The sequence below is a fragment of the Arachis stenosperma genome, chromosome 3 (genome assembly GCF_014773155.1).
Source record: "Arachis stenosperma cultivar V10309 chromosome 3, arast.V10309.gnm1.PFL2, whole genome shotgun sequence".
In the NCBI taxonomy this organism is placed as follows: domain Eukaryota; kingdom Viridiplantae; phylum Streptophyta; class Magnoliopsida; order Fabales; family Fabaceae; genus Arachis; species Arachis stenosperma.
In genome coordinates this window covers 10,990,993-11,063,081 of record NC_080379.1, presented here as the reverse complement: position 1 = coordinate 11,063,081, position 72,089 = coordinate 10,990,993, and the positions used below count along the sequence as shown (strand labels likewise).

At 36.6% G+C, this 72,089-nt stretch overlaps 2 protein-coding genes and 1 long non-coding RNA gene across 5 annotated transcripts; all 3 read right to left on the bottom strand.

The window, feature by feature from the left end:
- Nucleotides 1–8,935: 8,935 nt before the first annotated feature.
- Nucleotides 8,936–13,317, bottom strand: LOC130968738 (uncharacterized). Its single transcript, XM_057894173.1, has 2 exons — nt 11,995–13,317; nt 8,936–9,594 (listed from the first exon to the last, which is right to left on the bottom strand). Exon 1 carries the CDS (start codon nt 13,211–13,213, stop codon nt 12,509–12,511), a length of 705 nt encoding a protein of 234 aa, XP_057750156.1. The 5' UTR covers nt 13,214–13,317; the 3' UTR covers nt 8,936–9,594; nt 11,995–12,508.
- Nucleotides 13,318–15,459: 2,142 nt separating this feature from the next.
- LOC130968737 (uncharacterized) lies at nt 15,460–20,683 on the bottom strand. 3 transcript variants are annotated; one of them, XR_009081733.1, is made up of 4 exons: nt 19,935–20,683; nt 19,751–19,861; nt 19,527–19,640; nt 15,460–17,104 (listed from the first exon to the last, which is right to left on the bottom strand). It is a non-coding gene; the product is annotated as an uncharacterized LOC130968737 (long non-coding RNA). The 3 variants fall into 3 exon arrangements; XR_009081732.1 differs by having other exon boundaries at nt 15,460–17,030; XR_009081731.1 differs by having other exon boundaries at nt 15,460–19,640.
- A 1,522-nt stretch (nt 20,684–22,205) lies between these two features.
- LOC130968360 (pyruvate kinase 1, cytosolic-like) lies at nt 22,206–45,068 on the bottom strand. The gene is made up of 16 exons (XM_057893580.1): nt 44,833–45,068; nt 44,137–44,233; nt 43,563–43,660; nt 42,481–42,636; nt 38,260–38,337; nt 31,043–31,174; nt 30,568–30,648; nt 29,225–29,296; nt 29,005–29,094; nt 28,719–28,863; nt 28,413–28,501; nt 26,379–26,474; nt 24,611–24,678; nt 23,109–23,208; nt 22,941–23,000; nt 22,206–22,593 (listed from the first exon to the last, which is right to left on the bottom strand). The coding sequence occupies exons 1-16, from the start codon at nt 44,899–44,901 to the stop codon at nt 22,441–22,443; spliced, it is 1,584 nt and encodes a 527-aa protein (XP_057749563.1). The 5' UTR covers nt 44,902–45,068; the 3' UTR covers nt 22,206–22,440.
- Between the last annotated feature and the right edge of the window lie 27,021 nt (nt 45,069–72,089).

Sequence of the window (72,089 nt, the reverse complement as noted above, 5' to 3'; positions counted from 1 at the left end):
AAGCATAACTTTTTGCTTTTTCATAACCATTGATGGCACCTAAGGCCAGAGAAACCTCAAAAAAAAGAAGAAAAAAAAGGGAAGACAATTACTTCCACCTCTGAGTCATGGGAGATGGAGAGATTCATCTCAAGGGTCCATAGCTCAGTAATAGAGCATTTGACTGCACATCAAGAGAGCATGAGGAATTCTCTCATCAAGAAATCCCTGAGATACCTCAGGGGATACATTTTCCTCCACACAATTATTGGGAGCAACTAAGGATAGGAGCACCAAAATCACTAGGGATCATACAACAAAGGCAAGGAAGAGACATAGAGGAGCTCAAAGCACCATTGGTCCTTCAAGAAGGTGCCACCATCACTGAGGTGGACTCATTCCTTGTTCTTTTTTTTCTGCTTTTTCAATTTTATGCTATATGTTTATGTTTTGTGTCTCTACTTCATGATCATTAGTATTAAGTAACTATGTCTTAAGGCTATGAATAATTCCATAAATCCCTCACCTTTCTTAAATGAAAAATGTTTCTAATTCAAAAGAACAAGAAGTACATGAATTTCAAAATTATCCTTGAATTTAGTTTAATTATATTGATGTGGTGACAATACTTTTTGTTTTCTGAATAAATCCTTGAACAGTGCATATTTTTTATCTTGTTGTTTACGAATGTTAAAATTGTTGGCTCTTGAAAGAATGATGAACAAAGAGAATGTTATTGACAATCTGAAAAATCATGAAATTGATTCTTGAAGCAAGAAAAAGCAGTGAATAGCAAAAGCTTACGAAAAAAAATAATAGAAAGAAAAAGAAAAAGCAAGAAGAAAAAGCCAATAGCCCATAAAACCAAAAGGCAAGGGTAAAAAGGATCCAAGACTTTGAGCATCAATGAATAGGAGGACCCAAGGAAATAAAATCCAGGCCTAAGCGGCTAAATCAAGCTATCCCTAACCATGTGCTTGTGGCATGCAAGTCCAAGTGAAAAGCTTGAGACTGAGTGGTTAAAGTCGTGATCCAAAGCAAAAAGAGTGTGCTTAAGAACCCTGGACACCTCTAACTGGGGACTTTAGCAAAGCTGAGTCACAATCTGAAAAGGTTCACCCAGTCATGTGTCTGTGGCATTTATGTATCTGGTGGTAATACTGGAAAGCAAAGTGATTAGGGCCACGTCCAAGACTCATAAAAGTAGCTGTGTTCAAGAATCAACAAACTTAACTAGGAGAATCAATAACACTATCTGAAATTCTAAGTTCCTAGAGATGCCAATCATTCTAAACTTCAAAGGATAAAGTGAGATGCCAAAACTGTTCAGAAGCAAAAAGCTACAAGTCCCACTCATCTAATTAGAATTAATATTCATTGATATTTTGAGATTTATAGTATATTCTCTTCTTTTTATCCTAATTGATTTTCAGTTGCTTGGAGACAAGCAACAATTTAAGTTTGGTGTTGTGATGAGCGGATAATTTATACGCTTTTTATAATCTAGCTACTTTTAGGGATGTTTTCATTAGATTTTATGCTAAATTCACATTTCTGGACTTTACTATGAGTTTGTGTATTTTTCTGTGATTTCAGGTAATTTCTGGTTGAAATTGAGGGACCTGAGCAAAAATCTTATTCAGGCTGACAAAGGACTGCTGATGCTGTTGGATTCTGACCTCCCTACACTCGAAATGGATTTTCTGGAGTTACAGAACTTCAAATGGCGCGCTTTCAATGGCGTTGGAAAGTAGACATCTAGAGCTTTCCAGCGATATATAATAGTCCATACTTTATTCGTAATTAGATGACGTAAACTGGCGCTCAACGCCAGTTTCATGCTGCATTCTAGAGTTAAACGCCAGAAACACGTCATGAACCAGAGTTGAACGCCAAAAACACGTTACAACTTGGCGTTCAACTTCAAAAGAAGCCTCAGCTCGTGTAAAGTTCAAGCTCAGCCCAAGCACACACCAAAGTGGGCCCCGGAAGTGGATTTCTGCACTTAGACTTCTTTCTGTAAACTCTAGTAACTAGTTTAGTATAAATAGAACTTTTTACTATTGTATTTTCATCTTTTAATCTTTTAATCTTTGATCAGTTTATGCGATCTTAGACATTGGGGGCTGGCCATTCGGCCATTCCTGGACCTTTATCACTTATGTATTTTCAACGGTGGAGTTTCTACACACCATAGATTAAGGGTGTGGAGCTCTGCTGTTCCTCAAGTTTTAATGCAATTACTACTATTTTCTATTCAATTCAGTTTATTCTTGTTTTAAGATATTCGTTGCACTTCAATATGATGAATGTGATGATCCGTGACACTCATCATCATTCTCACCTATGAACGCGTAACTGACAACCACTTCTGTTCTACCTTAGACCAGGCGCATATCTCTTGGATTCCTTAATCAGAATCTTCGTGGTATAAGCTAGATTGATGGCGGCATTCATGAGAATTCGGAAAGTCTAAACCTTGTCTATGGTATTCCGAGTAGGATTCAGTAATTGAATGATTGTGACGATCTTCAAACTCGCGATTGTTGGGCGTGATGACAAACGCAAAAGAATCAAGGGATTCTATTCCAACATGATCGAGAACCGACAGATGATTAGACGTGCTGTGACAGAGCATTTGGACCATTTTCACTGAGAGGATGGGATGTAGCCATTGACAACGGTGATGCCCTACATACAGCTTGCCATGGAAAGGAGTAAGAAGGATTGGATGAAGGCAGTAGGAAAGCAGAGATTCAGAAGGAGCACAGCATCTTCATACGCCTATCTGAAATTCCCATCGATGATCTACATAAGTGTTTCTATCTTTATTTTCGATTTATTTATTATTAATATTCGAAAACTCCATAACCCTTTACTATCCGCCTGACTGAGATTTACAAGATGACCATAGATTGCTTCATACCAACAATCTCTGTGGGATTGACCCTTACTCACGTAAGGTTTATTACTTGGATGACCCAGTACACTTGCTGGTTAGTTGAGCGAAGTTGTGAAATTTTGTTTAGACCATAGTATTGAGCACCAAGTTTTTGGGGCCATTACCTGGGAATCAATTTTGAACAACAATTTAAGTATGAATCACAATTTCGTCCACCAAGAGTATTCATGAATAATTGGGTGTTCAAATTGAAAGCGGATGAAAATGTCTCACGACCAAGGTATAAAGGTCGATTGGTTGTGAAAGGCTTTGAGCAAAAGAAAGGTATTGATTTTGAGGATATTTTTTCTCTAGTTGTAAAGATGTCCTCTATTCGAGTTGTACTTGGATTGGCGGCTAGCTTGAATTTAAAGGTTGAGCAACTTGATGTGAAGACTGCATTCTTTCATGGTGACATAGATAAAGAAATTTACATAGAGAAATCAGAGGATTTTGAGATTAAAGGAAAGGAGCATCTTATATGCAAGTTGAAGAAGACCTTATATGGGTTGAAACAAGCGCCAAAGCAGTGGTACACAAAGTTTGATTCCTTCATGGAAGATCATGGGTATAGTAAGATTTCTTCTGATCATTGTGTGTATGTTAAAAAATTCTCTGATGGTGATTTTATAATTCTCTTGCTTTATGTTGATGACATATTGATTGTTGGTCATGACATTAAGAAGATTGAAAGTCTTAAGAAAGACTTAAACATATCCTTTTCTATGAAGGATTTGGGTCCTGCAAAGAAAATTCTTGGCATGAGTATCACTCGTGACAGGAAGAATGGAAAACTGTGGTTGTCGCAGCAGAAGTATATTGAGAAGGTTTTAGAGAGGTTTAGCATGAGTAATTCCAAACCTGTTAGTACTCCACTTGCTAGTCATTTCAAGTTGAGTTCGCGGCAGTGTCCTACAAGTGAGAAAGAGAAAGAAGAAATGAAGAACATTCCATATGCATCTGCAGTTTGTAGTTTGATGTATGCTATGGTTTGCACCAGGCTGGATATTGCTCATGCTGTTGGAGTTATTAGTCGATTTCTCTCTAATCCTGGCAAGAAACACTGGCAAGCAGTGAAGTGGATTCTCAGATACTTTAATGGTACTTCCAGAGTTTGTTTTATGCTTTAGGAGTGGCCAACCTATGTTGGATGGTTACACAGATGCGGATATGGCTGGGGATCTTGATTCAAGAAAGTCTACTTTTTGTTATATGATGACTTTTGTAGGGGGAGCTGTGTCGTGGCAATCTCGACATAAAAAATGTGTTGCTTTATCTACTATAGAGGCAGAATACATTGCTGTTGTTGAAGCTTCTAAGGAACTCTTGTGGATGAAGAAATTTTTACAAGAGTTAGGCATCAATCAAGAGAAGTTTGTGTTATTTTGTGACAGTCAGAGTGTTATCTATCTCAGTAAGAATCCGATATTTTATTCTAGATCGAAGCACATAGAGGTGAGGTATCATTGGATACATCAAGCGCTTGAGATGAAGTCATATGCACTTGAGAAGATCTATACTGATGATAATGGTTCAGATATGATGACTAAGAGTTTACCTACAGTGAAGTTTGATTCCTACAAAGAGAAGGCGAACTTGGTGGAGCAACCTATCTCCACTTGAGTTGGTGAGGGGGAGATTTGTTGGTGGGTCCCCTACTAAGTGGGACCCACAAATTAAAAACAAAAAAAAAATAAAAGAAAAGTGGCTAATAAGCCACGGGAAAAGAGAGAGAGGGTTAAGCTTCTTTCGATTGTTTTTGAAAGAAATGAAACAGTGAGAGGAGGGTTTTCATTGTCGAAGAGGAGAAGAAAATTGGGGAAAAAGAGCAGTGTCATTTTGATCCGATTAAACTAGTAATCTTGCTCTATTTTTTATGAAATTTTAGTATGTTATTCCTGGTGTAGAGATAAACATTAGAATATAACTTGCTAGTTGTATTGCCTTCTCTTTTGTCTAATTTGAGATACCCACTTTGTTGAGGGTTTATGTTGATTCCATCAGTTTTAATGATGTATTTTGTTGATTGTTGATATGCCCTAGTGTTAATAGGAAGACTGATTGTGTACCCATTATTTTGATAGTAGAAGATTTTATTGGAGTAGGTCCCGTGGGTTTTGTCACGATAAAATTCTGGTGTTTGATCATTTAATTTTTGTCATTATATTTGTTATTTGGAGTATCTTTGGTATTACCTATTTAATCGTACAGGTTGTTGAAAAATTATTTTTTGTGCTTTTGTTGTTAGACAGATTCTTATTGAACCTCAATTTTTTCAACACCCCATCAGCCTTAAGTTGCAAAAGTATGAACTGCCGATTGCCACATTTGTGACTCGCTGATAACTTCTCATCACACCAATAACAAAGGCCTTTCTCTCTACGACTATGTATTTTAGCAAGGTTCGATTTTGTTATTGGGTTCTTATTTGTGTTTTTTAAGGGACGTTGGGTTTGTTTGGTGAGAAGAGGTGGAAGGTTGCTTCGTGTTTTGGTTCATTGTGGCGGTGTGGTGTTTTGGTTGGAAGTTTGGGTGCGGTAATGATTATTTATCCGTGGAACTGATGCAAATTTATCCTTGTAGAGCCTAGTTAAAGTCACAGCTCTCATGAGGGAAGAAGGGAACTGAGCCTTCACCTCACATCTAATATCTTGTCTCAAGCCATTAGTGAAACAATCTTTAAGAGCTTCAAGAGGATCAATTCTAGTCCAATTCGCCAATGCCACAAACTCAGATAATAGTCACTTAACGAAACGTGTTATTACAAATTGAATAGAAGTTCTCCAGGTGACTCAAATAATAGTCCAAATTTAATCTCTATTTCTCTCTTCAACTGAGTCCGCGACCTGAGCTGTGTCGTACGCTGTGACATCTGAAACCAAGTGATTGCTCTTCCTGACATGTGGATTGCAGCGATTCTAATTTGCTCCTCCTCAGGAACCATGAAAAACTCAAAATATTGATTCATGGAGAAGATCCATCCCAACGCATCACTGCCGTCAAACTTGGGAAGATAGGCCCTTCGATATTGTCGATTATAATGTGAATGTTGATCGTAGCTTGAGTTCGAACTTCAAACCATGCACAATCTCGTTTGAAGGAGTGGCTCTGATTCTAATCAGAAATCAACTGAGCAATCGAAGTTTGAATTGCTTCGAACCTGAGATCCTTCGTCTTAGACATTCTCGCTCGCTCGGCTCTGATTTCTTCCTCCCTGGTTTCCAGCATCTGATAGGGTCTCTTAATATCGGCTTCTATCCCCTTCATACGTGTGTTTTCCACCACTAACAAGGTTAATGAAAGCACCAATTGGATGGGTGAATTGAAATATATGCGAGTTTATTGAATAATAGGATGAGTATGGAGTAAGTGGAAGTATATATGTATCACCAAGGAAACAGTAAATGGCCAATTCAATTACAACAAAGAGTGTAGGGTATAATATAATAAGATCGAAGAAGAGATTGGTGAGTTATTCCCGATCACAACCACAATTTGGGAGCTACCTGAATTCAAGGAAGAATTAAAGTTAGGAGAATAGGAGAATAAATCCCCGTAATAATCCCTCAGATTTATGTAATTATTCGAAATAGTTTTTGAAATTCAAATTTTTTTACAATGGTCTCCCAGATCTTTGGGCACTATAGTAGTCTTTATGTTATTTTCGACGCTGAGTTAGTTGTCAGACTGTTAATGTGATCATCTTTTACCACTTTAGACAATTTCAACAACTAAATGACATAAATTTATTCTAATTTGGACTCAATTTGAACATTTTTCCATTTTATAATCCTAATTCTAAATATGCAGAATATATTATTTATCTTCTTTTTCATCTTTTTTTCTTCTTCTCCATCTCTTTATTTCTATAAAGCAAAAGTATGGTTTCAATTAAACAACATTTTTTTAATTAAATCAATTTGAAACTACTAGAACCATTCTTAATAGAAGTGAATAATATTTTCAATGTATCTCATATGGTTCCAATTAAACAACATTTTTTAATTAAATCAATTTGAAACTACTAGAACCATTCTTAATAGAAGTGAATAATATTTTCAATGTATCTCATAGTATTACAGCATTGCAACCAGGAATGTATCTATATATATTGTAGTGGGACAAGTACCTTCACTATAATTTGAAATTATTTTGGTAGTATATAATAATAATATTTAGTTATTCCTATTAAATTATTAAATTTGACTCCACAATAATTTTTTATTCAATTTTTAAAATTTAATAATCAATTTAAAAATTTCATATTAGATGTTTATTAGAATGATCAATTCTCAATTTAAATGAGATTGGTGTTCTTTCTTAAAAATGAACTCAAAAGATATTATTTATCTTTTTTTAAAATTAGTTTTAGTTTTTTCTGTAACAACTACATTAATTGAAAGAATTTTTTTAATTATGAATATCGCTGAGAGTTGGCTTTTGATTGTGTGAAAAGTAAATTTTTAAATAATTATTTAGTGATATATATATAAAGAGAGACATTTCAATTGTATTGTTAACAAAAAAAAGATTACTCAATTTTTTTAAAAATATAAAACCTAAAAAATAAAATTCTAAAATATATATTATTATTTAATTTACTCTTTTAGTATTTTAATATGTAAATTATATATTTTAAAGACTAATCATATTTTAGAATAACAAAATATATTATAACAGTAATTAATGAATAATTTTATATAATTGATTTTTATGCACATATAATATTTTTATTAAAAAAATTATTAGAATTTATCTATCTTGTGTTCTAAAGACACATATTAAGATTATAAATTGAGAATTTTTTATTAAAAATACAAAAAAAATTAAATTTTTAATGTATTTATTTTACAGTTATTAAATGAAAAATTTTAAAACCTTCAATTAATGGTAAATTTGTCATGTGCCCTTAAGACAAATGTTAGTTAAACCCAAATAATTATTATTATTTTAATATATTTTGCTTCCATGACAAAATTTTTTAGATCGGTCACTGATTGCAACCAACCGAAACAAAAAACAAATAACAAAATACTTCACCGATTAAAACTACCCTTGTATGAAAAACTAAACGATAGCTCATTTTTACAAATAAATCAATGAGAAATTTAGGAATTAAAATAAAATAAAGCGAGTCCAATTTGAAAACTCAGCTCACAGATTGAAATAAACCTAACGCAACATGCATCAGAAGTAGATGGAAAAGATATTCCAATAGAGACAAATGAAGGGAGAACATACGAATAAATTAGAAACATACAGTGCCTTAGTGATTGGCAGCTAGAATTTTATGAACTAGCTGAAAAAAACAACTAGTACAAGAGTGAGTACCTGAGCTAAAGAGATAGAGAAGAAGAAAAAAAGAGATGAAGAAAAAGATGAAAATTACGCTCTACATTTGGAATTGGGGTTATAAAATAGGGAATGGATCAAATTGGGTTCAAATTGGAATAAATTCATGCCATTAGATTCTTTAGCATGACAAAAGATGGCCATACTTTGACATAGGGGTGCACATGGGTCGGGTGAAGCCGAATTTGATGTGACCAAAACCCGACCCGAAATATACACCGGGTTTATTTTTATACCCGAACCCGACTTTAGACCCAATGAAACCAACACACTTTCGGGCCACAATTATACCGGGTGAAAACCGGGCAAAAACCGGGCCATTAACATTACATTATGTTGATACCTTCTTGTTAGCTAGCATGTAAAAATATCTAAATTTTCAAGACTCCAACCATTAATTGACATGGTAAAATTCACTTAGAAAAATATAATAAGAACCAACCATTCTTCAAAATTAAAGCATAACCACAATCAATACTAAAGCATAACCACAATCAATACTAATAATTGTCTAATAACACCAAATATTTAAATCAATACAAATAACACAATATTATGCATTAGTCTAAAATCTTATGCATTCTAAACATAAAACATTAACTTATAGTCATATAATGACTAATAACACAAAATATTAAAGTTTACAATACTTAAATTCCACAAAAGAATAGCCATGATCCATCACTAATAACACAGAATATTAATTGTGCATGATGACCGGGCCATCGAACCGACTTCGCGTGACCGGAGCTATGGCCCGGACCCGACCCGAATTAATGACCGGGTCTATTTTTGTGACCCTTACCCGGCCCTAAACCCGGTGAAATCACACCAAATTAGCCCCTAAAGTGTTCGGGATCGGGCCGGGTCTTTGGACCGGACCAGGCCATGTGCAACAGTTGACTCAGCGTTGGAAATGACGTAGATATCACTATAGTTATAACACCCTAACTACCAAAGCTCACGCTTCCGGCTGCACAACTCTGATAGCTCGGACATTACGACGACACTTATACTATTTAATACTAAAATATGAGCCTGTTTAAAACTTTAAATCGCAATACTGCTCCAAAATTTACTTTCATTCGATAACGTACATCCATAGATACCATACAACTTACAAAAGCTCATCAAGAGTACATCCATATATATATATACATACATATATATAAATAATACTACAAACATTACCCAATACAATTCCTATCCCTCTTACAGAATATATCAAGGTAAAGGCGAGGGTACAAAAATAATAATCTAAAGCAATACAGAGCATCTCAACAACAATTAAATAAACTCTTCATGACTTCTGCGCCCATATCCTGAAAGGGGAAAAATATAGGGGGTGAGAACATCATCCTCGAAAGGGTTCTCAGTAGAGGGTTTTTGGGAATTACTGTAATAGGATACGTGAAGATAAACCATACCAGTGATTAATAACCGTCTTATACCTCTTTTCAAAAACAACAGTTTACAATAAAAGAGAAATCTAAAATCTTTTCTAAAAGAGAAACTGTTCAATTCTCAAAAACTCAAAAGCCTTTCAAAAAGGTGTAACTATGCTGAACCAAATTAGCATTTCATACTTTATTCCAAACCAGAAACACAAAACCGAAATCAACCATCGGTTCATCCCATTCCAACCACGGCCCTAGGCCCAAACAATCCAACCATCAACCAATCACCACAATCCAACAGAGTCCCAGATGCAAACGCAGATAGGAAATTCAAGCACAAACAAACAGTTACAGCAAGTAGAACAATTAGCAGTTAATCACAAAGGAAAACCACGTACAATATGCACACCCAAACAATGTCACATAGATGCATATGATGCATGCCTGTCCTAGTGGCTGATGATATCATCTGTCGGTTACCAAGCCAACCCGACGTGTCCGGTAACTAACCCGGACACAGTCTCTCTGTTGCGCATTATTATCATTAGAGGGTATCTGCGCCCTGTCGCCATTAGAGGGTATCAGTGCCCTGTCACCCTTACAACCAAAGAGAAAACACAAGCATACTCGCATACAACATTCATCTCAGCCATCCGGCTTAAATTCACAATTCATTCAATTGCATACATGCATTTGTACTCAACCATGGATCACCATCCATCTCAGCCATCCGGCTCACGGTTCAATCCAGAACCAGCCAATTTATCAATAAATACAGCCCTTCGGCTTAAATTCATAATTCATAATCAGTCATACGACCCATAACTCATTCGGCAATCAGCCATAAATCAACATCATACACAGCCATTCCACCATTTAACATCATCAAATTCATATAACCGGCATTTAAGCCATAACTCACTTTTCTCAAGCCATTTCACTTTGAAATCAAATTTCAACTCTTTTCAGCCTTGACTTTAAAGATCTCATTTCTCAAATCATCTCAGGCTCATAAGCCAAATTTACTCAAAGTGAGTTCTCTTTTTAAAACAAAGCCACCCTCGGCATTCTCTTTCCAAAACTCCCAAAACCATGGCAAGTTAAGGATTTATTTCAAAGTATTCAAAATCACCCATCCAACAATGGAATTTTATAAGAAAAGTTTTCCCGACAGAGTTCCAAGTCTTTAGGGGAGAATAACATAACTCATTCCGCCAAAATCATTTAAAATCATTAAAACCTTGGCTTTCTGATTTGAGTGATAAAATAGGATCTATGCCAAACTGAGTCACGTAATCATTCACTTCTTTCAAAGCCGTTTCCTTTACTTAGGCAAAACCAACTTCAACCCCCTTGATAAATTCTAGAATGTTTCAACTGTTCAAAATTGTTTTAGTCTTGCAAGATTTCAAAATTCAAAGAGTACTTAAAACATTTCTCAAAACATTTCAAAATGAAACTTGTCAATAGGCATTCAGGTTCTTTCAAAGTCATTGAAACTTCTTTAATTGAAACCCCCAAGTCAAATTCAAAGGCATAAATCCTTTTCACATTCAAACAGCTTTAAAACACAACTTTCATCTAATTAACCTTCTCCTGAAAGAGGTACAAGGCCTTCCTTAAGAAGCAAGACTAAATCACAATTTCCTCTTTACTAACTCATTTTGAAAGCATGAATCATCCTTTTCTTGATAATTCAAATAAAATAGTAAAAGTCTTTAATTCATCATTTTCCAGACAACATTTCAATAAGGACTCGGATTTTATAGAAATTTCGGCAGCACCTCCCCTAAAACTTGGACTTTTGCAACCCGGTTCGGGTCCCAACTAAACCGTTCCTCATTCCTTTTCAACAACACAAAACCAGAAATCAATTCAAAGCATGCTAAATCCAACAATCGCCTCAGTGGCGTATCTCAAGGATACTATTTCAAAATTAACTCAATATCAATCGATTTAACTCATTTCCAAGGCTTTAAAGAAAGGGCTCAATAACAAATCATTTGTCCAAAACCGAATCAATTAAAGTAAACCAGGCTGAATCCAAAAGTGCATTCGACTTTTCAAATCATCAAAACAATTAACTCAAATCAAATCAATCCTCAGCGGATTAAACTCAGATTTCAAATCTTTAAAGAATCAACTTCAAAACATTACATTTCACAAAGCCGCACAATAATTCAGCGAAACCAACATCCATAATCATTCGAGTCAATCAAGTAATACATAAGGCAGATACAATCACCAAATACACAATATCTCACATCAGTATCCATATGTAATAATTCCAATACATAAAACATAGCTTTTAGAAATCGCCCCTACCTCAAAACGCAATTCCATAACCCAGATGACTCATCAAGTCCTTTCCACCTCAAATCGAACTGACGGCAACCAAAACCTCAACTCCAAGCCACTTTCGCAACAGTCTCAACAACTCTAATCGCAATATACAAAAACCGAACTCAATCTTATAGCAATTAACGCCACAAACCTCAGCGTGAGATAATAGAATAATAACGAAAGGGCTTTCAAATTGAAACGCTTACCGAACCGAAGAAGGAGCGGCTGAACCGAAACAGCGGCGGTCTCCGAACTGGTTCAGCGGCAACGCGGCAGCCACCTCAAGCGACAGCGACGACAATTTCAGATCGCGCCAACTGAAACCAACACGCAGTGAGTACGATATTCTCAGAACTCAAAAAGGACAGAAACCTCAAATAAAACCCTTATCGGCAAACTTTTCCGGCGACGGCAGCAGGGTCTCGAGTTGCAGAAGCTGAGTCCGGAACTCTGGCGGTGCTTCCAGAGGTCACAGAACCTCTCCCGGCGGCCAGAATTATGGAGATGCAGTTCCCTTTTCCGGCAGCAACACCTGTGGTGGCCTGAATCCCTTTGCCGGCGACGGTTTGGGCTTACCATAATCAGCAGCAGCGAGCTCAGATGGTGACAGCGGCGTGAGGCGGCGGCGTCTTCTCCCCACCCGCGGTAACCCTCGACGGCAACGCACAGAACTCCTCCAGCGACAACGAGGGTGGAGCTTCTCCTCAGCCCGTGGCTCGCAGCTCACATTTTCCTTCTCAACGGCGTTCTTCCGTTCGCGCCTCCAACGGCGCCGGCAAAGGCAACTTCTGTGGCAACGGCAAGGAAGCTCCCGACGGTGACAGGCGGCGTCAGACCCCAGCGCTGGCGGCGGCACGGCGTGAACGCTCCTCGCGAGGCCCTTCCCGTCAGTCTCTTCCCCTCCAATTGCAGCTCTGTTCTCGATCTCTCTTCCCTCGGTGTGCAGCGGCAACGGCACAGCGTGGAGTACAACGGCCCAGCGCGACGGCGGTGGTGAAGACCGACGCGCCGGTGCGATTCTCCTCCCTCGGCCAACTGTGCTTTGTGGGTGTGTGTGTGATGCGTTTCTCAAAGAAGAGTGTGGGTGTGGGTGTTCAGCATAAAGGCTGCGCAGCAAGGACAGTGAAGAAGGGGGTTTGAGGCTGCACAGCATGAAGGGGGAATGGGGGGAAGGGTATGCCAAAATTAGGGTAAGGGGCATTATAGTAATTTTACTTAAAAATATGGATAATATAGTAATTATAAATAAATTCTAATCCAATAACAATAATGTATAAAATACTATTCGTTCATCAACTTACAATTATTTTCAATAAAATGCCCAAATCAAATAATAAGAAATAATATACTTAATTTCTTCATTTTCTAAAATAGAAGTATTAATATTTAAAATATTACTTATCTAATCCAAATCATATAAAATTCTTATTATTTCATAACTGGCAACTTTATAATTTAAATATAGAAAATAATCCAATAATTATAAAATTGGATAATAATCATAACTCATCTCAAATCCAATAAATCAAAACTTGCATTAGTTATCTTTAATAAAATAATTTCTGAAATTAAGGCTATAAATAACTATATGATTGACTTGCTCACAAAAAGACTTTTCAAAAGTTCTGGGTCTTACATTCTACCCACCGTATAAAAATTTTCGTCCTCAAAAATTGATACAAAACGAAAAAAATTTCCTAACAGTTCACCCTTGAACACATTTAAGGAAGAAGCAAAAATACTTCTCAACATATAAACATATATATACGGTTTTCAAATACTTGGATGGTCGTATGCATAAGGATACAAAGGTAGGAATGGGATTGCAAAGCAAACGTTACAAGATAGGCTCAATGCACAAGGTCATATGATCTCAAGGCTTTACAAACACTTGAGGTGCCACAATAGCGTGCAAATCAAGATAGGTGTTCACAAAGCAAAGTGGTAATTAGTGTGGTAAAAGGCTGCAAAACATGTTGGTATTTAAACAGTGGCATACCGTTCGCTGACAAAACTCGTTCCCACTTTAGAGCTTCAATTTTCCAACTCGACCAAACATTGTACAACCTCATAGCCAACATAAGCCTAACACCCGCAAACTCGTCTGCGAAAGACAAAATACCCACAACTCAAAACATGGTACACCTACTGTTTCACCTTCTATATACACATATCACGTCTTAAAGAACTAACGCATCGTGTTACTACGTCTACAAGTCGCACGTGATATCAAAACAACTCTCGAGTCTACTCAGAAGGAAACAAGATTTAGAAAGGAGAGTCAAATGTCAAGGATAGCAATAATAGATTTGAGAAGATGTATCCAATCCCAGATGGCCAAGGATACTCAAGCAATGAAGTTTGCTAGACACAATACAATTGACAACCTCAAAGATGACCCTTGAATCAAAGAAATCCAATAGGATCAATAAGAAGAAAACCAGCGCATCAGTTTGAAACAAACTCAAGCTAAGTCGAGGAAGCATGATGTTTACAGAAGAAAATATTTCAAACCCAAGATAAAACTCACAGAACTCAAGAGCATGATTAAAAATACTTCCGAATACATTGTTCATAAAAGAATTGAAAACTTGCGAAAAAATCACTTCGCAATTTAGAAGAAAGGTTAAGTAACAAGCATTCTCCAAGAGAATAACAAAAGCAATAACGTGGCTTTGCTGTAATACAATTTTTATGTTGAAACAGATCATGCAGAATTTTAAAAACAAGGTGCACACAAGTTTGGCTAAAGGCTAAAATATCTCCTCAAATATTTTAGAAAGATAATTAGGTGCACAACTTAACCAAAGGCAATCATAAAACTCGGAAGAGAAATCAAATGCTTGTTCAAAAATTTCCAGAGTCCATACTCCAACAAACGTGTATAACATTCATAGCAAGGACGAAAGAGAAAATTAAACTCTTTTTAGAAAAGAATTTCCAAGATAAAATTTGCTTACAATTTGGTAAAGGCAATAAGCGGTGCGTTACAAATGGATAGGTTTCCATTAAACAACGAAGCCATTCGAAACTTCATTTAAAATAGCGCATGCCAAATTTAAATCAACTTTGTCAAAATCGAACAATGGTTTCAATCTCAATCAAGCAATAGAAAATAAATTCCATTTAGAACTTCTTCAAAGAGAATTCAAAACTTCTTTAAAAGTTCAAAACAAGAATCCAAAGTGTTCTTGAAATCACCATCTTCGAAGGATATTCAAGGAGATTAGAATGTACTTAAAAGGAGTTAAGTCATACAAGGAAGGATCTTAAGTCAAAGTAGTTCAAACAAGATCCACTAGGCATGAGACATCAAACAAGCTTTCAATTGATTCAAAAGAATACAAAGTCATAGGAAAAGACAACCCAATCATTAGTAATTTCTCAAGGATAAATCTTTGACTAAAAAAAAAACTCTTGTAAAGACAACGAGAGGATAAACGATGCACTATTTTGAAACGAATCAAACTAACTCACATAAGAATGAGATTCACAAGATTGGAAAAACCAAGATCAATGGTAACGTTCACAAGATGTAAAAGATTAGTTAAAAACAAAGTCAAGTATGACATTCATAGAGATGGAAGATTTAATAGAGAATTTAGTCCGTTCATAGGAAGAAAGCTATGAGTCCAACACTTTCAAAAGAGCAACAATGGCACAAACCATATAGCATGCTAAATCAAACTCAATTCAAAATAAGTTAAGTAAAGCTTATCAACCGAAACTCAACCGGGATAAAAGTGAAAAAGCTTTCCTTTCCAAAATTTTGAAAAATATCCAAATACATAATCAAATGAAGATGTGCATTGAAACTATAGTAAAATTGCTAGAAAGTCAAATTGTAATTTAAGGTAAATGCAGTTCCATAAACCAGTAAAAATACAGTCGAGGTATAAAAGATAGATAGTTGCTAAGCGGTATGAGAAATCTTCAAAATTTCATGTATAGATAAGTATATATCTATTAAATAGCAATTTTCATAAAATCTCAAAATTGGCTGTGCTCACTGTCAAATAAGAGAAAAACTGAATCAACAATTTCTCTAATAATGGACTCAAAATCCCGGAGTTAAAATGCACAGCGCATTAGGACAAGTTCAAAGCTATATCAAAAAATACATGAATCAAGAAGAACTCAAATAGAGGAAGATAGATGCAACAAGGATTTTAAATAAGCATATGCACTTAAGATCAACAAGAATGCATATGAATAGAGAAACAGAGTGGAAACATCAAATTACTTTTCAAGAGGAGTAGCAACAAGAACTTCAAGTTAGGATATGAAAGAACAGGTCGACTCGAACAAAATCCAAGATACACAACTGAATAGCCTCGAGAAATAGTTTCTAACGTTCCCAAAACCCGCAATTCGCTTTACTCAACTCGTATATCATCTATGATAACCCATTAGTGCTTTCATATACAAAATTCACTAGTATTAAGCCGGCCAAACTTAATACCAAGAATTATGCAATGCAAGACTAACAGCGTTAATCAATAGATCATCATGGGCATAAGGCTCTAATTCCCGTCATTCGACAAGACCTAATACATGACAAACGTTCAGGGTATGCAACTGAAACATAATTGGTCCATTCCTCAGGCTCTACAGGAAGGACCGCTCTGATACCATAATGTAACACCCTAACTACCAAAGCTCACGCTTTCGGCTGCGCAACTCTGATAGCTCGGACATTACGACGACACTTATACTATTTAATACTAAATATGAGCATGTTTAAAACTTTAAACCGCAATACTGCTCCAAAATTTACTTTCGTTCGATAACGTACATCCATAGATACCATACAACTTACAAAAGCTCATCAAGAGTACATCCATATATATATACATACATAAATATAAATAATACTACAAACATTACCCAATACAATTCCTATCCCTCTTACAGAATATATCAAGGTAAAGGCGAGGGTACAAAAATAATAATCTAAAGCAATACAGAGCATCTCAACAACAATTAAATAAACTCTTCATGACTTCTGCGCCCATATCCTGAATGGGGAAAAATATAGGGGGTGAGAACATCATCCTCGAAAGGGTTCTCAGTAGATGGTTTTTGGGAATTACTGTAATAGGATACATGAAGATAAACCATACCAGTGATTAATAACCGTCTTATGCCTCTTTTCAAAAACAACAGTTTACAATAAAAGAGAAATCTGAAATCTTTTCTAAAAGAGAAACTGTTCAATTCTCAAAAACTCAAAAGCCTTTCAAAAAGGTGTAACCATGCTGAACCAAATTAGCATTTCATACTTTATTCCAAACCAGAAACACAAAACCGAAATCAACCATCGGTTCATCCCATTCCAACCACGGCCCTAGGCCCAAACAATCCAACCATCAACCAATCACCACAATCCAACAGAGTCCCAGATGCAAACACAGATAGGAAGTTCAATCACAAACAAACAGTTACAGCAAGTAGAACAATTAGCAGTTAATCACAAAGGCAAATCACGTACAATATGCACACCCAAACAATGTCACATAGATGCATATGATGCATGCCTATCCTAGTGGCTGATGATATCATCTGTCGGTTACCAAGCCAACCCGACGTGTCCGGTAGCTAACCCGGACACAGTCTCTCTGTTGCGCATTATTATCATTAGAGGGTATCTGCGCCCTGTCGCCATTAGAGGGTATCTACACCCTGTTGCCATTAGAGGGTATCTGCGCCCTGTCGCCATTAGAGGGTATCGGTGCCCTGTCACCCTTACAACCAGAGAGAAAACACAAGCATACTCGCATACAACATTCATCTCAGCCATCCGGCTTAAATTCACAATTCATTCAATTGCGTACATGCATTTGTACTCAACCATGGATCACCATCCATCTCAGCCATCCGGCTCACAGTTCAATCCAGAACCAGTCAATTTATCAATAAATACAGCCATTCGGTTTAAATTCATAATTCATAATCAGCCATACGGCCCATAACTCATTCGGCAATCAGCCATAAATCAACATCATACACAGCCATTCCACCATTTAACATCATCAAATTCATAAAACCGGCATTTAAGCCATAACTTACTTTTCTCAAGACATTTCACTTTGAAATCAAATTTAAACTCTTTTCAGCCTTGGCTTTAAAGATCTCATTTCTCAAATCATCTCAGGCTCATAAGCCAAATTTACTCAAAGTAAGTTCTCTTTTTAAAACAAAGCCACCCTCGGCATTCTCTTTCCAAAACTCCCAAAACCATGGCAAGTTAAGGATTTATTTCAAAGTATTCAAAATCACCCATCCAACAATGGGATTTTATAAGAAAAGTTTTCCCGACAGAGTTCCAAGTCTTTAGGGGAGAATAACATAACTCATTCCGCCAAAATCATTTAAAATCATTAAAACCTTGGCTTTCCGATTTGAGTGATAAAATAGGATCTATGCCAAACTGAGTCACGTAATCATTCACTTCTTTCAAAGCCGTTTCCTTTACTTAGGCAAAACCAACTTCAACCCCCTTGATAAATTCTAGAACGTTTCAACTGTTCAAAATTGTTTTAGTCTTGCAAGATTTAAAAATTCAAAGAGTACTTAAAACATTTCTCAAAACATTTCAAAATGAAACTTGTCAATAGGCATTCAGGTTCTTTCAAAGTCATTGAAACTTCTTTAATTGAAACCCCCAAGTCAAATTTAAAGGCATAAATCCTTTTCACATTCAAACAGCTTTAAAACACAAGTTTCATCTAATTAACCTTCTCCTGAAAGAGGTACAAGGCCTTCCTTAAGAAGCAAGACTAAATCACAATTTCCTCTTTACTAACTCATTTCGAAAGCATGAATCATCCTTTTCTTGATAATTCAAATAAAATAGTAAAAAGTCTTTAATTCATCATTTTCCAGACAACATTTCAATAAGAACTCGGATTTTATAGAAATTTCGACAGCACCTCCCCTAAAACTTGGACTTTTGTCACCCGGTTCGGGTCCCAACTAAACCGTTCCTCATTCCTTTTCAACAACACAAAACCAGAAATCAATTCAAAGCATGCTAAATCCAACAATCGCCTCAGTGGCGTATCTCAAGGATACTATTTCAAAATTAACTCAATATCAATCGATTTAACTCATTTCCAAGGCTTTAAAGAAACGGCTCAATAACAAATCATTTGTCCAAAACCGAATCAATTAAAGTAAACCAGGCTAAATCCAAAAGTGCATCGACTTTTCAAATCATCAAAACAATTAACTCAAATCAAATCAATCCTCAGCGGATTAAACTCAGATTTCAAATCTTTAAAGAATCAACTTCAAAACATTACATTTCACAAAGCCGCACAACAATTCAGCCAAACCAACATCCATAATCATTCGAGTCAATCAAGTAATACATAAGGCAGATACAATCACCAAATACACAATATCTCACATCAGTATCCATATGTAATAATTCCAATACACAATATCTCACATCAGTATCCATATGTAATAATTCCAATACATAAAACATAGTTTTTGGAAAGCGCCCCTACCTCAAAACGCAATTCCATAACCCAAATGACTCATCAAGTCCTTTCCGCCTCAAATCGAACTGACGGCAACCAAAACCTCAGCTCCAAGCCACTTTCGCAACAGTCTCAACAACTCTAATCGCAACATACAACAACCGAACTCAATCTTATAGCAATTAACACCACAAACCTCAGTGTGAGATAACAGAATAATAACGAAAAAGCTTTCAAATCAAAACGCTTACCGAACCGAAGAAGGAGCGGCTGAACCGAAACAGCGGTGGTCTCCAAACCGGTTCGGCGGCAACGCGGCAGCCACCTCAAGCGACAGCGACGATAATTTCAGATCGCGCCAACTGAAACCAACACGCAGTGACTACGATATTCTCGGAACTCAAAAAGGACAGAAACCTCAAATAAAATCCTTACCGGCAAACTTTTCCGGCGACGGCAGCAGGGTCTCGAGTGGCAGAAGCTGAGTCCGGAACTCCGGCGGTGCTTCCAGAAGTCACAGAACCTCTCCCGGCGGCCAGAATCACGGAGATGCAGTTCCCTTTTTCGGCAGCAACACCTGCGGCGGCCTGAATCCCTTTGCCGGCGACGGTTTGGGCTTACCATCATCAGCAACAGCGAGCTCAGATGGTGACAGCGGCGTGAGGCGGCGGCGTCTTCTCCCCACCCGCGGCAACCCTGGATGGCGACGCACAGAACTCCTCCAGCGACAACGAGGGTGGAGCTTCTCCTCAGCCCGTGGCTCGCAGCTCACATTTCCCTTCTCAACGGCGTTCTTCCGCGCCGACAAAGGCAGCTTCTATGGCAATGGCAAGGAAGCTCCCGACGGTAACAGGCGGCGTCAGACCCCAACGCTAGTGGCGGCACGGCGGGAACCCTCCTCGCGAGGCCCTTCCCATCAGTCTCTTCCCCTCCAATTGCAGCTCTGTTCTCGATCTCTCTTCCCTCGGTGTGCAGCGGCGACGGCACTGCGTGGAGCACAACGGCCCAGCGCGACGGCGGTGGTGAAGTCCGACACGCCGGTGCGATTCTCCTCCCTCGGCCAACCGTGCTTTGTGGGTGTGTGTGTGATGCGTTTCTCAAAGAAGAGTGTGGGTGTGAGTGTTCAGCATAAAGACTGCGCAGCAAGGACAGTAAAGAAGGGGGTTTGAGGTTGCGCAGCATGAAGGGGGAATGGGGAAAGGGTATGCCAAAATTAGGGTAAGGGGCATTATAGTAATTTCACTTAAAAATATGAATAATATAGTAATTAGAAATAAATTTTAATCCAATAACGTATAAAATACTATTCGTTCATCAACTTTACAATTATTTTCAATAAAATGTCCAAATCAAATAATAAGAAATAATATACTTAATTTTTTCATTTTCCAAAATAGCAGTATTAATATTTAAAATATTACTTATCTAATCTAAATCATATAAAATCCTTATTATTTTATAATTGGCAACTTTATAATTTAAATATAGAAAATAATCCAATAATTATAAAATTGGATAATAATCATAGCTCGTCTCAAATCCAATAAATCAAAACTTGCCTTAGTTATCTTTAATAAAATAATTTCTGAAATTAAGACTATAAATAACTATATGATTTGAGACTTGTTCACAAAAAGACTTTTCAAAAGTTCTAGGTCTTACAATAGTATCCGAAACTCTATTTGAAAAACTACTATAGAGAAATTTGAATTTTGAGGACCATTTCAGTTAGTTGCATAAATCTTACAGATCATTATGAAAATTTACTCAGAATAAAAAGAAAAACAAAGAGAAACAGAATGAATTAGGTGACAAGTGAATACCACAACACGCTACCATGCAAAGTCATCGAGCCTCCTATTAATCATTCTCTCCCTTCGCTTCTTAGCCCCGAATTGTTCGGAATACTTGCCACGTGTCCCTGACTCGTAACTAATTCCTCATGCGTATTTGGTGACACCAGTTCATTACTTTGTGAGGCTAACTCTACTTGGTTCTCATTTACATACAGAGCCATATTTTTATTCGTTACAGAGAAAACTGGCTCAAGGTTGAAATTTTTACTCTCAAAATACCCTTAAAACACATACATCTTCATAGAATTTCTGCATTTGTTGAGTCCCAAAAATGATATTCGTATACCAAAATCAACCACTAAAATCAATCACTAATATAGTTGTATATAAATACGTAATTTGATTTATTTTCAATATGTATTTGTATTTCAACATGTATTTTATACTAATAACTAATTTTGGTGACTAATATTAGTATACACATAACATAGTCCTCTAAGTCCTGTTTGTCCTACATTTTCTCTGTTTTCTTTACTTTTCATGCATTTTACTTCGCTACAAAGGCTTTTCTTTTATTTGTTGTTACTCTTTCATTGTAGTTGCATCTTCAAATGTCTGTAAAGATTATTCTTTGTCAAATGCTTTGGATTTCTGTAAAGTCTAATTTTATTTCAAGTTATTATTTCCAGAAAGTTGTGTTCTTTGTTTATAACTGTCAAATTTACTTCTTTTTCATGACAAATTCTGAACTTTGATGTACTTCTTTGACTAGCACCCATAAAGAAGAGTTGGTTTTACTTCCAGAATAAGATCTTGAACCTTTGATAATCGTCCAAGACACCTTAGTTGATAGGAAATCAGAAACCCAGTAAAACAGAATTTTAGCTATGTCTATGTACAAGGTACTCACTGAACATTGGTGATTCGTTATTTATTGCAGATAAGTGGGGAATACAAAATACGACATAGGTGATGCTGCAAAGCGACTCTAAATCCTTAAATAATCAGTCAAGTTTGTCGGAAGCATTTGGAGGTTACTTGAACATTACATACCTTTGGGCTTATTATTAGTTATACATCGATGGAAAGCAAAATAAAACAAGCACAAGCGATATCTCAATACATCCTTCAAAATTATGAGGTTTCTAATCTTCGAGCTCAATAATCTTCACCACTGACGAGTCGCCAACTTTCTGGCAAACAACAATACGATCATGTGGCTTTACAATACCGCAGGCCTTGCCGTGGTCTAAAGCAACCTTGAGGATTGATTCATTTGTTGCACTTTTAGACTCGGCCTACAGCCACAATACAAACAAGCGTAAGTTCTTACCAAGAATAAGTAACATGTATCTTGGTCAATTATTGGTACTTAATAGTAACAAGATAAAATTGACCCTAAGTGTGTACATACTAGGAATAATACTATGATTCCTTTCACGTGAAACCAAAATGATGCTAACAATATTCCATGCTTATATACTATGCTTTTAACATATTCTATTCACGAACTAGGGATAATTTTGTACATCTAGGATGAGATATGTCCCTGCCCAGATGAATATCATTCTCATCCCTATTTTTTAAATCAAATTTTCATCTTCTATACATATAAATATGAATAATCAAGATTAATTATTCTTACTGGATGACGTGGATCTGCTAGCATAGGAAAAAGGCCTCTAATAATAAGTGATTGTCTTGCCTACAAATGAATCACCAAAGGATGTGTCAAGTCAGAGTGGATTTAATGTTGTTTCCTTATAAAATATTCTTAATGAATCAACAAGTGTTACACCCTTATAAAAAGTACCTGAAAACCTCCGGTGAAAGTCCATCGGAGTTGATTTGTCTTTAGTTGAGGAATGACAACAGATATTACAGGCATGGTTGGCCGGTACTTTGCAATTAACCTGCTCAGTCACGGATCATCATATTCTCAAACTATAGGCTTGCAAGATATTAAAAATGAAGAAAATAGCATGCAACTGTTAACAGCCTAGATAAACTGGCAAATTACACTAATCTCTGCTGAAATTGGATGAAATTCAACCCGACTCTCCTCATTGTTAGTGTAAAAGACTTCGAATTTGATTATCTAAACCAATGAATTGGATTAGATGATAATATAAAACCTTTTACACTGTCAGTCATCAAAATAGAATCGTTCTAAAAACATACTTTGATCTTCCCAAAGATTTAGGTAAAATACACATGGTGTCTTTGTACTTGGTATAATTTACACATAAGACTCCCCTAAGAAGGTTATTAGAGGAGATCAATATCATCTGATGAATTTCATCAAAAGATGGCCATTCAGAAACTATCAACACAATAAGCAAATACTAATAAACATTGAGATTATGGATTTTAAAGGGGAAATTTTAAGGGGGAAAAATAGATACTATAAATTATTTGACAATATATTGATATGAGACACTGTAAAATAAACAAAGCAATACAGTGCACTGAGTAAGCCGATAGAAAACCCAAGGCCAATATTATTAAGGGGTCTGCAGAGGGAAATTGCGTGATCACCATAGAGTAAGCCAGTGATAGCTCCATAGGAGTTAGTTAGAAAATCAGCTAGGGTAAATAACGTAAGTAGAGAAAAGACAGTTCTAACCCTTGGGGATTAGCTTGCTAAGCAAGCCACAGTGCGTGTATCAAAGCACTCTTCAGTGCTCACAGAGAATAACCGATTAAGTTGCAGATATTTTTCTCTGTATTCTCTCTCCCTCTGATTTCTCTCTTCTATCTCTCACATTCTAAGAACTCTAATATATCTATTATTGCAGTGAAATGAGAAAAAAGATGGTGAGTAACTATCAGGGTGGCCTTGGAAAGAAACACGCAAATGATGTTCGGAAGGGAGGACATGCTTAGGAAAAAGGATTTGGTCCTAGGTAAAGTTGGATCTCAGTGCCTACAAAGTGGTAACTATAGAAGCAGCTGTGTGTGTAGCGTGTCGGGGATTTTGACCATAAATGTTGAAGCAGCACACAGCAAGACCTGGCAACATGCCTCTGACACATATGTCCGCAGTGGCAGAGTGTCAGTTTTGTTGCCATGTCCAACACTGAACAACCAACACCAAATTACTTTGAAATCACCAGAGCATACCTCCCTATCCTTAACACAAAGTTCTCAAACGAAACAACAAAACTCACCAAAGACAGTATCAAAGATCACCAAAGACAGTAGTATGATACAATAAGGATGTTATAAGATAGTTTATTTGATAATAACAAGGTATAATGAACAAAAGATGATAAAATTATTTTAACAAAGTTATAAAAACAGATATAATAAAACCTTGCAGCCCTTCCAGAAGAGGTGAAGCATATAATAACAGATGCCTTAACCTTGATTGCTGCCCGAACCTGCATGTACAAGGATATTAATTTACTTGAATACTAGTGTTCTTGGATGAATTCTATCTCCTGACCAAATTCTGTTTATGTTATAATCAGACTTATTATATATATATATATATATATCCCGAGGAAAAGACACAATAATCCCCAGTAAAATTACTCAAAATTGATGCATTCATATATATACACAAATGCTATTAATGAGATATGCACATGATATATTATATATGTAGAATACTAAGGCTCCTCCACAAATTTGCTAATGTATCTGACAGAAACTGGTAACAGACAAAAGAATATAATGATGAGAAAATGTTCTTTATTATGGTCTCAACAGCAACATTAGTATGTGATATCAAGTAAAAACCTTGATATAGAAAAAAATTAAAGAAATGGAACAATCAAAATGGAGGCACTTTGAGAGATCTCTCTATTCAATCATATTCCCCATAATTAATTTCCTATCTGTTCTCTGCTCTCTCAACACCTGCTACATATCACATCACATGAAATTGTCCCAAACTCCACTTTTCAGGGCAGCACATGAGGCAGCAAAAGTTGCATGCCACCACCCCCCCCCCCCCCCCCCAACAAAAAAAAAAACCCAGGAACAGAAAAACTCATTGTCGTCACCATTCAACATATCCGTGCTCCTAATGATATAATATGTACCAAGTTTGCTAAAAGTATAGTTGACCCGGGGACCTTTGCTGTAGTATACATTTCTGTAGGCTGAGTATAGAGTTTGAAAAAGCATTAGCAGGGTCTCACAATAGAATTCTCTCTCAAAAAAGTGACAACAAACTTGGTGGTGAGAGTTAAGACAAGAGAGAAGCATTAGTGTAAAACTCCTTGTGTCTCAGTTGCACCATGGCTGCCATATATATATGCATGCAGCTACAATGAAAATAGCATGATTATAATGACCCCAAATATTTAGTATGATTTTCCTAATTTATAGGAAATGGAATCCAAATTAAATTTTAATATTATTAGTATTATTTCAAGGAGCCTATGGAAATGTCTCCTATGGACATGAATAGTAACCAAACATAGCCTAAGGTGTTTAACCAAATGGATTTACAAGAGGCAAAGGTAAATGCCAACTTATTCCGGCATTCAAGACTTGAAACCTTTTGTGAGATTGTGACCATGAACTCATTTGCAATAATCAAGCTGCCTTGCATATCACTTCTAATCTACTCTTTCATGAACCGCACCAAGCATATAGAAATTGATTACTATTCATGGGTAAACATTATCTCCAAAGATGTTACCAACATCATTTAGCATGATCAAGTGGCCAATATGGCCAATATCTTCATGAAGGCCCTCAAGGATCCAAGCATAACTTATACATGTGACAAGCTTGATGCACACAACATATATACACCAGCTTGAAATGAAGTGTTGATATGGATTTTGTTAAGTTTCTTGTGTATAGTATTTAATTCTCACAAGTAATTGACTCAAATTCCCTAAAGTCTAAGATAGCCCCTAATTAATCCAGTCATCCTGTCACATGTATAGATGATTTGCTACCATATTTACAAGATATGCTGTGAAGATATATATTTTTCTAACATTTTTGACATGTCTACATGGCTACATCTGGCACAAGATTCATTGATCAATTGAATAGACGTAGCACAGTTCAACAAATAAACAAATACTGAAAACCTAAGTAATGGAAGAGAGAGTAATACCGCAGAGGAAGCTATTGATTCCATATGGCTCATTGGCTCTCCTACATATCTGACAGTCTTCTTGAAATACAAATCTTGATTGTAAACTTTCTCTGCCTGCAAATGAGCAGCTTGTTAAGACCAACTCTGTGGTTTGGAAATTAGAAAGTAGTCTGACTATCAGAACTATATTTAAATGATATATTAAATGTTTCTGGTGCCAAATATGAATTCCAGATCTAATTTATAAATCTTTTCCCACTTGAAATGGAATATATTTAACAAAACACAGTATATCCTTCTTTTACTTTAATACCTAAAACTAGTATTATTAAACATCCTCCACACAACTTATTCATAAAAAAGGACTTGAGCAGATATCCTCCAAACTATTTCTAGACAAAATATTCAAACCAGTTGCAGCTTCAATTAGCATCTCTCTCTTTCTAGGAATTTTGATCTTTCTACAGATTTAAACGCAGAAAACAGAGTAGTTAAAACATTATCCTAAATCTTTTGGGAGACCACTATCAACTTTAAATAAAAGATAGCAGAAGTTGTTGAATGGATTGTTTCAGCAAGAAAACACATCCAGCAATGTGATAATTGCAGACATAAAAGAACAATTACATCTTCCAGTTGAGTGCTCAATCTCTCCCAGTAGCCTAAGATGCTTCCCCTTACAGCATATACCCTTTGCACGTTCACTCTTTCTACATACTATGCCACCACAGCAGTTAGTTACACGTAGAGCCACTATAATTAGCCCAGTTTTCTCTTGGTTCCTATCAGTTCTATGCTGCCTCATTGAACAGAGATAAGCAACACTAATAGCAGATTTGTTGTTAAGAAATAATTTTATAGAGGTAGTTGCAATTTATTATCAAGTTATCTGAAAATCAAACATAGTTCACAAATTCCCAATGCTGTGGCCTAAAAGGCTAAAATTCTGTCTCGGCACTTGATTTTACTCCTCAAAGTCACTAGATTTACAACAAGAAGTATTCAAATGCCACAGAATTGGCTCCTCTCAATAACCAATCTTGTATAATCTACATTTATGATTTATGTATGCTCCCATGGGGATATAGTCCCACCTCTTCTAGATGTAATTTATCAAAACAAATCCTTTTTCAAGGATAAGTATAGGATTAATACAGCTTTAATCAGATCAAAATGGAGTCAAGTTAAAAGATTTCTCTAAGAAAATAAAAGCCATATGGACGTATCTGGTTAAAAGTGTCAAAGTTTTCCTTCAAATAGACACTCCATCTCAAGATAATGAGTTTTTCAAGGAGATAATTTGGTATCTTGGAAAAGACGTAAGTTGCTCTGTATAGACTTTTTCTTCAAGTCTCCAATGAATAAGGCATTCTTAATATCCAACTGATACTGTTGCCAAAGATAGTTCAATAGAGGCCATCTTGGCACTGGAGAAGACATTTACACAATCTGACACAATCCAAACTGAATATTTGGGTGTGACATTTGGCAACAAGCAATAGCATCATTAGGACCCCACCCTACTAAGATATTTCCATCAACAATAACCAATGTGGCAGCAAGAACACCATCCTACCCATCTCAACCTCCACCTTGAACTGCAACCCCAACCAAAAAATAAAGCAGAAAAGACACCACTATAAATAAGAGGACTTCAAGCTGCTTCAGTGGGGTGATGGGTTTGTGTTCAACAACCTTTCCTTGCCAAGGAGTATAAGCACAAGAAATTCGATAAAGAATGCCATGGGATGTCATAATATCTAGGAACTCGTTAGACAAATATTCCCTAGCATTAGCACCACCTAAATTATGAATAACACCAAATTGAGGTTTGATTTCTCAATAAAAATTTTGTAAAAAGGCAGGAAAAAGGTAAAAGAAAAAATGTTTGGTAGACAATAGGACGACTCCTAAAATATCACAAATGGAAATTTCATCAGACTACCTAAAAGTGAACTTGATCTTTAAGAACTGAAAAGTGACATGGAAATTTGGTATATAACTGTACAAGTGTAGTAGGAATGTTGTTTACAATGAAAAGCACAAACCTACCTCAGAACAAATTTTCCCAACAGTGGAAATAGTCTCCACTGGGTATAATCCTCGTAGGGTCTCTGCCCCAAGAACAATTGCATCACTGCCTGAGAATTAAAAAGGAGAAAAGAAAACATATTTAAGATGAAGGTGAATTGCATACTTATTTATAATGTGATAAACCAAGAACTAAAAGAAATACTTAAGAAACAGATAATATCATTGATCTAATCCCAGTGTCTAGGCCACAGGCAGAATTTGCTAAATCTAACAATCAAACTTCAGCACATCATGAAAGGGATATATTTGTAAAATAAAACTTACCATCCAACACAGCGTTGGCAACATCAGTTGCTTCAGCACGGGTAGGTCTTAGATTATCAGTCATGGTGTCCACGACACGTGTAACAACAGCCGGCTTTCCAGCCATGTTGCACTTGTAAATAGCAGCCTTTTGGAATAAAAACACCTGCCAAATGTATAGACATTTGTAATAGTCCAGTAAAATGTACTATAAGCACTATAAACAGCTACAAAAGGCATACTACAATGACAACAATCACATGAAAGAATTTTAAATTCTGGTTTTTCTATACACAAAAAAGCTAACCTTCTCTGGTGGCAGATCTATCCCCAAATTTCCACGTGAGAGGATTATACCATCAGCTTCTCTCAATATCTCATCAAAATGAGTCAATCCCTAAAGAGTAGAAACCAGAAAGATGAGACTTCAAAGGCAATATCTTAACTATACGCCAAGGGTCTTCAACAATTATTATTGTCTATTTGGGTGGAAAGTAAAATGTTCAAATGATCTTAAAGTGTCTCACCTCTATATTTTCAATCTTTGCAAAAATTTGTGTCTGTTTGAGGTCACCGAATTTAGAGAGAAACTCACGAGCCTGCAGAATCGAAAATTATTGGCACATAAGCTAATTCCATTATGAAAAAACAAAATGATTCCACCGACCTAGAGCTTATTATTTATGTTCAGGTTCAATGAACTCGAGCCTATATTTGTATTTCTTTCAATTTTAGTTAATAACAGAAAAATATTTTAGATTAACACCTAAAGGGATAAGCCATGTAACAGTGCAAGATAATCCCTTGTTCCCACAGCTTATCAATTAGATAGAGTAATGTGCAGCAGCAACTACTCACTGCATATAAATACATCAATTAATGTACACTGTGACTCATTAGTTCAACAATATCAGATTTCAGAACTCAATCCTCTCCCTTTCTAAATCACTAAGATCCAAAGCTCCCTCTAAACTCAAACCCTTTATCTCGACAGTTGTGCTTAACAAAATTAATACCAATGACAATTTACAGGTTCAAAGGCTGCATAAGGATATCTCCACTGATGTGTTTTATGTGTGGGACAAAATCAGATACACTTTCATATCTTGTTTGCCCTGTCCTATGGCTCTTTATGGAATACTTTGGTGAGTGTTGGTTCTGCCTCGCAACCTTATGATAAGCTTTGTTGATTAAATTTGTTGGTTTAGGGGGAAGGAAAGAGACAAACTGTGGTATTGTGCAATATATGCTACTATTTGGACACCGGGTTGTAGTGCAATTCATGCTCCTTTAATGATAGATTTTCAAATAAACAAATTCTGTGAGATAGAATTAGACACTTCTATTATGTCTAGTGTAAAACTCTTGATGGTTTTAGGGTTTTCCCTCTTAGGCACATTGAGAGATTGGAATCTACACTTCACTAAGCTTTTGTTCAGAGACTTCAGAGGATCTCTTGTCCTCCCTTCTTGTATTATTCCATTCCCCGTCTTAATGACATTCTTTTATGTTCTTTTTCTTAGTTTTGTTTTTGGGAGGGGGGGGTGGATAAACATTTTATACAACAATGCTATATCTACAATTAAGCACATATTCATCATTAATAAGCAGAAATCATAATCTATACACAAATATGCAATCGGCATCACCATCAAGTTATTCTTAATGCGTTCATAACAAGTCAATAGAACAAAAGTCAATTATCATAAGAGAAACAAAGTAAAATACAGCAGCAAAATCCTGACAAAATTTAAGTAACTGTCTAAGTTTTAAATCTATGTTAGTTATTTCCTTTGAACCTATCTTATAATAATAAAGGAGAAAAAAAATAGGCAATCATAAAGAAAAACCTAGCGGGGATAGACCTTACATGACGAACATCTTCTGCATGTCTAGTGTATGATAATGACAAGAAGTCTATATTGTTCTGAAGCCCCCATGTGCTTATTACCTGAGTGAGTGAATGGAAAATCAGAAGATTAACACGACTACACGAGATTAAAATTGTAGGTATCTTTACAGCCATGAATGTGAAATTACACTAAGATACACAAGCGACTAGAAGTGATATCATAATTTACCACATCTATTTTGTAGCCATTAGAACACTTTTAAATCTATCTAAACTTCAAATAAAACATTAAAGAATATTCAGAAATAATTGAAAGATAATTCTGTAAAACGAATCTATGATTTTGACAAAGATATATAACTCAATTCTACCCTTATTCCCAGCTTATGTAGGTAAAAAGGTATAGCACTGCTCTCAAGCTACAAAAGTATTATATCATCCTGATCAGCGCGTGAATCTCACTAATTTAAGTACATAATATTTTGTAAGTTACCTCCTTATCCTTATCAGTAAGCGTAGGAAGATCAATACGAATTTGTGAGACATGTAGAGTATAAAGAGAGCCAGCAAGTGTAGCAGAATTTTTTATGACACAAGTGACATCATCACCATCCACATCTTTGACCTGCATTTCGAAATCAGAACTAATTGAGTAAAAGAGTAGTAAGAATTTTGAGAACAAGTATCAGCACTATGCTCCTTTCAATATCCCTATAATTTTCCCTCTCCATAGAATCAACAGAAAATAGGAAGCATGGAAACTATCTGATGCTGACAGCACATACTATGGTAAGAAAGCTTTAAAAGGAAAAGTGAAAAAAGAGGAGGCAAGAGAAACAAACAAGGAGAAAACAATGAGGATCCAAATAATTTTCATCTACATGCAATATCTAAGTCACCTTTGTTCTTTGTAGAACAAACTGCTAAGGCAACTTATAAATTATAATAACTGAAAATAGCTGTTATAACCTGCAATAAGTACACAAAATCACAAGGAATAAAACAATATATGTTTTTGGTCTCCCACCAGGCATCCAGCCGTTTGGGCCAACTATCCGGATTCAGGCACTGCAGACTGAGCGACCCTCCCAAATTGTTGCTCCTTTTACATCCCAGGATTTGAACCCTGGAGTTGCTTAAGTGATACATGTCAAGAGGACAATTGGGGCATTTTAAGGCAAAAGGGTAGAATGGAAATTTCACATTTCCGGAGATACCCATAAATTTTTTTTCCAGTTGCTCTAAGCACGTTTTTATTGTGTGATCAATTAACGTGAGTAATTTGCTTCGCTTGTTGCATGAAGAAAATTAAAGGATCCAACCTAAGGTAATTCTGTGTGTTAGTCTCTTTCAATTTCCCCCTTTGATCTAGGTTGTCAAGGACAAGTTCCTTGGAGGTCTAGTAGAGAATCCCTTCCGGTGACCTAGGTTGCTAAGAACAGGTTTTTTAAAGGACTAGTAGGAAAACCCTTTCTTCTCTTCTATTTTCGCTATTTTCTCTTCATCTTTTTATTTCCGCTGTTACTTTCTTATCATTAAGGGACCTAGCACCTCACCCCACTCGGTGTTTTAAAATTGCAGTTATGGCACTGCCATAGTGTCATGGCGTGGTGGAATTCATGCCCGCCGCCATACAATGCTCGACGGAACTAGTTTTTCTCGGCGGCGAAATGGCAACCGCAATTGTGGTGGTGCCATGGCGGACCACAATAGAAAAGATGGAGATGGCAGGTATTTTGGGAATTCTTTTTAAATTTGAGGATTATTTTGGTAATTTAGGAAACCCTAAATGCAACAACTCACCTTCCTCAGCCTCCTTTTTTCAGAAAACAGCTTCTTCCTCTCTAAGAGTCCCAAAACTCTCTTCTATATCTCTCCCTCTCTGCTCTGGGCTGCACTGCTGCCGGAAGAATGATGCATGGGCATCATGCTGTGTTTTTCTATGCTTTTTCATACAAGAAATAAATGCATAAATGCCTAATTATAGTGTGTTTTGGTGCTAAGTTGGATATTGCTTTGATATTTGATGAATTTTGTAGGAAATAATAGAAAAAGAAGTAAAAAAAAAGCACAAAACAAGCACGCTTTGAAGCTTAGGATACACTTTGGAAAAGCATGGCCCTTGAAGAAAGCGTGGCCCATGAAGCCTTCTCAAGCGGCGTTGGTGATGTACACTAATGAAGCACTCATATGGCGTTAATTAATGAATAAAGTATGCATGTGGCGTGAATTAAAGGATGCATGAAAGAAAGTTAATTAAAAATGCACGAAGCAATGCATGCATGCGTTACTATGAAGCCAAGGAAGCATGCAATTAATCAATGGAGCCATTTGAATGATGCAAATGAATAAAGCACGCCAACCGAAGCAAGTAAGGCATTCATTATTAACTAATGAGGCCAATGAAGTATGAAGCATATATTATAGGAATGCATGCATAAATAAAGCAAATCAATGAATGAATAAAGAAGCATGCATGTTTATTAGCGTTCTTCAAGTGAAGCATGCATTAGGCGCTAATAAAGAAATCAATAAAGCATGCATGCAGTGGCGTTTTACAAGGAACAAAGCATAAGGGAGTGGCGTGTTACACGCCAAGTTACATTGGCGTGTAACATTCAAAACGCCTTCAAGCCCTTTTTTGAGCAAAAATTACAAGGGCGTGTAACGCCACTTGTTGGCATGCCGCACGCCAAACACCACCCTCGAGGACTTGAATTTTGTTGTGGCGTTTCACACACCAAAGCCCGGCGTCCAGAAGGCCACTTCAAATACTTCAAAGACCCATTTGGGCGTGTCACATGCCAATTTTTATTGGCGTTTTACACGTCACATATTGGCATTCCACATGCCAACCAAGGAGCACTCCCAAGAAAGAAAAATGATGGCGTTTTGCACATCAAGGGAGGGCGTTTCACACACCACTTGGCCCAAGTCTCCACAAGCAAATTTTTGCAACATTCAAAGCCCACACTTTGGACCAGTGAAGCCTTGAACCACAGGAGACAAAGCTGAAGATTTAATGTGAAAGATTTGATTTCATTTGATTTGATTTTGAATTAGTTGGAATTTAAGGATTAGATTTTGTTTTAAGTTTTAGTATATAAAGTCCTTAAGGAACTTAGAAAAGGGCATCCAACATCCAGGGGATTTGCCCCTTGGCCATTTTTTCATATTTGTTTTGTTTTGAAGTTAAGCATGAGCCACTATTCTCCTTGGTTAAAGTTAGGAGTTCTGTTCATCTTTTTATGGATTATTAATCTAAGCGTTCTATTTTATTTTGATTTAATTCATGATTGAGTTTTCGTTCTTCATCCTTAAAGATTTAGAATTGTTGGGAAACATTCTAACTCCGTTTTGGATTCTAAATATTGTTTTGCAAAAAATTAATATTTGAATTAGCTGAAAACTCTTTCACACTACTTTTTTATTACACTAGGAATAGGTTCAAAGAGTGTGCAACACCGTGTGAGTTTCAATTGTTAGGACTAACTTGAATATGTGACATATAATTCAACCTTACGACTATTTTTTAATCTTATTTGAAATTAAATCAGAATTATGCTTCATCTCTTTTCCTTAAGTAATTGACTGAGCAATTAGAGGTTAATTAAGTTAAAGAGAAATTAAATTATCAAGAAATTAGAATTTGATTATTTATGATTCGTCATGATTAATCTTTGCATATCTCATATAAATAAACATAAGGATTGTTTTCCTAAAAAGTAAACATCTCTAATATATATACAATAAAATATAAATTATACCTTTTATCTCTAATGTATCAAAATTCTTTAAAATTATAAAAAATAAATTTATTTAAAATGAAAGTAATGTGATTAAGTATTATTTAGATGTAATTAAAAAATAATTGAATACTATATACAATAAAAAATTAATATTATTGAAAGATAAAATTAAATTAAAATTTATTTTTATGTATTGTTTTTGTCCTTAACATTTTCGTCCTATTTAAGTCTCTAACGTTGCAAAATCGTCTCAATTTTGTCCCGCCGTCAATTCTGTTAACAGGTCCCTAACGACATGACAACATTGAGTCAATTTTGAAACGTTAGGGACTTAAATAGGACGATTGAAACATTAGGGACAACTTTGAGACTTACCTCGAACGTTGGGGACAAAAAAAGATACTTTACTATATATATATATAGTGATACAAACCCAATCTTAAACCTGAGGTACTATGAGAAAATTCTGGACTTTGGCTGAACCAATTCTCCCACAAATCCATGCTCTTAAGTAGAAGGACATAAATTGTTTTATATTTAACATGGTCCATCATGCAAGAGTTCATTGTGTTGCATGAGAATGCATAGATCCACCTAACATTTTGCTATAACTTAATGTTTATAGTTAGAAGAACAAAAACATCGAACTCAAGAACATTTGATCTTGTCAACTCTAATAACATGTCAGGCCTTAAAGCATAAGTCAATAAACAAAGGCAAACGAATGGATTTCAATCTAACAATCTTTGTAAGAATATTAGTATTATTACTAATCAATAATAGTAGTATAAATAAAAAGTCGCAGGTACATGCTACTAACATAACATAATAAAATAACATATACAACAACAACAACAAAGCCTTGTCCCACTAAGTGGGGTTGGCTACATGAATCAAACGACGCCATTGTGCTCTGTTATGTATTATGTCTACAGAGAGACCGTTTACATGTAGATCTCGTTTGACCACCTCATGGATGGTCTTCTTAGGTCTTCCTCTGCCTTTCTCCCTTTGTCCATCTTCTATCTCATCCACCCTCCTGACTGGATGTTCTATCGGTCTTCTTCTCACATGTCCAAACCACCTGAGACGCGATTCAACCATCTTTTCCACAATGGGTGCTACTCCAACTCTCTCCCTTATATCTTCATTCCTTATTTTATCCAATCGTGTATGACCACTCATCTATCTCAACATCTTCATCTCTGCCACACTCATCTTATGTTCGTGCTCCCCTTTAGCCGCCCAACACTCCGTACCATACAGCATAGCCGGTCTTATAGCGGTGCGATAGAATTTACCTTTAAGTTTTAGAGACACTTTTTTGTCGCATATAAAACCAGATGCACTCCGCCATTTTGACCAACCTGCTTGGATCCTATAATTTACATCCTGTTCAATCTCTCCATTATCCTGTATGATGCACCCAAGATACTTAAAATTTTTAACTTTTCGTAGGATGTTTTCTCCAATTTTCACCTCTATATTGGGGTTTTCCCTTCTCAGACTGAACTTACATTCCATATATTTCGTCTTGCTACGGCTTATGCGCAGACCATACACTTCTAAAGCTTCTCTCCATAACTCCAACTTCTTATTTAGATCTTCCCTTGACTCTCCCATAAGGACGATATCATCGGCAAAAAGCATACACCATGGCACAGGCTCTTGAATGTGTTCTGTGAGTACTTCCAAGACTAATGTGATAAGGTATGGACTTAAGGATAATCCATGGTGCAATCCTATACCAATAGAGAATTCCTCTGTCACACCACCTTGAGTCTTCACACTAGTTGTGGCCCCATCATACATGTCTTTAATTGCCCAAATATATGCAATCTTTACTCTCCTCTTTTCTAAAACATTCCATAAGACCTCCCTTGGTACCCTATCATACGCTTTTTCCAAATCAATAAACACTATATTTAGATCCCTTTTATTACTACGATACCTCTCCATCATCCTTCTTAATAGGTATATCGCTTCAGTGGTAGATCTGCTTGGCATAAATTCAAATTGGTTCTCTGTTACTTGTGTCTCTTTTCTCAACCTCCGTTCTATCACCCTTTCCTATAACTTCATATTATGACTCATAAGCTTAATCCTTCTATAATTTTTGCAACTTTGTATATCCCCCTTATTCTTGTAGATAAGTACCAAGGTGCTCTTTCTCCACTCATCAGACATCTTCTTTGACCTTAAAATCTTATTAAAAAACTTGGTTAACCAGTTGATGCCTTTTTCTCCAAGACCCTTCTAAACCTCAATCGGGATATTATCAGGTCCTACTGCCCTGCCATTTTTCGTCTGCTTTAGAACCTCTTTTACCTCGAAGTCTCGAATCCTTCGATAGTAGTCAAAGTTTTGATCTTCTTCCCTTGTGCATAATCGACCAAGGCTCGGAACAGTCTTCTGTCCCTCATTAAATAACTCGTAGAAGTAGCTCTTCCACCTTTCATTAATCTTCTCTTGAACCAACACCTCTCCATCATTATCCTTTATGCACTTAACCTAATCCAAATCTCTCGTTCTTCTTTCCCGGCTCTTTGTGATTCTATATATACCTTTTTCTCCTTCTTTCGTATCCAAAGACTGGTAGAGACCCTCATATGCTCTTGTTCTTGCTTCACTTACAGCCACTTTTGTCTCTTTCTTAGCCGCCTTATATTTTTCCCAGTTATCTGCATTGCAGCATAAAGACCACTCTTTAAAGCATTCCCTTTTTATCTTTATCTTTTCTTGTATACTCGCATTCCACTACCAGGACTCCTTGTCTCTTGGTCCTATTCCTTTAGATTCACCAAAACTTTCTTTTGCTGTTCTTCAAATAACTTCTGCCATTCTCATCTCACTTTGCCTCTTCTCCTACCCGTCTTAGGAAGCTTCTTTGTTCCTCACCTTTCATCCGCCACCACCTCGTCCTTGGATTCTTCGTATGATGTATTTTTCTCAACTTTTACTCAACGCGAAAATCCATGACGAGCACCCTATGTTTTGTTGTCAAACTCTCTCGGGATAATTTTACAGTTAATGTAAAATTTTCGGTCGACTCTCCTCAACAAGAAAAAGTCGATTTAAGAGCTTGTCATGCCACTCTTATAATTGAACTCATTATCAATTCATATTAAGATAACACACCCCACATCAATTTGATGCTTATTTAAAACCAGTTTACTTTCCACTTTCAATGTGTTTTTCTGTTTCATAATAGAGTACGTTAGGAGAAGCTGTAGTGACTCTAAGTTCATCTAGAGTGTAACTGAGGCAATGTAACTGCCTCACCCAGCTAGGATAGGTCAGCAACTAACTTATCAATGTATTTTCCATACTACCCACATTGTAGCTTCCCTCACAAGCTACTCTCAGCTTCTATATAAGCTGAAAACCGTTCAACTATGATTCAGTTAATCATAAAAAGAAAATTCTACAGACCTTCTGTGACAAACCCCGACAGCCAAGAAGTTCAGGGGCAACATAGAGAAGTTACTCCTTTTAAATATACATATAGGAGAAGAGGAATAAGAAAGGCTTTGTGAATTTAGGGAGTTAGTTACAAATTTAGGGAGTTTGTTACAAGAGAGATATAAATAGGAAATGAGGAACATTGGTTTTAGGTAGGAAAAGACTAGAGAGAGAATTGTGGAGAGAATTGGCCTCTTGAATGCCAAACGTCATTTCTATTACAATCATATACACTTACTCAATATACTCATTCAATGGGTTGGGACTATCACATTGATACCCCTTTTCAGTGATTTCTCACATTATTTCTATTCTTGTTATTCTGACTATTCATACTACCGCTTCTCTACCCTTTCTCTATCCAAATCCTAGAACCTTACACCTTCTTCCTTATTATTTCATCTTTTTCTATCAGAAATGCCAACATTTTAAAAACAATAAGCATACCTATTTGCATGAGCATCGACTATTAAACTTTATCCATGAAAGGCAACATTACCTCTAGCCACACAGAAGTCGTTTCACTTCCTGTAAACAGGTATTGACCAATAAAAATAGTATCACCCTTCTTCACAGCCTACAAAATTATGGAGACGATAGTCAAGACAAGCATCATAAACACAGAAATAATCAATATAAAATGAGAAATAAGAAAACAAAATTTGCAAAACCACACAAAAGAGAAAGGAGAGGTTTTAAAGAATATGGAGTAGAAATGTTTCCTAAATTGCTTGAGTACTAGAACTTCAGAGAAGTAGTATTTATATACATTCAAACATAAATAAAGAAACTATATAAATAAATTTGAATGTTACTGCCAATGTGGATGTTATTATTAACTAGGGATACATTATTCATCTAATCTTATGACTTCTACTACTATTTCTAATCCTCAAACTAGTACGCATGGGAAATATTGAATCCTAAGATTTTATAAAGATGTACATCAGTTGAATAACTCCGCCTATGTTACACTTGCGGTACATAGCCGATCCTAAACCCGGATAAAAGAGAAGGGTTGTGTTAGGTTTTCGACAACCAACATAAAAATATAGTCGAATTCCCATGACATGAATCAAAGACATTATTGTGCTAAAGTTAGGTCGTTGCTCGGAAGCAACGCGCTGTATGGCTCGAGTACAATGTCAAATGAGTAAGAGTCGCTGCATCGGTGCCTGAATGTAGTGTTAAATGAGCAAGCGTTCTCGCGATTTCGTGAACAGACGAGGGTACATAAGCTAGTTCACAAAGTAAAAGGTAAAGGTCGGAGCGATAGAAAATTGAGATTTGGGACATGGAACATAGGCACTCTAATAGGAAAGTCCATGGAGGTGGTGGACATCATGACAATGAGGAAGATTAACATTATGTGCCTACAAAAAACAAAATGGGTTAGTGTGCAGGCTAGAGAGTTAAATACTTCTGGTTTCAAACTTTGGTATACAGGAAAGGTGAAGAATAGGAATGGGGTTGGAATTATTGTGGATAAGCAGTGGAAGAAAGACGTAGTGGATGTCAAGAGGGTAGGAGATCGAATCATCTCTATCAAACTTGTGGTGGAGGGAGGTGTTTTCCATGTGATTAGCGCCTATGCACCGCAAGTGGGTTCGGACGAACAACACAAGATAAGGTTTTGGGAGGATCTAGAGAGTTTGGTTCAAGACATACCTTCGGGAGATAAGTTTTTTTAGGAGAAGATTTAAATGGCCATGTTGGGAGAAAAGTGACTGGGTATGAAAATATTCACGGAGGCCATGGTTTTGGGGTGATCAATGCTCAGGGTAAAACTATTTTGGATTTTTCTTCAATCTTTGATCTTCTCATCGCAAATACATGTTTTAAAAAAAGAGACGAACATCTTATAACCTATAAGAGTGGCAAGACATGCTCTCAAATCGACTTCTTGTTGAGGAGAGTCGACCGGAATTTTGCATTAATTGTAAAATTATCCCGGGAGAGAATTTGACAACACAATATAGGGTGCTTGTCATAGATTTTCGCATTGAACAAAAGTTGAGGAAAAGACATCATACGAAGAATCCAAGGATGAGGTGGTGGCAGATGAAAGGTGAGGAACAAAGAAGCTTTCTAAGACGAATAGGAGAAGAAACAAAGTGGGATGGAAATGGAAGCGCGGAAGAGATGTGGAGGGAGATGACAGAAATTATTAGAAGAACAGCAAAAGAAAGTTTTGGTGAATCTAAAAGAACAGGACCAAGAGATAAGGAGTCCTGGTGGTGGAATGCGAGTGTACAAGAAAATATAAAGATAAAAAAGGAGTGCTTTAAAGAGTGGTCTTTATACCGCAACGCAGATAATTGGAAAAAATATAAGGCGACTAAAAAAGAGATAAAAGTGACTGTAAGTGAAGCAAGAACAAGCGCATATGAGGGTCTCTACCAGTTTTTGAACACGAAAGAAGGAGAAAAAGGTATATATAAAATCGCAAAGAGCCGTGAAAGAAGCACGAGAGATTTGGATCAGGTTAAGTGCATAAAGGATAAGGATGGAAAGGTGTTGGCTCAAGAAGAGAAGATTAATGAAAGATGGAAGAGCTATTTCTACGAGTTATTTAATGAGAGACAGAAGACTTTTCCGAGTCTTGGTCAATTATGCACAAGGGAAGAAGATCCAAACTTTAACTACTATCTAAGGATTCAAGACTTCGAGGTAAAAGATGCTCTGAAGCAGATGAAAAATAGCAGGACAGTAGAACCTGATGATATCCAGATTGAGGTTTGGAAGGGCCTTAGAGAAAAAGGCATCAACTGGTTAACCAAACATTTTAATGAGATTTTAAAGTCAAAGAAGATACCTGATGAGTGGAGAAAGAGCACCTTAGTACCTATCTACAAGAATAAAGGGGATATACAAAGTTGCAAAAACTATAAAAGAATCAAGCTCATGAGTCATACCATGAAGTTATGAGAAAGGGTGATAGAACGGAGGTTGAGAAAAGAGATACAAGTAACAGAGAACTAATTTGAATTTATGTCAGGCAGATCTACCACTGAAGCGATATACCTATTAAGAAAGATGATGAAGATGTATCGTAGTAATAAAAGAGATCTACATATGGTGTTTATTGATTTGGAAAAAGCGTATGATCGAGTGCCAAGGAAGGTCTTATGGAAGGTTTTAGAGAAGAGGAGAGTAAGGATCACATATATTCGTGCAATTAAAAACATGTATGATAGGACCACAACTAGTGTGAAAACTCAAGGTGGTGTGACAAGAATTTTCTATTGGTATAGGATTACATCATGGATCATCCTTAAGTCCATATCTTTTCACATTAGTCTTGGAAGTACTCACAGAACACATCCAAGAGCCTATGTCATGGTGCATGCTTTTTTCCCGATGATATCGTCCTTATGGGAGAGTCAAGGAAAAACCTATATAAAAAGTTTGACTTATAGAGAGAAACTCTAGAAGTGTATGGTCTGCACATAAGCCATAGCAAGACGGAATATATGGAATGTAAATTTAGTCTGAGAAGGGAAAACCCTAATATAGAGGTGAAGATTGGAGAAACCATCCTACGAAAGGTTAAAAGTTCTAAGTATCTTGGGTGCATCATACAAGATAATGGAGATATTAAACACGATGTAAATCATAAGATCCAAGCAAGTTGGTCAAAATGGCGGAGTGCATCTGGTTTTATATGCGACAAAAAAGTACCTTTAAAACTTAAAGGTAAATTATATTGCCCCACTATAAGACCAGCTATGCTTTATGGTATGGAGTATTGGGCGGCCAAAGGAGAACACGAACATAAGCTGAGTGTGGCAAAGATGAAGATGTTGAGATGGATGAATGATCATACGCGATTTGATAAAATAAGGAACAAAGATATAAGAAAGAGAGTTGAAGTAGCACCCATTGTGAAAAAGATGGTTGAATCGCGTCTCAGGTGGTTTGGATATGTGAGAAGAAGACCAATAGAACACCTAATCAGGAGGGTAGATGACATGAAAGATGAACAAAGGGCGAAAGACAGAGGAAGACCTAAGAAAACCATCTATGAGGTGGTCAAGCGAGATCTACATGTAAACGTTTTCTTTGTAGACATAATACATGATAGAGTACAATGACATCGTTTGATTCATGTAGCCGACCCCACCTATTGGAACAAGGCTTTGTTTTTGTTGTTGTTGTTGTTGTACACCAGTTGAATGTTTGAACTAATAAATCAAAGCATCCTTCCAAAGGACTTTAAACAAAATGACACTTTTTCAAATTTTATTATATTCAATTCTTTCAAGAAACATCAGATTATAACACCAAGTTAGAAACAACTCCTAACAAAGGATACTGAAAGTGAAATTTGAGTTGTGTGACAAGGTGAAGGTAAAAGTTCGTTTATATCATTGAAGACAGAGAGGATCTTGTGCCATCAGCACAAAGAGTGGAGGAATGGAACTCACCTATCCTATCAAGTAAATAGGCAGGGTCAATTATTCATAATTTGAACAACCAGCCTTGTTAGGTACTTTACATCAAATGCATGGGCCTTCAGAAAATTTGGGATCTGGGAGTGATAGAAACCTCAAGGCGGATATTACTAATGGGTATGTGGTGAGGAATCAGATGGGAATGATGCGGCAGGAAAGTGAGGTGAGGCAGGGATTAGGAACCAAGCACACAAACACCATAAAATATTCAACACAAATATATTACAGACCCCAACAAACGAGTTACATGGAAAAGGTACACCAACCTTTGATAGCCCATTAAAATTTACTGGTAAAAGATTTGAAGTAGCTTCTTTGTCTTGATCCGGCGTTAAGACAACCAATGTATCAGCTTGAAGGGAAATTGGGTGCTCAGTTTTGTTGACAACTTGTAGTTCTGGACCCACAGTGTCTAGCATAACCTGAAATTGGATAAAAATGAGTACATATTTCTATGTTAAATGAACTTTATACAGTATTTTCACATATAGAAAGTATATCTAAGGATAAAATTTATCAAATGAAAATCACAGTAAATTTTGATGATATGCAATAACAGAAGCCTTGGTATCAAGAAACATAAGCTCGAGCCTCAAGAATTAATTCATTATTCATTCAGTATTATTTAGCTTCTTATATCAGTAAATATAAGTAAAAGGTTCTACGTAATTGTCACAGTACTTTTTACCTTTTGGGATTGCTGAGATTGGATTTAAATTCTTTTGGTCCTCATATAGTCTTATTTTGATGTTTAAATACTGCTGAATTTGTTAGGATGCCTAGATTCAAAGAGGGTCAATGTTATGTAAATTCAGAAAATTAATATATAGTCGCACTTGAACTTGAGCCAAATGAATTCTAGCATCCCATTTCCTACACTAGGATGTTAAAATGTTCATTTTTATAATTGAAGTTATATATTCATCAAGTAATACAAAGTAAGGGGGGGCAATTCACCCCCTCCCCCCCCCATTTTTTAATTTTTTTTTCTTATAAATTATATACAAAGTTTAGTTTAGCCCTCTAAAAATTTTATTTTAGTCCCCTCCCTAATATTTCACCTAGCTCGCCCCTGCTTGGAATGGTGAAGATCAAAACCTATTATAGTGCAGATTGTATGACCAACTTTCAAGGAACAAGGGAATAAACAGAGACAGTGAAATATTAGACTGAACTTCTGGAACAATATATTATAAAAATAAAAATATCAAAGATAGACATGTAAAACAAGAGCACTCATTCAAAGGAGAGACCAATTAATCTCATATGTTTGATCATGTAGTAGTAAAAACAGCACATAGATTGGCCTGAGTATATATGTGTATGTGTGTGGGTGGCAAATGTTTACCGCGCAGAGTTTTTTGGTACTTTTGATAGCAGCCTTTAAATTTTCCAATGTCTCTTGATGGTATTCTGGATCACCCCATGAGAAATCAAACCTTGCCACTAGCAAAAGGTAAGATAAAAAACAATAAGATGACCAATGAATAATCTGAGCTAATTTTAGACATTAATAATATAAATATTTCAATTCCCTCGAGCCTTGGTTTTTTCCCCAAAAGAGAAAAAGAATATGACACTAGAAAACAATAGGTCACCGGTATTTCTTTTATCAAAATAAAAGAAAATCTAGTTATTGGCTTTTCCATCTCATTGACCATAATTATATAATTATAATTATATAGTTATGAATTTTTAAAAACTACTAGGCATTCTAACTCTTAGTTAACCAACTACGCCTATTTGACTGACAATTTTCTTATATGACAGCATAGGAACCCAAAAACCCAAACTAACCAAATACTACCCAATCATGTAGTTCTTTCAGAAAAATAATAAATAAAAAGGGTCATTGATACAAAAGAAAAAAAAAACTAAAATCAGTTGTTAAACAAAGATGACAGACAGCAAAGTTGAAATACCAGACATTCCAGCTTCAAGGCATTGCGAAATCACATCGACTGATCGCGACTTTGGACCCAGTGTGCCAACAATCTTTGTCATCGCTGGGAAAAAGCACTGCAGATTGCATCTCAACAACATCAATCATCATCATGATTGACAAAAACACTCAAAATCTCCAAAAGAACAAGGACAAACTTCTCGTAGAAAAGGAAAGAAAACTGCAGAAATAAATCAAATCTCCCACCCTCTCCAAATTCAACTTAAACCTACACGCTACAGTCAAATCAAAAATAGAAAATTAGTTGTTATCGGTACGATTCTATACAATTTTACTCAAAATACTTGAAGAACTAGGACCATTAAGTGCAAAACTGCAAACCGACACATGATCAGTGAGAGTGACCGGTACACCTTCTCCTAAACTAGTGATCGCAGGTTCGAATCCTAGCTATGAAAAAAATGGGTACTGGGAGAGCCATGCCCTGTATGAGATATGAAATGCTCAAATAGATTTGACTCCAAGGATACTTAATGGTTTCGGAAAAACCAAAAAGAAAAGCAAACAGTAATTGAAATCAAAGAAATTAACCCCAATACAACGATTGCTTTTACTCCAGGGACAACGGAACAAGCGAATCAACAAGCATTACTGAAGAAATCCGAAAAAGGAACAAAATGAAACAAGGCGGGGAGAGAGAGAGAGAGAGACTAACAGGCTTTGATGGCTCGAGGATGGAAGCCATCCTGATGGGTTCTTCGAGGAGCAAGGGGCTGGACTGCATTTTAGTGAAGCCAAACTGACACCAAAGTGTTGTTGGTCAGAGCAAGTTCGCTGATGGTCAATATCCCGAAAACGATGCTGCAGGCCTGTAGCTCAGAGTAGACAGAGCAGCAAGCAATAGTGCAATACACATTACACAAGGGGGAGAGAGGAAAAGAAGGAGACCACGAATCAAAAGATTGGTGTGGCTAATATTGTAATTTCACAACACCAAATGATTGACAGTAGAAACTTTTTTCCGAAATAAATTAAGAGTAATGCTAGGGGGCAGCAATTTTTGTGATTGTTAGCCATCAACTAGCCATCAATGATGATTTGATGGTGTGAGATTTCATCCAATGGCTCACCTTTCTCTGCTGGTTACATACTGGCCAAAATTCAATAAAACTGTTGGTTCCCTAGACTTTTTCATAAATTAAATAATTTCTTTTCAATCTCACTACCTAAATAATTAAATATACTATGGTTTTTATGAGTCTAGTGAAATCAAGTTTGTCTTTATTGAGATTTGGCTCTAAATATATATTGGGTCTACTTTTTAGATTCTAATTCGGTTCTAAACTCAATAAAACCTAAATATTTTCAGGCCACAATTATACTTGGTCCAAATTGAGTGAAAATCAGGTCTTTAAAGCTTTAACAATAATTTATAAAAAAAACTTATTTATTATGCATTTATTTATAAAGAAGAAATTTGTTATCAGAAAAGTTGATATCCATATTTAAATTTGAATTTGTTTATAAATTCTAATTTGATACTTTTTTATCTATTTTCTAATTCAACAAGTGTGATTAAAAATAAAATAATAAGTTTATAATTAATATAACATAATATTAAAATTAATTTAAAACATATATATATTTTTTAGTTCTCTTACTAGGGTGCATATGGGTTGGGTAAAATCGTGTTCGTCTTAACTCCGATCCGATCCGAAATTATGACCGGGTCTATTTTTAAGATCCCTATTCAGTCCTAAATTCGGTGAAATCACACCAAATTAGTCCCTAAAATATTCGGAACTGAGTCAGATCTTCAAACCCTGATTGGGCCATGTGCACCCCTAAAGTATACGCCTTTTATTACGTCCATTTTCTTTCTCCCTTATATTATGTTTGGTTGGAAGGAAAGAAATAGAGAGAAAGAAAATATAAAGGAAAGAAAGGAAAGGAAAGAAAATGAAAAAATTTTTATTTTCTTTAAATGTGTTTGGATGGAAGGAAAATAAGAAGGAAAGAAATGTTATAAAAAGACAATTTTACCTTTATATTATAAAATATATTGAAAAAAATAAATGGGTAATATTAGAAGTAGAGAGAGAATTAATTTTCTCTCCATTTTTTTTTTGGAGGAAAAAGAAATTAGTGAGTCCACCAATATTTTTCCATCCCTTTTCCTTTCTCTCTCATTTTTCTTCTCAACCAAACAATAAAAAATAATCATTTTTCTTTTTATTTTTTTTTACTTCCTTTTCTTTTCTTTATTTTTTCTTCAAACAAACATGGCCTTAATGAATAACATCTCTTTCAAAGACTCATCATTTTTCCTTTTTTCTTTTTATTTTTTGCTGCAATTTTTCTACACTTTTTTATGTATTTCGTTCAAAATTTTATGCTTATTCTATCTTATTTTAAAGTCTTTTAATTTACAACGTTATATTTATAAAATTGAATCTGAATTTTCATTACACAAATTTTTAATTATAATAGATAATCATTTAGATAAACTAAAATAGTATAAATTAATTGTTTCTTTTTCATAATAGAAGAGGTACAAATAGTCAAATATCTTTTTTAATAATTCTGATAAATTAATATGAGTTATCAATATATTAACTTCTGTTCTTGTTCTATGTTTTATATTTATCTGTTATTTTTGTATATTTTTATTCTTTTGTTCTTAATTACAGTTATTTATAATGATGTTAGTTCTTATTACTTGAGTTATCTTATGATTAAGCCGTTTTAATATTTTTTTATATATGTGAATTTCGATACGATACTTAAATACTTTTGTGTTGTGATGATCCAAAACTTATTTTTTATGTGATTTTTACGGTAATTATTTTAGGATTAATTTTTGTATGATATTGATGACCAATATATATTAAAAATTGGAATAAATTTTAACACTTTTGAAAGGATTGAAAAATTCTAAAAAAATTATATTAAATTTACAAGTTTTTCTACTAAAATAAGAAACTCAAATAGAGAAAGAAATAGAAAATCTGGTATACCTCTGGTTGTGAAGACGAATCCGACATTTATTACATAGTATCCTACAAAAATTTATGTGCATATATTGAAGAATACTAGCATTAGGTTACTCATTCACATCCATATTGTCTCGATCAAGCTAAAATGCTTAAACACAGAGAGTTTAGCTTACATGTTTATTGGACAATTGAAAATAATGATAAAACTAGTATTAAACCAAGTAAAACATATCAAACACTTGTTGTAGCAATTAGTGATTATCGTGAATTAAATTTAATAAAAAAAAGTTAGAAATCATATTAGTAAGGAGATTCGTAATGTTTCTAAGGTAGATAATGCAAAAGAATTGAAAAATTTTTAAGAATGAAAGATCGAAATCAAAATTTTTTTATGAGCTTAAACTTGATGTTGATAAATTAATTAAAAATATATTTTGGGATGATGCAAAAAGCAAAGCTGCATTTGAGAATTTTGGTGATGTGGTGACTTTTGATACCACTTACAAAACAAATTGGTATTTGATATTATGCAGAATTTCTGTATTGAGTATCTGAATTCTTGTGTTATGTGCGTAATTTTGTGCCAAATTGAGATATATTCTTATTTCTAAATTTTCTAGTATGATTTGGCTTTTGCTTTTTTTGTTGGTGTGACCATGGCCATTCTGTATTTTTTGGATGTGCCTTAACGAAGAATGAGGACAATGAGCAGACACGGACCTAGGCACAATAGTAAGGGAGTACTTGTCCCACTGTTTTCAATTTAAAAAAAAAACAGTTTTATATAATGTGATCCCACTTCAAATTTTAAATGACCCTATTACAAATAAATTAAATTAAATTTGCCAAAGTTATAAATTTACTTTTTTATTTTTCTATCATTTTAACTATTATTTAACCTGATCAAATTTAGTTCTTGTATCGTCACTCTTTTATTCCATTAAACCCTCCTCTTATTTTTATATTTTCAATTTTTTTTTTATTTCTTGTCTAATGGTCATCCTCTCTTCATAAAAAGGTAAATTTCAAATTCTTTATGTTTTTTATATAACTCTCCATAATTCTATGTATGTATTTTTCAATTTTATTGTTTCTCTTTTTGATATTTTCAATTGAAAATTTTAATTCAAACAATTATAATTTAGGTATTAATCTAATGTTTTATTCTCTTCATGACTTTATATATTTTATTTTATTCTCAATTTATTCATCCTTATTACTTTTTTTTTTTTACTTTTGTTCTATTATATGTAACTATGTTGCATATAAAATTTTAAAATGAATTGATTAATTTAATAATTTAAAATAGATTTTTTATTTTTAGAAAGAATAATAAAAAAATATTTTAATTACAATACATAATTAACCAAATGCATAAAATTTTTCATCTAACATTATATCAAAATTAAATTAAAAAATATATAACAAATTTAATTATTTAAAAAAAAAGAAAGAAAGAAAATATAAATTAAGTTTCTATTATTTTATATAAAATACTTTTTATATACAGAATTAATTTTTTTAGTATTTATATATACTTCTAATTTCAAATTATAAATATTAGTGTATCGTTAGGCGCTAATGTACCAATTGATTCAGTGTTTTATTATTAAATGTGTATAAAAAAATTAGTTAAGATAAAAAATTATCTATAATTTAATTAAAATGTTTTAAGTTCAAATTTTAGAAATAAAAAATATTTTTTTTATAAATTATATATAATGAATTAGTATTTTAAGAATGAAAGTGTTCACTAATTCTTTTTAATTTTTATTTTTTTATATAATTAATAATGTTCAACAAAAATTATTTTAGTATATATATTTTTGCCTCCACTTCTAAAATTTTATTGGATCCGTCACTGACAATGAGTCATTCAAGTGGTTATTTGAATGTTGGCTTCGTTGTATGGGTAAAAAAGTTATAAAAGACATCATTACTGATCAATGCGCATGATGCCAAATACTATTGAGGTTTGCATGTCAACTACAATTTATAGGTGGTGTATTTGGCACATTTTGAAGAAGGTTCCACATAAATTAAGTAGTTATAAAAGATATGTTAAAATTCAACAAGAAACGAATCATATTGTTTGAACTTCTTTCTAAAAAGTCATCTGAAAGCAATCGAAGTGATTTTCTTATTAAGTATGATGTAGGTAGAAAAAAGTAGTTGACATGTAATGTTTTTGTACTGAGTCACTACATTTCTGTGTTCGAAGACGTTATTTCTTTACCATGCTTATATATTTTCATGCTTTAGTTTATTCGCTTACCTTTTTATTCTTTTTTATAAAACTCCATGTAGATCGTGATCTATGAGTTTCATAATATTTTAATCATCACTTTTTGGTTAAAATGAGAAGTACACAAAATATTGAAAGGATGTATGCTTTTTTTTAATAAGCTTATTATGCGGAAGAGCTCATTAATTCAGTTTATGAAGTAATATGATAATTGTCTTGACAGTAAAGAACAAAAATAAAGGAACGCTGATGTTGTAGATTTTAATAGTGATATACCTTGTGCAACAAAATTATTAATTGAATATCAATTTTGACATGCTTATACTTATACAAAGTTTAAAGAAGTGCAAGCACAATTTAAAAAAAAAGATAAATTGTATTGCAAGATTAAAGCAACATTTTTTTGTCATTAAACAAAATTCAAAGAAATGCAAGCACAATTTAAAAATAAAAGGTAAATTGTATTGCAAGATTAAAGCAACATTTTTTAGTCATTAAACAAAATTCAAAGAAATGCAAGCACAATTTTTTTTTTAAAAAAAAAGTAAATTGTATTGCAAGATTAAAGCAACATCTTTTAGGCATTAAAGCATACAAGGTATTAGAACATATTGCAAACTCCAAATTTAATAGTTTTGAAGTCACATATGATACGTTATTAGGTGAAATAAGATATTAATGTTTATTATTTGAATCAATATGTATATTATGCCATTTTTCTTTGTGTGTATTAAATTTTGAGCAAGTAGATAAAGTAAAAACAAAATACATACCGGAGTATTGAAGTAAGAATTAAAGAGAAGGCATAGAGATATTAAGAATAGTCATGATAAACCATTATTGAAGCTAATACGTAAAAGATTTGATGAGCTAGTTTTCATTCACATAATGTTTGTGAATTTGCGTTAGAATGCTTAGAATTGACTGTTATTCTATACCATGCGATTGATAATGCAATGACTAAGATGTAGGAGTATAAATCCAAAGATAAAAGAAAAACTATATTATCACATAAAGACGATTTTTTCAATAATGTTAATAACTTCAAAGTCCACCACATGTGAAAATAAGAGGATGTCTTAAAAAACAGTTGGGATCAAATACCAAAAAAAGATTACAAATGCATTAAAGAAAAAGAATAAAAAAGCTCTAACTAAAGTAGTTTTAATATGTCTTTTTATATTATATTTGTTTAACATGTTTGTAATTTTTCAATTTGATCCTTTTTTTAGAATTTGAATTTAGTAGATCATGAATCAATGATAGAGAAATATTCAAGTCTTTATCATAGATAAAGTATGAGCTCTCAATTTAAAAATTCAATAGGATTAAATATAAATGTGTAAATAAAGAGAAAGAAATATATTTGTATTTTGAGATAGAGATTTTTTTTTTCAACATTTTAATTAGATAGTATAATAGATTTGTTACTTGTAAGATTAAAATAGAAAATTACTAAACGAATCAAGCATTGGTTTAATATATTTCATAATTATTGTGTTGAGAAGAAAGTTATTATTCTATGTGTTATAATTTATGTGCTGCAGAGGACACAATTATTTTTTAGCAGTTTTTTTTATACTTTATTAAAAAGTTTACATATTTTTGTGTGTTATGAATAAAAATTTATGTATTAGTCATAATAATTTTTGTGCTATGCAATCACGACAACAACAATAAAATAAGATATTTAAGACAATTCTTATTTTTTTTGTGCTGTAGACAAATATTTTGTGTGCTAGCCTATAATATTTCTGTGCTGGAAAGCTCAACTTTTGTGTTAGGACACATAGGGATGGCAAAAAGCCCCGGCGGGGCGGGTATCCGCGGGGATTTACCCGCCGGGGGGCGGATATGGGGAGAGTTTTCTCCCCGCGGGGACGGGGGGCGGGGGTCCGTATAATAAACGGGGCGGGGGCGGGGATAGAGGTCCTCGGCCCGTGGGGATCCGTTTAATCCCCGCCTATATAAATGTCTAAAATGTCCCTAGATATATATATGTGACGGTGAGAGCAGGTGACCTAGCCGTTGTTACCTTCATTCCTTCAATTCACAAACCCTAAATCCTCCCTCATCAGATCTGAACTCTGAACTTCTGAAGCCTCAGCCCTCAAACCTGATCGTTTGATCCACCCACAGACGGCCACCTCCCAGGCTCCCACCCGCTCAGTCCGTTACCCATCCCCTCAGTCCGTCTTCCTCACCGCCGCCTCGTAGTTTCTAACGCACTGTGGATCTAAGTCCTATCGGCGTCACGTCACGCAGACCGCAGCAAGGGGCCCACCGTCTTCGCCGTCGTTGCTTTTTCCCGCGGAGGCGTGTTCGTCGGCGTCATCTAGTTCTGGTCGCGTCCTCTTGTCGTCGTCCGCATCATATACTGAACACCTCTTCGTCTTTGCGTCTTCTCGTGGTCGCTGGTCGTCGCCTCTTCGTCTTCGCGTCTTCTCGTGGTCGCCGGCCATCGCCTCTTCTCCGTTGGGTAAGTGACAGATCTCTAAAATCTTCATTGTTTGCTTTGATTTTAAAGGGTTTGTAATAATTTCTGATTCTGATTCCTATGATTCTGATGTGTTAAATTTTTTATTCTGATTCTGATGTGTTAAATTGTTAAATTTTTGTGAGTCAGGTAAGGTTAAATTTCTATGATTATAAATTGTTAAATTTCTGTGAATTATTATTTTACTTTGATATATGATTCTAAATTGTTGATTCTGATTCTGATTCCAATGATTCTGAAATTTTTATTACTGACTTTGATTTTGAAGGATTTGTAATGCTGAGTTATTGAGTCTGGTTCTATGATTCTGAAATCTTTATAATTTTACTTTGATTTTGATTTTCTGATGTTAAATTGTTGATTCTGATTCCTATGATTCTAAAATTTGTTAATGTTAATTTGTTTTGAAGAACTTGTTAATGTTAATTTGTTTTGAAGAACTTGTTGATTTGCGCTGAAGAACATGTTCTGATTTATTTTAATATACCTTGAACAACTTGTTAATTTTAATTTACTATGAAAAACTTGTTAATTATTATAGTATTATTTCTGAATTCCTCATTTTGATTCTGTTCATTACAATCTATATTTTTGTGATTTATGTGATTTGATTTTTGTGATTTTTTTGAAGTTTTATGAGTCCTGTTAATCTGTTATTTGTGTTCTTTTGTTCCATGTAGGATTCAGATGAAAATTTACCATCACTATCATCACAGGTGAAAGAAGGCTTGAGAATAATATTTTTTAGTTTTTGAATATATTTGGTTATTTTAATATTTTATAAATATATTTAGTAGAGATGTTTGTTGTTTATTGCTCATTTAAGTATTTGGAGACAATAAAAAATATGTTTGTAATAACAATTAGGAATGATTTTTTTTCTTCTATTTTTTCTATTTTTTTTATATTTATTATTTTTTATAAAAATCCGCGGATATCCGTGGAGACCCCGATCCCCGGCGGATACGGGGTCCCCGTTACCCGTCACGGGGATGGGGCGGGGACGGGGACAGGTTTTGGAGGCGGGGGGCGGGGGGCGGGGGCCATGTCCCCGCCCCCATGGGGACCCGTTGCCATCCCTAAGGACACATCGAATGAGTTTTTTATTAAAGAAAATAAATTTATACAATGAATAAATCTCCAAAGACTTCACAGTTACTAAAAAACACATTAATTTCATTAAGAAAAAAAGGCTAACAAAGAGAATTGTATTCTTGACAATAAAACAGCACATTAATATTCATGTTATAAATTTATAAATAAAAGTCTTATAAATAAAATGATAAATAGATCTCTTAAGATTTGGACTTCAGACTAATTAGTCTCTACAAAAAAAGTATCAATTTGGTCCTTTAAAATAGTAAACGGTGGATGATGGAGGATAAATGTTGGTATAAAATTTTCACAAAAATAATCTCATTGCAAGTATAGATCCAAACTAATAAATAATTCTCAATCAAAGTTTAATTTGTTTGTCACAAGTATAAACCCAATAAAAATAACCGAAGTATTTAAATCTCGGGTTGTCTCTCAAGAAATTGCAGGGAAGTGTGTTTATTATTGGTTATTGATCTTGCTTGCTGAATAGATCGGCTTTGACTACCTGGTGTCCGCCGAGTTATATCCTTGGAGGCTGAATCGTCCAACTCTTGGGTCCGAGCTTTTTCCTTGTGCAGTAATATGGGAGTATAAGCAATGAAGAGGAGGAGGAGTGTACCTGCAAAGGTACTCCAATGCTTAAGTCAGTATTTTGTCTTATTCGAACCTGAAATCGAGATACACTTTACCTTTCTTTATATAACAGGTTTTCTTTGTCCGTTGCATCTTTGTAATCGTCGATTTTGGAACGGTTAATAATGTCATTGATTAGTAAGCCGTTTATATGTCGGTTATGATAGAGTATTGACGTTACCGAGCTGTGGCTCATAAAATCCGAGTTGTAACGGGTGATAATGAGTTATAGCTCATGTTGATGGCAGTTACGAGGCCGAGTTATAACCTGTATTGATGATGACCATATCACAGCCCCCCAAGTTTAGCCTGAGGAGAGGCTTTTTTAATGAAGCAGGTTGAGCTTTGTGATGAGTTATAAGTCGGTTGAGTAGGTTACTGAGTGAGCCCCCAGTTCAACATACTTCATTAAAAGAAGTTTATTTATTTGTTATGTGGGGAGTCGTGTCACGGTTTTTATTGAGGAGAGAGAAATATTAATGAAGGTATTTAAAGGTTTGGTGGTTTCCAAGGCTCCATTTGTCGTTTGATGTGACCGAGAGAGTGGTTTCACCATCTGAAAAGTTTTTTGGTCCTTTGGATTCTTAATTCCGCTGCTTGGAATCATACCTTGATATTTTTGGCGTTTTGATTTTCTGCTTCTTTGTGAAGAATGAGTAAGAGAGGTATGGTTTTGTGTTTTTGCTTCTGATTTTCTTCCTCATTCTTCTCTGCTTCTGTTTCTATTTTATTTTATAATGGGTTATGAGAAGGAGAAAAGGGATAAAATAGACTGGTCCTATGACTGGGTTGGTGAGGATGTGAAGTCTCGAGTCTCCTTGTTCCGTGATGAGAATGCGGTGAAAGAGGTGGATGTAGCGAAGGTAGTAAGGGTTGGCTCTGGGATTCAAGTTGATTTGTTGCCATGTAGTGTTGATGATAGGGTATATCACTGGGGAAGGGGTTCGACTTTTTCTACATGCACAGCTGTGTTCTGGAAGAGTTGAGAGTGAGGTTACCATTTACAGAGATTGAGTGTCAGGTTTTAAAATAGTTAAACTGTGCTCCATCACAGCTTCATCCAAATGGGTGGGCATTCTTGCGTTCTTTTGAAATCATGATGGAGTTTCTGGAACAAGTGCCATCTGTTGATCTGTTCTTTTCTTTATTTTAAGCCAATGGGGTGTGGAAGGGTGGGTGGATAAATTTCAATAGTACCCCAGGGTTTGGTATATTCCGGCTGTATAAATCCTCTTTTAAGGATTTTAAGAAAATGTATTTCAAAGTTAGAGGCTTAGAAAAAGATTTCCCTTTTTTCATTGATAAAAATCTGGCTGAGAAGTTTCTGTTGTTTTGGTGCTCGGAGCCCCAAAATATACTCGGGCCGGAGGTTATTTCACCGAGAAATATTTGTTTGATTGAGTTCTTGGTTGAAAATATTGATCGTAAAGATCTTATTTCGATATATGAGTTGCTGAAGTGGGAAGAGGATAAAGATGCTGTTTTAGATTATTTGGGTGAGTGTTTGGGATTCTGTCTGATGTGTTTGTTTTTTCTCTATGGATCCCTAATGTGTTGTGTTTGTTTCAGGTGGTAAATATCCGGGTGTTTCAGCTGCATCTTTGAGGTCCCGTTTTAAGGACAAAAATTTGGAGAAGGAAGTGTCATCTTCTAACCCTGAAAAGGTGGTTGTGTGATGAGCGGATAATTTATACGCTTTTTGGCATTGTTTTTAGTATGTTTTTAGTATGATTTAGTTAGTTTTTAGTATATTTTTATTAGTTTTTAATTAAAATTCACTTTTCTGGACTTTACTATGAGTTTGTGTGTTTTTCTGTGATTTCAGGTATTTTCTGGCTGAAATTGAGGGTCCTGAGCAAAAATCTGATCCAGAGACCAAAAAGGACTGCAGATGCTGTTGGATTCTGACCTCCCTGCACTCGAAGTGGATTTTCTGGAGCTACAGAAGCCCAATTGGCGCGCTCTTAACGGCATTGGAAAGTAGACATCCTGGGCTTTCCAGCAATATATGATAGTCCATACTTTGCCCAAGATTTGATGGCCCAAACTGGCGTAGCAATTCGGCCTCATAAATTCCAGCGTTAAACGCCGGAACTGGCATGAAACTTGGAGTTAAACGCCCAAACTGGCATGAAAGCTGGCGTTTAACTCCAGAAAAGGTCTCTACACGAAAATGCTTCATTGTTCAGCCCAAGCACACACCAAGTGGGCCCGGAAGTGGATTTTTCTGTCATTTACTCAATTCTGTAAACCTTAGGATACTAGTTTACTATTAATAGGACCTTTTGACATTGTTCCTGTATCTCATGACACTTTACACGTTTCTTTGTGTACCTTCCACAGCATGAGTCTCTAAACCCCATGGTTGGGGGTGAGGAGCTCTGCTGTGTCTTGATGGATTAATGCAATTACTACTGTTTCTTATTCAATCATGCTTGCTTCTATTCTAAGATAATACTTGCTCTTAATCCGGATGAATGTGATGATTCGTGACAGTCATTATCATTCTCAACTATGAACGTGTGCTTGACAACCACCTCCGTTCTAACTTAGATTGAGTAGTTATCTCTTGGATTCTTTAATCGGAATCTTCGTGGTATAAGCTAGAACTGATGGCGGCATTCAAGAGAATCCGGAAGGTCTAAACCTTGTCTGTGGTATTCTGAGTAGGATTCAATGACTGAATGACTGTGACGTGCTTCAAACTCCTAGCAGGCGGGGCGTTAGTGACAGACGCAAAAGTATCGATGGATATTATTCCGGCCTGACCGAGAACCGACAGCTGAATTACGCTATGCTGTGACAGAGCATATGCAATCGCTTTCACTGAGAGGATGGGAGGTAGCCATTGACAACGGTGAAATCCTACATACAGCTTGCCATGGAAGGAGCCTTGCGTGCTTGAAGAAGGAGACAGTGGGAATGCAGAGATTCAGAAGATGGAGCATCTCCAAACCCCAACCTATTCTCCATTACTGCAATACAAGTAACCATTTCATGTTCTTTTGCTTTTTACAATCAATCCTGATAATTTCTGATATCCTGACTAAGATTTACAAGATAACCATAGCTTGCTTCAAGCCGACAATCTCCGTGGGATCGACCCTTGCTCACACAAGGTATTACTTGGACGACCCAGTGCACTTGCTGGTTAGTTGTGCGGGATTGCAAAAGTGTGATTGCAATTTCGTGCACCAAGTTTTTGGCGCCGTTGCCGGGGATTGTTCGAGTTTGGACAACTGACGGCTTATCTTGTTGCTTAGATTAGGATTGTTTTATTTTTGTTGGTTTAGAGTCTTTTAGTTGAGTCTAGTTTCATATTTTAAGTTTGGTGTCAATTGCATGCTTTTGTTTTTCTTTTTAATTTTTCGATTTTGCATGTTCTTAGTCCCTTTTTGATTCATAAAAATTCTAAGTTTGGTGTCCTCTTTGTGTTTTTCTTTTAAAATTTTTGAAAAAATTAGTATTTGATTTTCTAAAATTTTAAGTTTGGTGTCTTTTTGTTGTTTTTCTCTTTCCTCTTTTCAAAAATCAAATCTTTCTCATAAAATTTTTTTTTCAATCATATCTTTTAATTACTGTTTTCAAAATCTTTTTAATTAGCTAATTGATTCAGTTCTCAATTTGTTTTGATCTTATTTTCTCTTTGATTTTCGAAATTTTATTTTATTTTCCTTTTGTTTTATTTTATTTTTTTCGGTTAATTCAAAAAAAAAAAAACAAAAACAAAATTTATCCATTTGCAATTATTATCATTTCCCTCTTGTCCATTATGGACTTAAGTGTGGTTAATCAGTCCAAAAGGACTCTGGGGTCATATGCTAACCCCATTACAGCTACATATGGGTGTAGCATCTGTACACCTCCCATCAAGCAAGCAGCTTTGAGCTAAATCCTCAACTCATTATCATAGTGCAGCAAAATTGCCAGTATTCCGGTCTTCCACAGGAAGAACCTACTGAGTTTCTGGCACAGTTCTTACAAATTGCTGACACAGTACATGATAAAGAGGTAGATCAGGATGTCTACAGACTATTACTGTTTCCATTTGCTGTAAAGGATCAAGCTAAAAGGTGGTTGAATAACCAACCTACAGCAAGCATAAAGACATGGAAACAGTTGTCAGACAAATTCCTGAATCATTTTTACCCTCCAAAGAGGATGACACAGCTAAGGCTGGACATCCAAGGCTTTAAACAAGAGGATAATGAATCCCTTTATAATGCCTGGGAGAGGTACAGAGGTATGCTTAGAAAATGCCCCTCTGAAATGTTTTCAGAGTGGGTACAGTTAGACATCTTCTACTATGGGCTCACAGAAAAAGCTCAGATGTCTTTAGACCACTCAGCTGGTGGATCCATACACATGAGGAAGATAATTGAAGAAGCTCAAGAGCTTATAGACACGGTTGCTAGAAATCAATACTTATATTCTAGCAATGAATTCGTCCCAAAGGAGGAAGTCATGGCATTAGTCACTGATCCTAATCCTCAAGAACAGGTGAATGAGCTTAATCAACAATTGCTCCTGATGACTGAACAGTTAGCAGAATTTAAAGAAATGCTCCATGATACTAAGGTTGCTAACAAGAGCATAGAACTGCAATTGAATCAAGCAAAACAGCAAATATCTAAACAGATAACAGAGGAATGTCAAGCAGTTCAACTGAGGAGTGGGAAGACACTGAATAACACTGTTCAAAAGAGCAAAAAGTCAAACAAGGAACAATTGACAGAGGATAACCAAACCACTGTTCAAAATCCCTCTGAGGACAGTAAGAGCCCAGAGAGGAATATTATTGGCGTTCAAACGCCAGAAAGGGAAGGAAAGTTGGCGTTAAACGCCCATTCCTTGCCCAGTTCTGGCGTTCAAACGCCAGAAAAGGAAGAGAAGTTGGCGTTTAACGCCCAAACTTCACCCATTCCTGGCGTTCAAACGCCAAGGGAAAATCAGACACCTGAGAGTGCTGACAGTAATCCCTCTAAAAAGGCTTCTTCAACCACTTCTGTAAGGAATAAACCTGCAGCATCTAAGGTTGAAGAATATCAAGCCAAGATGCCTTATCCTCAGAAACTCCGCAAAGCGGAACAGGATAAGCAATTTGCCCGCTTTGCAGACTATCTAAGGACTCTTGAAATAAAGATTCCATTTGCAGAGGCACTTGAGCAAATACCTTCTTATGCTAAGTTCATGAAGGAAATCTTAAGTCATAAAAAGGATTGGAGAGAAACTGAAAAAGTGTTTCTCACTGAAGAATGCAGTGTAGTCATTCTGAAAAGCTTACCAGAAAAGCTTCAAGATCCTGAAAGCTTTATGATACCATGCACATTAGAGGGCGCTTGCACCAAGACAGCCCTATGTGATCTTGGAGCAAGCATCAATCTAATACCTGCATCCACTATCAGAAAGCTTGGGTTGACTGGAGAAGTCAAACCAACCAGGATATGCCTCCAACTTGCTGATGGCTCCATTAAGCACCCATCAGGCATAATAGAGGACATGATTGTCAAGGTTGGGCCATTTGCCTTTCCAACTGACTTTGTGGTGCTGGAAATGGAGGAGCACAAGAGTGCAACTCTCATTCTAGGAAGACCTTTCCTAGCAACTGGACGAACTCTCATTGATGTACACAGAGGGGAAGTAACTTTGAGAGTCAATGAGGATGAGTTCAAGTTGAATGCTGTAAAAGCTATGCAGCATCCAGACACAACAGAAGACTGCATGGGCACTGACATTATTGACTCTCTGGTAGAAGAGATCAATATGGCTGAAAGCCTAGAATCAGAGCTTGAAGACATCTTCAAAGATGCTCAACCTGATCAAGAAGAATCAGAGGAGGCAAGGGAATTTTCGAAAATTCCTCAGGAAGAGGATAAGCCTCCTAAGCCTGAACTCAAGCCACTACCACCATCCCTGAAATATGTATTTCTGGGAGAGGGTGATGCTTTTCCAGTGATTATAAGCTCTGCTTTAAATCCACAGGAAGAGGAAGCACTGATTCAAGTGCTAAGGACACACAAGACAGCTCTTGGGTGGTCCATAAGTGATCTTAAGGGCATTAGCCCAACTAGATGCATGCACAAGATCCTATTGGAGGATAATGCCAAACCAGTGGTCCAACCACAGAGGAGGCTAAATCCTGCCATGAAGGAGGTGGTGCAGAAAGAGGTCACTAAATTACTAGAGGCTGGGATTATTTATCCTATTTCTGATAGCCCCTGGGTGAGCCCTGTCCAAGTTGTTCCCAAAAAGGGAGGCATGACAGTGGTTCATAATGAAAAAAATGAACTGGTTCCTACAAGAACAGTCACAGGGTGGCGCATGTGTATTGACTACAGAAGGCTCAATACAGCCACCAGAAAGGATCATTTTCCTCTACCATTCATAGACCAAATGCTAGAAAGACTAGCTGGTCATGATTACTACTGCTTTTTGGATGGCTATTCAGGCTACAACCAAATTGCAGTAGATCCTCAGGACCAAGAGAAGACAGCATTTACTTGCCCTTCTGGCGTGTTTGCCTACAGAAGGATGCCTTTTGGTCTGTGCAATGCACCTGCAACCTTTCAAAGGTGCATGCTCTCTATCTTCTCAGATATGGTAGAGAAATTTCTGGAAGTCTTCATGGATGACTTTTCAGTATATGGAGACTCATATAGCTCCTGTCTTGACCACCTAGCACTTGTCCTGAAAAGGTGCCAAGAGACTAACCTGGTTTTAAACTGGGAGAAATGTCACTTTATGGTGACTGAAGGAATTGTCCTTGGGCACAAAATTTCAAGCAGGAGAATAGAGGTGGATAAGGCAAAGGTAGAGGTAATTGAGAAATTACCACCACCTGCCAATGTTAAGGCAATCAGAAGCTTTTTGAGGCATGCAGGATTTTACAGAAGGTTCATAAAGGATTTTTCGAAAATTTCAAAACCTTTAAGTAACCTGCTAGCTGCTGACACACCATTTGTGTTTGACACACAGTGTCTGCAGGCATTTGAGACCCTGAAAGCTAAACTGGTCACAGCACCAGTCATCTCTGCACCAGATTGGGCATTACCATTTGAATTAATATGTGATGCCAGTGACCATGCCATTGGTGCAGTGTTGGGACAGAGGCATAACAAACTTCTGCATGTCATTTATTATGCTAGCCGTGTTCTAAATGATGCACAGAAGAATTACACAACCACAGAAAAAGAATTACTTGCAGTGGTTTATGCCATTGACAAGTTTAGATCTTATCTAGTAGGATCCAAGGTGGTTGTGTACACTGACCATGCTGCTCTTAAATACTTACTCACAAAGCAGGATTTAAAACCCAGGCTTATAAGATGGGTGTTGCTTCTGCAAGAGTTTGATATAGAAATAAGAGATAGAAAAGGGACAGAGAACCAAGTAGCTGATCATCTGTCCCGAATAGAACCAGTAGCTGGGGCGTCCCTCCCTTCTACTGATATCTCTGAGACTTTCCCAGATGAGCAACTCTTTGCCATTCAGGAAGCTCCATGGTTTGCAGATATTGCAAATTTTAAAGCTGTGAGGTTCATTCCCAAGGAGTACAGCTACGTGCAGAGAAAGAAATTAATTTCAGATGCCAAATACTACCTCTGGGATGAACCATATCTCTTTAAGAGATGTGCTGACGGAGTGATCCGCAGATGTGTACCCAGAGAAGAAGCACAAAGGATCCTATGGCACTGCCATGGATCACAGTATGGAGGGCATTTTGGAAGTGAGCGAACAGCCACTAAAGTCCTCCAATGTGGCTTCTACTGGCCTACTCTCTATAAAGATTCCTGAGAGTTTGTGCGTAACTGTGACAGTTGCCAAAGAGCTGGTAACCTGCCTCACGGATATGCCATGCCTCAACAAGGGATATTAGAGATTGAATTGTTTGATGTATGGGGAATTGACTTCATGGGGCCATTCCCACCATCATACTCAAACACTTACATTCTGGTGGTAGTGGACTACGTATCTAAGTGGGTAGAAGCAATTGCTATACCCACTAATGATACCAAGACTGTACTGAAATTCCTCCAGAAAAACATCTTTAGCAGGTTTGGTGTTCCCAGAGTACTAATCAGTGATGGGGGCACTCATTTCTGCAATAAGCAGCTATACTCTGCTATGGTTAGATATGGAATCAGCCATAAAGTGGCAACTCCGTATCATCCACAGACAAATGGGCAAGCTGAAGTCTCTAACAGGGAGCTAAAAAGAATCCTAGAACGGACTGTGATAGCCCGGAGAAAGGATTGGGCAAAGAGCTTGGATGATGCTCTGTGGGCATACAGAACAGCATTCAAGACTCCTATAGGAACCTCTCCATACCAACTGGTGTATGGGAAGGCCTGTCATTTGCCTGTGGAACTGGAACATAAAGCCTACTGGGCAACCAGATTCCTAAACATGGATGCACAGTTAGCTGGTGAAAAAAGATTGCTCCAGTTAAATGAGCTAGAGGAGTTCAGACTCAATGCCTTCGAAAATGCAAAAATTTATAAGGAAAAGGCAAAGAAATGGCATGACAAGAAGTTGTCAACCAGAGTCTTTGAGCCAAGACAAAAGGTTCTGCTCTTTAACTCTAGGCTCAAAGTGTTTCCAGGAAAACTCAAATCCCGGTGGAGGGGTCCGTATGTGATTACAGGAGTCTCACCATATGGGTATGTTGAGCTTCAGGATATTGATTCTGACAAAAAGTTCATTGTTAATGGACAGAGAATCAAGCATTATCTTGAAGGAAATTTTGAGCAGGAATGCTCAAAACTGAGACTTGAGTGATTCTCAGTGAAGGTCCAGCTAAAGACAGTAAAGAAGCGCTTGCTGGGAGGCAACCCAGTCATTAGGAGGTTGTATGATTAGTTCTTACAGAGGCAAGTATCAAAAATGAAGGAATTCACAGAGTTACAGAAGGATTCAGCTCAAAAAGCAGAGAAAATGAGCTTATTGGCGAAAAAACGCCAGTAAGGGACATTTTGGGCGTTAAACGCCAGAATGGGTACCATTCTGGGCGTTTAACGCCAGTAATGGTACCATTTTGGGCGTTAAACGCCAGAATGGGCACCATTCTGGGCGTTTAACGCCAGGTGTGCAGCATCCTGGGCGTTCAGAAAAACGCCCAGTGATAAAGGATTTCTGGCGTTTAACGCCAGCCAGGGCACCTGGCTGGGCGTTAAACGCCCAAAAGGGGCACCAAATGGGCGTTAAACGCCAGAATGGGTGCCATTCTGGGCGTTTAACGCCAGCAAGGTGGGGGGACCACAATTTTGTTTTCAAATCAGATTTTTTCAAACTTTCCTTTTCTCACCCATACTTTTCTACAAAATCACACTTCAATCATTCATCATTCACTTTCAAATCTTCAAAAAAAAAAAAAATCAAAACCATTCTTCAAACTTATTTCAAATCAATTACAAACATTGTTCAAAAATTTTACCCTTCTCTCAATTTCTTTCCAAATCTTCTCAAATCTTCTTTCAAATTTCTTTTTTTTCGAAAACTCCCCTCCTCACCTTATAAATACACGTTTGGCTCCCTCATTCCACCACACCATTCGAATTTTCTCTTCCTCCCCCTCTCTTCTCTCTTTTCTTTTGCTTGAGGACAAGCAAACCTCTAAGTTTGGTGTGCTTTTCCGTGATCACTAAGCCAAGATTCATCAAGATCATGGCTCCTAAGGGAAAACAAACCAATTTAAGAGGAAAGAAAGAGACTAATCCAAAGAATCTTTGGAACCAAGAGAAGTTCTTAACTAAAGAACATGAAAGAAGATGAATATCCGGGGATCCAAGAGCAAATTCGAAACAGAGGATGGGAAGTTCTAACCAATCCTGAGACAAAGGTTGGAAGGAACATGGTTCAGGAATTCTACTCAAATCTGTGGCTGACAGATAAGCAGAGAATGACTGGAACCGCTTACCATACCTACAGAACTATGGTCAGAGGGAAAGTTATGTACTTTCATCTGGACAAAATAAGAGAAATCTTCAAGTTACCTCAACTGCAAGATGATCCTGACTCCTTTAATAGGAGGATGGTGAGAGTAGATAAAGGGTTGGATCAAATTCTAGAGGACATATGCCTCCCTGGAACTAAGTGGATAACCAATTCAAAGGGTGTCCCAAACCAACTCAAGAGGGGAGACCTCAAACCAATTGCAAGAGGTTGGCTAGACTTTATTGGGCGTTCCATATTGCCCACTAGCAACTGTTCTGAGGTCACCATCAAGAGGGCAGTGATGATTCATTGCATTATGCTTGGAAAAGAAGTGGAGGTTCATCATGTGATTGCTTGTGAGATCTACACAATTGCAAATAAGAATTCCACTGAAGCCAAACTGGCTTACCCAAGCTTGATCTCCTTGCTCTGTAAAGAGGCTGGGGTGAAGATGGGAGTAGATGAGTTCATACCCATTGAACACCCAATCACCAAGAAGTCAATGGAAGGACAAGTGCAAGACAACTCTATCAAGAGGAGGGCGCAGGAATTCCTCCCTGAATTCCCAAGAATTGACTACTGGACCAGCCTAGAAGCATCTATCTCCAAGTTGCAAGAAACTATGGAGCAACTGAAGGAAGAACAGCAGAATCAGAACTGCATGCTCTGCAAATTGCTGAAGGAACAAGAGAAGCAGGGGCGTGAACTCCAAGAGATGAAACGCCAAAAGCTCTCCTCCCAAGCTGAGGGAGCATCCACTTCTCAAAATCAAGGTTGTTGAGTCCTAACTCTGTGAAAACCTCTATCATTAGGAGCCTATTTTTCGTTTTTGTTCTTGTTTTTCTATTTCTAGTCTCATTTTATACCTATATTTGAGTCTTGTTCTTAATTAATAAAATTTAAAGTTTATGCCTTAAAAGCTATGAATGTCCTATGAATCCATCACCTCTCTTAAATGAAAAATGCTTTAATCACAAAAGAACAAGAAGTACAGGATTTCGAAATTTATCTCTGAAACTAGTTGAATTAGTTTGATGTGGTGACAATACTTTTTGTTTTCTGAATGAATGCTTGAACTGTGCATATGTCTTTTGAATTTGTTGTTTTAAGAATGTTAAAATTGTTGGCTCTTGAAAGAATAAGGAGAAAGAGAACTGTTATTGAGGATCTGAAAAATCATCAAATTGATTCTTGAAGCAAGAAAAAGCAGTGAAAAAAAAAATTTCGAAAAAAAAAAGAAAAAGAAAAAAAAAGAAAGAAATACAGTTGTGAACCAAGGCAAAAAGAGTGTGCTTAAGAACCCTAGACACCTCTAATTGGGGACTCTAGTAAAGCTGAGTCACAATCTAAAAAGGTTCACCCAATTATGTGTCTGTGGCATGTATGTATCCGGTGGTAATACTGGAAGACAGAGTGCTTTGGGCCACAGCCAAGACTCATACACTAGCTATGTTCAAGAATCATTATACTTAACTAGGAGAATCAATAACACTATCTGAGTTTTGAGTTCTCATAGATGCCAATCATTCTGAACTTCAAAGGATAGAGTGAGATGCCAAAACTGTTCGGAGGCAAAAAGCTACTAGTCCCGCTCATCTAATTGGAACTGTGTTTCTTTGATATTTTGGAGTCTTTAGTATATTCTCTTCTTTTTATTCTATTTTGATTTTCAGTTGCTTGGGGACAAGCAACAATTTAAGTTTGGTGTTGTGATGAGCGGATAATTTATACGCTTTTTGGCATTGTTTTTAGTATGTTTTTAGTATGATTTAGTTAGTTTTTAGTATATTTTTATTAGTTTTTAATTAAAATTCACTTTTCTGGACTTTACTATGAGTTTGTGTGTTTTTCTGTGATTTCAGGTATTTTCTGGCTGAAATTGAGGGTCCTGAGCAAAAATCTGATCCAGAGACCAAAAAGGACTGCAGATGCTGTTGGATTCTGACCTCCCTGCACTCGAAGTGGATTTTATGGAGCTACAAAAGCCCAATTGGCGCGCTCTCAATGGCATTGGAAAGTAGACATCCTGGGCTTTCCAGCAATATATGATAGTCCATACTTTGCCCAAGATTTGATGGCCCAAACTGGCGTAGCAATTCGGCCTCATAAATTCCAGCGTTAAACGCCGGAACTGGCATGAAACTTGGAGTTAAACGCCCAAACTGGCATGAAAGCTGGCGTTTAACTCCAGAAAAGGTCTCTACACGAAAATGCTTCATTGTTCAGCCCAAGCACACACCAAGTGGGCCCGGAAGTGGATTTTTCTGTCATTTACTCAATTCTGTAAACCTTAGGATACTAGTTTACTATTAATAGGACCTTTTGACATTGTTCCTGTATCTCATGACACTTTACACGTTTCTTTGTGTACCTTCCACAGCATGAGTCTCTAAACCCCATGGTTGGGGGTGAGGAGCTCTGCTGTGTCTTGATGGATTAATGCAATTACTACTGTTTCTTATTCAATCATGCTTGCTTCTATTCTAAGATAATACTTGCTCTTAATCCGGATGAATGTGATGATTCGTGACAGTCATTATCATTCTCAACTATGAACGTGTGCTTGACAACCACCTCCGTTCTACCTTAGATTGAGTAGTTATCTCTTGGATTCTTTAATCGGAATCTTCGTGGTATAAGCTAGAACTGATGGCGGCATTCAAGAGAATCCGAAAGGTCTAAACCTTGTCTGTGGTATTCTGAGTAGGATTCAATGACTGAATGACTGTGACGTGCTTCAAACTCCTAGCAGGCGGGGCGTTAGTGACAGACGCAAAAGTATCGATGGATATTATTCCGGCCTGACCGAGAACCGACAGCTGAATTACGCTATGCTGTGACAGAGCATATGCAATCGCTTTCACTGAGAGGATGGGAGGTAGCCATTGACAACGGTGAAACCCTACAGACAGCTTGCCATGGAAGGAGCCTTGCGTGCTTGAAGAAGGAGACAGTGGGAATGCAGAGATTCAGAAGATGGAGCATCTCCAAACCCCAACCTATTCTCCATTACTGCAATACAAGTAACCATTTCATGTTCTTTTGCTTTTTACAATCAATCCTGATAATTTCTGATATCCTGACTAAGATTTACAAGATAACCATAGCTTGCTTCAAGCCGACAATCTCCGTGGGATCGACCCTTGCTCACACAAGGTATTACTTGGACGACCCAGTGCACTTGCTGGTTAGTTGTGCGGGATTGCAAAAGTGTGATTGCAATTTCGTGCACCATTGTGACTGGAGAAGTCAGTCAACCTCCTCGGGGTTGGACAAAGGTGATTTTGAAGAAAAAGAAGTCGGACGTGGTTGAGTTGTCCGAGGATTCTGGTGAAAAGGAGGAAAAGGTCCCATTGGAAGAAATTCGGGCTTTTATGGGCAATCAGAAGAAGCTTCATGAAATTTCTAAACAAAGCGAGTGCTTTTCTGTGTGGGGGAAAGAGTATCCTTACATGGCTGTAGTTGACGAGTATTGCCAGTCTTCGGCTGATGTTTCTCTTGCGAAAGAGGTTGGTGACATGGCGATTGGACAGTACATGCAGGTAATAGCCGAGCTTGTTTATAACATTTTTGGTTTTTGAAAACATGTATATGATTCTTCTTATTTTGTATACTAGGTTGTTGGGTTGCGGCTGGCCAGTCTTGGGCGTAGCCAGGAGTTGAAGCATAAGAAGGTTTTATTGGAAAAAGGTGAGGTTTCTCTTTTAAAAGAGGAATTAAGTAAGAGCAAAATTGCTGCTGCCGAGCTACAGACTCGGCTAAGTGATACTGAGAAGTTGTTGAAGGAAACGAAAGATAGTTACGTTAAGGATGTGGAGGATTTGAAGAAAAAGGAAAGTGACTTGGTGAACATGGAATCTTGCCTAATTGAGGTCACTGCTCGACTTAAAGAGCTTGAGAAGAAGAAAACTGATGAAATTCTAGATTCTTTTGTTGAGGAGTTTGAGAGAGCTCGTCTACAGGTGAGGTTTTTGGCACCAAAGATTGATCTGTCTGAGATGGACCCGGGGAAAATCGTCCGTGATGGCCGGCTGGTTGAGGATGATGGTGATGCAGAGGAATAGGCTGACAACGTGTAGTATGCTAATTTTAGAGAGGATTTCATAATCGTGTGGAACATTTTTGCTGTGTTGCATATGTAATAGCTAGTAGTTTGTGGTGCTTTTGAACCTTTATTGTTTTTAATGGTATCGCTTTTCATTTAAGAGAAAGTTGTGTTTGATTGATCGGAAATTGATTTGGAATATTTCCTTTTGTTTGATAGGATTGCCGAGTATTGGCAATTTGTAACTAGACGAGTATTGTCAATGTCCGAGTTGTATCGATGATAGATAGAGTTGTATTTGACTGATAATATAATTCGCATAGTTAAACAGAAGGAGATAATTTTTATTTATTTGATAAATTGGTGAACCTTTGAATGCAAAGGCGCAGGTAGGCTAGCCTCATTAAAACCTCTCCAAGCAAAACCCTTTGGGATAAAATCTTGGAAGTAGGAAAAAGAGTACAAGCCTGTCCCTGACTTGTTAACTATAGAATTTCTTTAGGGAGGAAACATTCCAAGTGTTAGGCAGAATTTTACCCTCTATGGATTCTAGTTTGTACGCTCCATTGCCGAGTATTTCTGCTATTCGGTATGGCCCATCCCAGTTTGCTGCGAGCTTTCCATGTGATGGTGGTTTTTGTGCAGTTTCTGTCTTACGAAGTACTAATTCTCCTTTTTGAATGATCTGCTTTTAACCCCTTTGTTGTATTGCCGAGCTAGTGCGTGTTGTGCCGCACGTTGTCGTAATGTGGCGATGTCTCTTATTTCTTCAATGACATCAAGCTCGAATCTCCGAGTGGCTTCGTGATTGCCGAGCTGGGTTCTGACTAAGCTTTGGGAGATCTCCAGTGGTATCATAGTTTCGGAGCCATATACTAGTCTGAATGGTGTTTCTTTTGTTGATGATTGTGGGGTTGTATTGTACCCCCAAAGCACTTCAGGTATTACTTCTGCCCAAAGTTCCTTAGCGTCATCGAGTTTCGTTTTTAGTGCGTGTAAGATGACCTTATTTGCGGCCTCGGCCAGTCCATTTGTTTGAGGGTGTTCAACTGAGGCGAAATGTTGCCTGATTTTTAGATTCTGCAAAAAAGACTGAAATTTCTGATCTGCGAACTGGCGACCATTGTCAATTATGATATGGTTAGGTATTCCAAAATGGCAAATAATATTTTTCCAAACGAAAGAAATAATTTGTTGGGATGTGATTCTCGCCAAAGGTTGGGTTTCTACCCATTTTGAGAAATAGTCGATGCCGACTATGAGAAATTTTACCTGGTCCAGTGCCGTGGGAAACGGACCGAGTATATCTAACCCCCATTGGTTGAAAGGCCAGCTAATGTCAGAGTGATGCAATTCTTTGACGAGAATGTGTATAAGTGGTGCATGTTTCTGGCAGTTGTTACAGGTCCGGATTTTTTGTTGGCTATCGTGTTGTAAGGTCGGCCAGAAGAATCCAGCACGGAGGACCTTTGTTGTTAAGCTCCGAGCACCAGTGTGTGTTCCGCAGATTCCTTCATGTGCCTCAGATAGTGCTAGGTCGGCTTTGGGCTTGTTGAGGCACTTTAGCAATGGGCGAGTGTATCCTTGTCTGTATAAAGCTCCATTGAGTAATGTGAAGTAAGATGCTTGCTTTCGGAATTTTTTTGTATTTTCGACCTCTGTTGGTATATGACCTGTTTGTAAATATTGTATGAAGTCATTCCTCCAATCATTTTCCTGTGTAACACTTAACACATTTGTTAGAGTAACACTTGGAGATGTTATGGTGAATTGATGCAGTGTGGATAACTCGGATTGTGTGCTGCCGAGCTTAGATAAAATGTCAGCCCTTTGCTTTTGTTCCCATGGTTCAAATTTGGAGAATTTTGCAGTTAATTTTTTCACTAATATTAGATATTTAGATAGAAGAGGATCCTTTACCTGAAAAAGGTCGTTTACCTGTTGTACTATTAGTAGAGAGTCGCAGTATACCTTTATTGCTGATATTTGGAGATCCAGACAAAGTCGTAGTCCGGTGAGTAATGCTTCATATTTGGATTGATTGTTGCTGGCTTTGAAAGCTAAGTGTAAAGAATGTTCCAGAATGAAGCCATCGTCGGCCTCCAGACGAACTCCAGCTCCACAGCCCCCATTATTGGAGGAGCCGTCCACATGCAAAGTCCATTACTTTGTGTGATCTTCTTCTGATGGTATTGTAAGTTCGGCTATGAAATTGGCCAGGAATTGGGACTTAATTGGGCCTCTGGATTGGTACCTGATGTCGAACTCAGACAACTCCACTGCCCATTTTATAAGTCTGCCTGCAATTTCTGGTTTGTGTAATACCTGTCTTAATGGATGGTCTGTTCTGACGTAGATGACATGACTCTGGAAATAAGGTCGGAGTCGTCGAGCCGAGAATATCAGAGCTAATGTGTGCTTTTCTATCCTCGGATAGTTGAGCTCGGCGTGCTGAAGAGTTTTACTTACAAAATATATCAGATGCTGAATTTTCTTTCTTTCTGTAACAAGAGCCGAGCTTATCGCCCAATCAGTAACTGATAAATATAAAAACAAGTTTTCCCCTTGGAGGGGTTTTTGTAGAATTGGCGGTTGTGAGAGGGTTATTTTTAGTTTTGTAAAAGCTCTCTCACAGTTGTCGTTCCATTGAAATTTGTTTTTCTTTTTTATTGTTTGGAAAAAAAGAATAGATGTTTAAGCTAGGCATGGGACAAATCTTGAGAGGGCAGCAAGTCTTCCTGTAAGACGCTGAACTTCCTTTATTGTCGTCGGGCTGGCTGGTGCGCGAAATTGTGAACAATACTTTTCACAACTCTCATAATCCCCGGTAATGGCTCCAGAAACTGGGTGGCTCAATACCATGGCATTACACAACTTCGCACAACTAACCAGCAAGTGCACTGGGTCGTCCAAGTAATACCTTACGTGAGTAAGGGTCGATCCCACGGAGATTGTTAGCATTGAAGCAAGCTATGGTCATCTTGTAAATCTTAGTCAGGCAAACTCAAATGTATATGATGATGAACGAAAATAATATAGAAGATAAAGATAGTGATACTTATGTATATCATTGGTGTAAGAGCTTCAGACAAGTGTATGAAGATGCCTTCCCTTCCGTCTCTCTGCTTTCCTACTGCCTTCATCCAATCCTTCTTACTCCTTTCCATGGCAAGCTCGTGTAGGGTTTCACTGTTGTCAGCAGCTACCTCCCATCCTCTCAGTGAAAGCGATTGCATATGTCCTGTCACGGCATAGCGGAATTCAGCTGTCGGTTCTCGGTCAGGCCGGAATAATATCCATTGATACTTTTGCGTCTGTCACTAACGCCCTAGCCTGCTAGGAGTTTGAAGCACGTCACAGTCATTCAGTCATTGAATCCTACTCAGAATACCACAGACAAGGTTAGACCTTCCGGATTCTCTTGAATGCTGCCATCAGTTCTTGCCTATACCACGAAGACTCTGATCTCACGGAATGGTTGGCTCGTTTGTCAGGCGAGCACTCGGTTGTCAGGCGATCAACCATGCATCGTGCAATCAGGAATCCAAGAGATATTCACTAAGCCTCAGATGCTTGTAGAACAAGAATGGTTGTCAGTCACCTTGTTCATGGGTGAGAATAGTGATGGGCGTCAATCATCACCTTCATCATGTTGAAGAACAAGTGATATCTTGGTAAAAGAACAAGCGGAATTGAATGGAAGAACAATAGTAATTGCATTAATACTCGAGGTACAGCAGAGCTCCACACCTTAATCTATGGTGTGTAGAAACTCCACCGTTGAAAATACATAAGAACAAGGTCTAGGCATGGCCGAATGGCCAGCCTCCCAAAGAGGGTTCAATCATAAAAACATGATCAAAAGCTCTCCCTCTGTATTTCTATACAATAGTAAAAGGTCCTACTTATAGAAAACTAGTACATAGATGAGTAAATGACATAAAAATCTACTTCCGGGCCCACTTGGTGTGTGCTTGGGCTGAGCAATGAAGAAATTTCGTGTAGAGACTCTCCTTGGAGTTAAACGCCAGCTTTAGTGCCAGTTTGGGCGTTTAACTCCCAATTAGGTGCCAGTTCCGGCGTTTAACGCTGGAATTTCTTGAGGTGACTTTGAACGCCGGTTTGGGCCATCAAATCTTGGGCAAAGTATAGACTATTATATATTGCTGGAAAGCCCAGGATGTCTACTTTCCAACGCCGTTGAGAGCGCGCCAATTGGGCTTCTGTAGCTCCAGAAAATCCACTTCGAGTGCAGGGAGGTCAGAATCCAACAGCATCTGCAGTCCTTTTCAGTCTCTGGATCAGATTTTTGCTCAGGTCCCTCAATTTCAGCCAGAAAATACCTGAAATCACAGAAAAACACACAAACTCATAGTAAAGTCCAGAAAAGTGAATTTTAATTAAAAACTAATAAAAATATAATAAAAACTAACTAAATCATAACAAAAACATACTAAAAACAATGCCAAAAAGTATACAAATTATCCGCTCATCACAACACCAAACTTAAATTGTTGCTTGTCCC

Excerpts from the sequence above, each read along its gene's own strand:
- LOC130968360 (XM_057893580.1), bottom strand. The coding sequence starts at position 44,901 with ATGCAGTCCAGCCCCTTGCTCCTCGAAGAACCCATCAGGATGGCTTCC. Across the intron at positions 28,864-29,004 it reads TAGATCTGCCACCAGAGAAG|GTGTTTTTATTCCAAAAGGC; the intron begins GTTAGCTTTTTT and ends TACATTTGGCAG. Across the intron at positions 26,475-28,412 it reads TTGGGAAAATTTGTTCTGAG|GCAGAGAAAGTTTACAATCA; the intron begins GTAGGTTTGTGC and ends GCTCATTTGCAG.
- LOC130968738 (XM_057894173.1), bottom strand. The coding sequence starts at position 13,213 with ATGCCCCTTACCCTAATTTTGGCATACCCTTCCCCCCATTCCCCCTTC.